This window comes from Helianthus annuus, chromosome 14 (assembly GCF_002127325.2).
Source record: "Helianthus annuus cultivar XRQ/B chromosome 14, HanXRQr2.0-SUNRISE, whole genome shotgun sequence".
In the NCBI taxonomy this organism is placed as follows: domain Eukaryota; kingdom Viridiplantae; phylum Streptophyta; class Magnoliopsida; order Asterales; family Asteraceae; genus Helianthus; species Helianthus annuus.
Window position 1 is genome coordinate 143,538,652 of NC_035446.2, and position 72,089 is coordinate 143,610,740.

The window sequence follows — 72,089 nt, forward strand, 5'->3', positions numbered from 1 at the left end:
GTCCACCCACATATTGAACATCTGGAACCACCGATGGCTGAGAAGTAATCACCGGAGTATCAAAATTCAAAGATCTGGGCACCAGTGGAGAATGATCCTCTGCCGCTTTCTTTTGTTTCTTGAGATCTCCGATTTCTTTGAGAATCCTTTCATTGGTCTTATCCTGTTGCTGTATATGATCCTTCATCTGCAAAATCAAAGTAAACATGTCACTAGTAGTGGGAGTATAAGAAGCAGAAGAAGTTGGAGGTTTGGAGAAAATGGGAGTTGGTTTCTTCTCAGCATTTTTCTGAGATCCAGCAGGTGGTGGAGGCAAAGGTGGAATGCCCTGAGACGAATTGACCGCAGACATTGCAGTTGAGGTATTCTTCAATGATGAAGCCATGTACTTGTATGCAATGAACCGGAATGATCACCAACAGAAAAACTTCTTAGGAATGAAGCACCAATTGCCCCACGGTGGGCGCCAAACTGTTTTGGTCAAAAATCTAATGAGGATAATGCAACCAAACTCTTAGTTATGGGGAATGATGCTTGAAATGAAGAACAATAATGAGGATCACTTCAATGTAAATTGCACAAATAACACAAGGATTTATACGAGGAAAAAGCCCTTGATCAATGAATGATCTCCGGCATAAAAAACCTTGGGTGATGGAAACTACCGATCACCAAGCTCAAATAAATCAATAAATGTTTACAACTTCGGATAGTGACGAGCTAGGTACAAGGATCACTATGGTTAATTTAAAGTGTGTGAAAACTGTTAAGTGTTTGCTGAAAGCTTCAAGAGTGCAGTTGTACGAGAGTGTATATAGCTGAAAATGGCTAAGTGTTCTAAAAATAGCTCGTCACCCCTTTAAAAATGAAAGCTAACTAAGCTAACAAACTATCCGACTTTTGTGCCATGCTCCCACGTTCTCCACAACGTCCATTTTCATTCAAACGTGTGCGAAATACTCGTGGAATATTCCATAGTTACGTTGCCAAGACCAAGTCAAGCCTATTATTCCTGCAAAACAATATAAAACATAACCAAGCAATCGTTAGTATGAGGATCCTTAGGGTGATCCATGATCCTGATCCTGAAGCTCTTCTGAGGATCACCATCTGTCACAGAAGTAAGGATCACTATTAGGATAACAAGTAAGGATCACTAATTGTTAGAAAATCCTCCCCTAACACTTAGCTAACGTGAAAACGTTAGAAACCTTAGGAACAGATGTATGGTACGTCTACCATTATACGTAGGATCCTAGGTATAGCCAGTACAATGGAATTATCAGCCCCTAAAGCGAGTACTGGTCCCACTGCCTTGAACTATACCAGGATCATCAAGCGCTACAGGCGGAACTGGGGTCAAGCCCAAATGACTGGGGTTAAACCCAAGAAACGAATTGCTTCTGTAGATAATCAACACTTTGTTAAGAATACCTGAACTTTCAAAACTCAGAATCATATGACAGAAGGATAAAGGACACATGATCCTTATCCTAATATGAGAAAATAAGGAAATGAAATAGTTCGAGACTAGGACGTTACCAGAGTAAGGATCATTGATGCTTTAAGGATCCTTCAAGGATACCCCTAATGTAAGGATCATCTGTGCCATGAGGATCCTGCTCACATGAAATATTTCTTCAAATGGACAGCATTCCAAGCTCTTGGTAGCAAATCACCTTCCATGGTTAGCAATCTATATGCCCCCTTTCCTGCTTCAGCTTCAATCAAATAAGGGCCTTCCCATTTTGGAGCCAATTTTCCATCAGCAGGATTGGTGGTATTCTGAAATGCTTTCCTTAACACCATATCACCAATTTGGAACTTCCTAATCCTGACATTTTTGTTGTAAGCACCAGCCATTCTTTGTTGATAACTGGCCATCCTTATCCTGACCAGATCCCTGATTTCATCAATAGTATCCAGGTCTTGAGCCAAGTTCTCATCATTTTCCTCAGGATCACGGGTACTTGTTCTAGCAGTTGGAACCACCATTTCTGTTGGATCACTGATTCTGCCCCAAATACCAAAGAGAATGGAGTCTGGCCTGTAGCATTCTTGGGGGTTGTCCTATCAGCCCAAAGCACATAAGGTAGTTCTTCTGCCCATTTCCCTTTCTTGGATCCAAGCTTCTTCTTCAAATTGTTGATGATGATCTTGTTGGATGATTCTGCTTGACCATTAGCTTGTGGGTGGACTGGTGTTGATGTTATCATCTTAATCCCCCAGCTGTCACAAAAGTTAGTAGTTCTGCCCCCAATAAATTGGGAACCATTATCACATATAATTTCAGAAGGAATACCAAATCTAGTTATAATATTTCTTTTAATGAAGGATATCACTTCCTTTTCTCTAACTTGGGCAAAAGCTTCAGCCTCTATCCACTTGGAGAAGTAATCAGTCATAGCTAGCATGAACACTTTTCCACCAGGTGCCTTAGGGAGCTTACCAACTATATCCATGCCCCATCTCATAAATGGCCAAGAGGAGGATATAGGATGTAAAAATTCAGCCGGCCGATGAAGGATATTGCTGTGTCTCTGACAAGGATCACACTTCTTAGCATATTCCACAGCATCTCTTTTCATAGTTGGCCAGTAGTATCCTGTCCTTAGGATCCTTGAGAACAATGCCATGCCCCCAGTGTGGTTTCCACAATCTCCTTCATGGAAGTCTTTTAAAACTTCTTGGACTTCAGGATCCTCAATGCATCTTAAATATGGTCCTGCAAGAGATCGCTTATACAACATATTATTTAAGATTGTGAATTGAGATACTTTAATTTTGAAAGCCCTAGGATTTTCTCCTGTAGGAATCTCTCCATGTTGTAAGTATCTCATGATTGGTGAGATCCATGATCCTGATCCTGAATAAGATTGAGTATCCTCACTAGGGATAATTGCAGAATCCTCCCCTATTTCCATGGCCACATGATCCTCGATGGCAGGAGCCAAGACATGGATAATGGGGATACTTATATCCTCCGGGATCTTCAAGGATGATCCTAAGTTAGCCAATGCATCAGCTTCTGTATTCTCTTCCCTTGGTACCTGTGTTAAACTAAAGGAAACAAAAGAGAGTGCCAATTCTTTGACTATCTCTAAATATTTGGTTAGCTTTTCACCTTTAACAGCATAGGATCCATTAAAGTGATTTGTAATTAACAATGAATCTACATGTACCTCAAGATACCTGATCCCCATATACTTAGCAATTTGCAAACCAACAATTAAGGCTTCATATTCAGCCTCTTTATTAGTGGTTTGGAACTCACAAGCTATAGAGTGGGGTATTATGTCCCCCTGGGGCGATTTTAGTAGTATACCAAGCCCTGTGCCTTTGACGTTTGAGGATCCATCGGTATAGAGTATCCAAGGATCCTTGGTCTCCTCTAGCTGCTGGACTTCTAACTCAACTTCTTTTTGTAAATCACTACTGAAATCAGCCACAAAGTCAGCCAATGCTTGGGATTTGATGGCTGTCCTGGGCTCATATCTTATATCATAGGCACTAAGCTTCACTGCCCACTTAGCCATCCTTCCTGACATCTCTGGTTTCCTGAGGACGTTCTTAATTGGAAAATTAGTTTTAACAACAATAACATGAGTTTCAAAATAATGTCTCAACTTAGTAGATGCCATAATTAATGCAAGAATTAGCTTTTCAAGGTGTGAATACCTGGATTCGGCATCAAGTAAACTCTTACTTACATAATAGACAGGATGTTGTGTACCTTCATGATCCTTATCAAGGACTGCACTTACTGCTTTTGAGGATACTGCAAGATACAAGGATAGCACATCTCCTTTCTCTGGTTTCATCAAGGCCGGGGCTGAGGATAGGTAATCTTTGAGAGCTCGTAAGGCATTTTCATGCTTCTCAGTCCACTCAAATTTCTTGTTCTTCCTTAGGATATCATAGAATTCTTTGCACTTCTCTGAGGATTTGGATATGAATCTGTTCAAAGCTGCTATCCTGCCTGTTAGCCTTTGGACATCCTTAGCATTGGCAGGAGATTTGATATTCACTAAGGCTTTGATTTGTTCCAGGCTAGCTTCAATGCCTCTCTTGGTCACCATGTATCCTAAGAATTTACCTGCTTTAACACCAAAGTGACACTTTGAAGGATTAAGTTTCATGTTATATTTGTCAAGGATATCAAATGCTTCCTCCAAGTCCCTTAGGTGATCCTCAGCTTTTATGGATTTTACTACCATATCATCTATGTAAACCTCCATAGTTTGTCCAATCTGATCCTTGAACATCATATTCAGCAGCCTTTGATATGTTGCACCTGCATTCCTTAATCCAAACGGCATAGCAATATAACAATATATACCGGTTGGAGTCATGAAAGCCGTATCCTCTTGATCAGATGGTTCCATCTGAATTTGTTGAAATCCAGATGAAGCATCCATAAAAGTCAACAGTTCATGACCCGCCGTTGCATCCACCATAGAGTCAATGTGGGGTAATGGGAAAGGATCCTTGGGACATGCCTTATTTAAATCTGTGAAATCGACACATACCCTCCACTTTCCATTTTTCTTTTGAACAACAACCACATTGGCCAACCATCTTGGATACTTGACCTCTCTAATCATACCTGCCTGGAGCAATTTCTCTACCTCTTCCTGGATAATGGCATTTCTTTCCGGTGCAAACTTCCTCCTTTTCTGATGGATTGGTTTGAATGACCTGTCAATGCCAAGTTTATGAGTTATAATATCTTTAGATATACTTGTCATATCATCATGCTTCCATGCAAAGGTAGTTTTCCTCCTTTTGAGGAAAGATACGAGGTCTTCTTTCATTTTGCCAAGGATCCCTGATCCGATATAGATTCTGGATTCAGGATCATCAGGATCCATGAGGATTTCTACCACATCCTGCTCCCTTGCCTCCAAGACATTCCTTGGAGGATACTTTGATTGCTATTGCTCCCTTGACTTCGAGGCTGGTTTCATCGATGAAGTGTAGCAGTTCTTAGCCTCCTGCTGATCACTATCGATCTTGACTATTCCCCAAGGACTAGGGAGCTTCACACATTGATGGTAGGTAGATGGGACTGCCTTCATATCGTGTATCCAGGGCCTGCCAAGGATAACATTACAACAAGATAAACAGTCAATAACACAAAATTTTTGATAAGAATGTAGGCCTTCTATGTATATTGGGAGTTTAATGTCCCCCAGGGTGTTCTTAGTTTCGCCACTAAATCCCACGAGCACGGAGGATCTTGGTATGATATCTGATTCAGGGATACCCATCTACTTTAGAACATCAAGTTGGATAATGTTCACTGAGCTTCCTCCGTCTATAAGGATCCTGCAGATAAAATGGTTAGAAATGAAAAGAGTAATAACTAAACCATCGTGATGAGGATCCTGGATATCAACACGATCATCCTCATCAAAGGTTATGACTTTTCCTTTGGAGACACTTGATGTTCGAACGGGTCTTTCTCCACTATCCATTTTAGTTTCCTTTGCATGCCTTTTAGCTGCTGAGAAGGATGTGCCACAAATATCTGATCCTCTAGAAATAAAGTTTATTACTTGTGCATCTGCTGGAGGGGCCGGAGCTTTCTCAGGGATCCTTTCAGGATCCTGAGTCCTTGACTTTTTTCTACCCAACAATTCTTTTAGATGCCCCTTGCTCAACAAGTATCCAATTTCCTTTCTCAATGCAATGCATTCTTCTGTGAGATGCCCAAAATCTTCATGGTATGCACACCACTTTGATTTATCTTTGGTTGCAGCTGGTCTGTCATTTTTTCTGGGCCATCTGGCTTTATCACCTAGATTCTGCATCGCAAGGATTAGTTCATTGTTATCAATGGAAAAACAATATTCAGAAATTGGAGGATAATCCTCATCATCCTCTTCCTGATCAACAGCATGCATGTTCTGGTTATCAGATCTGTTATAGGATCTGAACTTGTTATTCTTGAACGAGGATCCTTGCTTCTCTTGTTTTGAGGATCCTGCTTATCTCTCCTGGATCCTCTTATCATCCTCTAGCCGGATGAACCTGAGTGCCCGGGTTCTTACCTCATCTAGGTTCCTGCATGGTGTCATAACAAGATCATTATAGAACAATGAATCCCTAAGCAATCCCATTTTGAAGGCCTCAACAGCCGTGGCTATATCCAAGTTGGGAATGTCTAAGGATTCTTTACTAAATTTGGTAATGTAATCCCTTAACGATTCATTATGACCCTGGGTTATCCTATATAGATCACTAGTTAATCGTTCAAATTTTCTACTACAAGAAAACTGATTATTGAATAGGTTAACTAGATTAGCAAATGAGGTAATAGAGTAAGGGGGAAGACTTAGCAACCATTTGAGAGCTGATCCAGTAAGAGTGGATCTGAACCCCTTGCACAGGCATGCTTCCTTTAACCTTTCTGGAATTGGATTGATTTCCATCCTCTCCCTGTATTGTGCTATGTGCTCTTCAGGATCCGTCGAACCATCATACAGCTTCATGGTTGGCACATGGAACCTCTTGGGTATCTCAACATCACAAATTGGTGGTGCAAAACGAGATATTTTATGGCTTCCATCTGCAATCTCCGGGATAGATTTGACCACTCCTGGGACACTTGATATCATATCCTTCAACTTTTGCAACTCTCTGGCCATGGCATGGTTAATACCTGTACCCTGCATGAATCCATGGTTAGTTGTAAGAGAATTATTAAGAGTGTTACCTCCCACCGGGTTCAAATTAGGAACACCGAATGTGAACCCATATTGTTGAGACTCTGGAATGACCGAAGGACCAGAGAAGCAATGGTCTGCATCGGAATAAAATCTCCCTGATGGACATCTGAACTTCCTGTTTGCAAGCTCCTCAAGGATCCTGGCATCTGGAAGGATCCCTGAAACTAGGATGATCCTGGAACAAAGGAGGATCCTTGAACCTGGGATGATCCTAGAACAAAGGAGGATCCTTGAACCTGGAATGATCCTGGAACAAAGGAGGATCCTTGAACCTGGGATGATCCTGGAACAAAGGAGGATCCTTGAACCTGGGATGATCCTGGAACAAAGGAGGATCCTTGAACCTGGGATGATCCTGGAACAAAGGAGGATCCTTGAACCTGGGATGATCCTGGAACAAAGGAGGATCCTTGAACCTGGGATGATCCTAGAATAAAGGAGGATCCTTGAATCTGCTGCGCTCCTGAGTATCCTCCCGAATTTATGAAGGATCCCATATGCCGAGGATAGGATCCTGCTGGCTGGAAATATGAACATGATGCCTGAGTCACTATTGTTGATCCGTAGTGCACTCCTTTTGGTCCACCCACATATTGAACATCTGGAACCACCGATGGCTGAGAAGTAATCACCGGAGTATCAAAATTCAAAGATCTTGGCACCAGTGGGGAATGATCCTCTGTCGCTTTCTTTTGTTTCTTGAGATCTCCGATTTCTTTGAGAATCCTTTCATTGGTCTTATCCTGTTGCTGTATATGATCCTTCATCTGCAAAATCAAAGTAAACATGTCACTAGTAGTGGGAGTGTAAGAAGCAGAAGAAGTTGGAGGTTTGGAGAAAAGGGGAGTTGGTTTCTTCTCAGCATTCTTCTGAGATCCAGCAGGTGGTGGAGGCAAAGGTGGAATGCCCTGAGACGAATTGACCGCAGACATTGCAGTAGAGGTGTTCTTCAATGATGAAGCCATGTACTTGTATGCAATTAACCGGAATGATCACCAACAGAAAAACTTCTTAGGAATGAAGCACCAATTGCCCCACGGTGGGCGCCAAACTGTTTTGGTCAAAAATCTGATGAGGATAATGCAACCAAACTCTTAGTTATAGGGTATGATGCTTAAAATGAGGAACAATGATAAGGATCACTTCAATGTAAATTGCACAAACAACACAAGGATTTATACGAGGAAAAAGCCCTTGATCAATGAATGATCTCCGGCATAAAAAACCTCGGGTGATGGAAACTACCGATCACCAAGCTCAAATAAATCAATAAATGTTTACAACTTCGGATAGTGACGAGCTAGGTACAAGGATCACTATGATTAGATGTGTAAAAGTGTATGAAAACTGTTAAGTGTTTGCCGAATACTTCAAGAGTGCAGTTGTACGAGAGAGTGTGTAGCTGAAAATGGCTAAGTGTTCTAATTACTAGCTCGTCACCCCTTTTAAAAGTAGAAGTAAACTACGCTAACAAACTATCCGACTTTTGTGCCATTCTCCCACGTTCTCCACAACGTCCATTTCCAGTCAAACGTGTGCGAAATACCTGTGGAATATTCCATAGTAACGTTGCCAAGACTAAGTCAAGCTTATTACTCCTGCTAAACAATACGAAACATAAACAAACAATCGTTAGTATGAGGATCCTTAGGGTGATCCATGATCCTGATCCTGAAGCTCTTCTGAGGATCACTATCTGTCACAGAAGTAAGGATCACTATTACGATAACAAGTAAGGATCACTAATTGTTAGAAAATCCTCCCCTAACAATGACCCATTGTATCAGTTCCCGATTTTCGTGGAGACAGACACTGCATCAACACATGAAAGAAGTATCTCCACTGCCCAATAATCAATGCCTTGTAGATCTCCTTCCTAGTAAAAGAACCAACGTAGCCGAAAGATCTAACCCCACGTTCACGGATTTGACGCACATAGCACGTGTTTCCATGATCTAAATCACAAAAACGTAGAGCCGCACGAATAACTGCCTCCGTGATAACAATAGAGCTTTCCAAGACAGAAGTTCTCGTAGGCAGTCATGAAGGACGCCAACAGACTCATATTTTCTTCAATCATCTTCAAACCACTTGCATCTATCTTGGGAATGTTCAAACTTGTTCCTTGAGATTTCTGAGCTCCACTAGAAGAGTACATCCCTTGATTGGAATTGGTTGTTCCACTCGAACTAACACTGTTGCTTATAAAGGCGTGTTCACTTGCAGAACCTTCATTCTCCGAATACAAAGCAACACCGACTCCACCATTACTACCCTTCTCCATTGGTTTCGAAGCCTTATATAACTGAGGATCTTGGAGCTTCTCGAAATCAGATGCTTGATCTTCCATATTCCAGGCATAACCCTTCAGCTTTTGAACAGCTTCCTCCAATGAGAGCTCCTCATAGAGAACACCCTCTCTAATCAATGCGGTGTACATATTCCATTCTCTGGGAAGACAATTCAGAAACTTCTCAACCTTCTCAAATTCAGTGTAGATACCTTCTTGACTTCTATCAAGTTTGCTCAACAGATGATAAAAACGGTTCACTATGTCATCAAATGATTCATTCTTTAACGCTTTAAACACAACGAATTGAGTCTTCAACCGTTCGAGTCGTCGTTTCTTGTAAATTGCATTTCCTTCATATCGCTCGATCATGCTATCCCACAACTCCTTCGAGCTATTTCTCTTACGGAACGTATGAAGTATAGATTGTGACATTTCCATCGTTATCATTGACATAGCTTTCTCTTCACAGTCAAAAAATCTCTTCTGGTCGTCAGTGAGTGCCAAATACGTATTAATCGTCAACGTACGTACTGGAGTAGCTCCACATCCTTTAACAATACACAAACAGATTTTGATGTCTTTTGCTCGTACATATCTTTCAAAACGCTCCTTCCACTCAGGAAAATCGAGCTCGTTTATCAACAAAGGTGATTTGTCGTTACTCCCTACCTCAGCATTGTGCTTAAGGTTTTGCACCATTGCAGTCAGATTGTTGTTTGCCATTTCAGAAAACAACAGTAGGTTTCCAAGCAAGAACTGTGTCACTGAAAAGATTTTCTAAGTACAAACTCGGAGAGAAAAACACGGAGTGAAATGTCTGAGCTTTAATCAGAGTGTGAAATTCGGATCACAAAAACCTGAATTACAACACAAACAGAAAAACTCGGACACTACACTGTTAGGAATTTAAACTCAGACTACCTAAAGGTTAAAATTCGGACACTTTGGACTAAAAAATCGGACTTTCTAATGAAACACAAAGTTTGGACAGGGTTTAGACTTCGGATAAGAATAAGAGTAAAAAGTCGGACACAGAAAAACTCGGACTTTAACTAAAGAGGAAGCAAAAACTCTGACCTAAATGAAAGACAAAGAAACTCGGACTCAAGGACAATAAACTCGGACCCACTAATAAATCAATAAAAGTCGGACTTAAAAAGTCGGAATTTGAAACTCTTAAAAAGTCGGACACTGAAACTCTGACTCTAATAAATCAATAAAAGTCGGACTTAAGTAAACTCTTAAAAATTCGGACACTAAACTCTAAAAAATTCGGACTCTAATAAACAACTTAAAAACTCAGACAGGCACCTAGTTAAAAGTCAGACACTATGATAAGCTAAAGTCGGACTCTATAAAGAAATTCGGACAAAAGCTATTATAAAATGAAACTCAGACTATTAACCTAAGACACAAAATTCGGACAAGGTAAGAATTCGGACAGAGATTTGAAACTCAGAACAGGTCCAAAACTCAGAAGAACCAATCCCCGGACTATCTCCCCAATGTGACTTCACACTGGTTCAACAATAACCCGGAGACACAAACATAGAATTTAAACTACGGACAAATCTTCCAAAGATCAAACTCAGGAATCTTTTGCAACCTTCAAACTCTGTATGAACAAGAACCAAAACCCCTGTAAAACCCAGATGAAGAACAACACTAAAAATCACCAAACTACTCAAAATCCATCATCAAATCACTAGATATGACTGAAGAATCATGAATAAAACACAAAAACTCACTAAACTCTCACTAAACCCTATCAAAGTTTGAACTTTCTCACAAAAACCTTCAAACTAAGAAACACCCACAGTAGTATGAGCACACTGCTCTGATACCACTTGTAAGGCCTCCTAATCCAAGATCTCACTCAGCTAAAGCCACCAACAGGTGTGCGGAATCCACCTGATGATTAACCACTGCAGATGAAACAATAATACGCAAAGATTTATGAGAGAAATCAAGAATACAATGAGTATTCTTGATGATGAAGATGAATGACATCACTCACACAAAGCAGCCGCCAGACAAAAACACACACAATGATTAGGGTTAGGTGCACAGAATCGCCGCCTTGTCTATTCCACATAAAGGTATAAATACAAGGCAAAACCCGGACTTTCAAGACAAACTAGAAAGCCCGGACAAACAAACTACACAAACAAAACTCTGACTTTGTCCTATACAAAACTCAGACAAAAAGACTCTCCTAAAACTTGGACAAAATGTCCAAGGATAAACTTGGGACTATCTTTCAACAAATGTACAAAAAGACCCTACTAAATGGGAGACATGCACTTATCACCTAAAGTGCATTAACAGAGCGTACGAAGTGCAAAGTGCGCCATCAAAGCGCCATATTGCGCCTCAACACGCGCGCGCGAGCGTGTGCGAGTGCGAGTTAGGGTGCTCCGCACTAGTGTGTGCTTCCATGAAACAATAAGGATGGAGAGTTCCACCTTAAATACCCATTTAAGTTCCATCTCTCCTCCGATGTGGGACAAGGTGCTACTTTCCCTTTAGTTTCAGCATTGAATGTTCCAAACACCCAACTTTGAGCATCGATATCTCATTCATCTTAGCTCCGTTTTGGACGTGGTTTAGTTCGTTGCGAAGCTCTTCCAATATAGAACACAAACCCACAAATAAATATATAAAACTCGCTCATTTTATTATATTTATTTCTAGTCCAAAATAGGAAAAAATCATTTTCCTATATTTGTGAAAAATGCTATTTTCACCTATTTTTCCAACACCTTTCAGGCTAGAATAGATGGCTTGACAACTCCAGACTTTTTTTTTTGAATGGCAAGGAATGATATGTCAACCACCGTGACACCGGATGTTGTGGCTAAGGTCGACTACTCGTCCGCCGCCAGCCGCTTGGCTCTCCCAGATGCGCGGAAACCCGACCTCCACCCGCCCGAAGGCACGACAGTGGAATAATCGTTTAAAACCTCACATCCCATCCAAGACGAACCAACGCCACATATATTCGCCCTTCACCTGGATGCTGCAGAAAATAGTGGGAAGAGTGGAAGTCAAATCTGGGTCACAAGGAACACCAAGTCTTTTCCCAACCACTCCACCACTACCTTATTGGCTGGCAACTCCAAACTAAGAGAAATGTCATCGCGATCAAACGAGACCGTCTTGCGCCACCATATAATTATAGGATTAAAAAATGTTGTTTAATTCAGTTTCTTAGGGGAGTAGGGGTGGTCCGTGATGGCCACCCACCATGCGTTGAAAACCAACAGCACACCGCCGCCACCACCCATATCACGAGTTATAGTTTCGACGCGTTGATATTATCACGTGTTGAAATGTTTTGAAAATTGAACGTTGCACATGTTTTTGACCGTTATATTCAACGGTAATATATTAAAAAAAACCTTTAAACCATAAAACTCATCGAAGCAAATGAAGAAATACAGAGACGAACAGGAAGATGATGATGGTAAGAAATAATGAGTTTCTCTCTCTTAAAAGTGTACTATACTTTTGATATTTTATTGTTTTTTACATTTGAAGCACACTTCTCAATACATTACCTGCTTTATTATTATATCCATGGTATTCTTTTTATTTAATGATGTTTTTATTTAATGATGTTAAATTAGTATGTTTTAATTTTAATAAAATTTAAAATTTTAGTGTTTTGTTGTTAATTTCTAATTTACAAAAAATTAAAAAAAATTATGAGTGATGGAATTCTATCACTAGTGATGACTAGCGCCACTAAAAAATGTTTGTGAGTGATAGAATAGTGCCTGATGACATGGCAGTAGTTGATTGGATATTGTGATTCTATCACTAGTGACCATCCCCACTCCCCTTATAGTCCGTTTTTCAATTTACATTTGATTAAAATGAACAATTCATTATTCCATATATAAATAAGCAACTTATATGTGCATCATGACTTGTACCTTATGTTTGGAGAGTGTTTTAAAAAAACTAGGTTTTTCATATTTAACCCAAACATTTCAAATTTTATATTTTAACCCCTTTTCATTTTTTTTACTTTTAACCCAAAGTTTTCCATCTTTTATAATTTAACACAACACCTTATTATTTACAACTTTCGTACCCCATGCTTTTTATCTTTCGCAAGTTTTTCGTTTTACGTTTCGTTCTAAATTTTGCGAGTTAACATATCGTAGCGTGCATGTAAGGTTGAACGTTTTTGCTATATTTTTTCATATTTGACAGACCCGTGGCAACGCGTCCATTTTTTCCCTTTTGAAAAGTTCACCGTAACGAGCGGGTCGTAGATCGACTAAGTTATTATTTTCTACATTTTACGTTTCTGGTTAATTTCTTCGCATTAAGGCACTGTAACGGGTGTGCGTGGTTCAACGATTTTAGTCTGCTTTTCGTTCAGTGTAATTTTTACCATTTTATCTATTTTATTTTTACGATGTTGAGAGTCGATGTGGTTGTGGCATTAGTGCTACTTGGCACGGTTTTACGAACGTTTTTAACCTATTAAATTTTTTACTATTTTTTTTTCAGTTTACTCCTATACTTCCTTTATTAATTAAAACTATTTTTTACGTGCATATTTTATGTACGGGTATGTGTAAATATGATTTCTTCTACATTCCGACGTAAACTTTTTTATAGACGAGTCAGGCCAAATATAATACGTTTTCGTTTAAAGAAACCATTTTTACGTGCATATTTCTATGTACGTTTTCGTATAAATTCAAGTTGTTCTATGTTTTGACGTAAACTTTTTTGGGAAATGATTCAGGTCAAATATAATATGTTTTCGTGTTTATTTTATGTATGTTTCGTAAAGTTTGTTTCGAACCGAGTGGAGTAAAATTATGGTTTCTTTTCTCCCCTTTTTTCGAAAGCTCTAATTAATCCCTTTCGCTTACATGTGCATATTTTCTTTCATACCCGTTACGTTTTCTTTGTATAAGTTGGGTCACATATAATACGTTATGATTGTTCGATATGAATTCAATTTACTTTATGTTTGATCCAATCACAATGCTTATACATGTTGCACTGAGTTCAACTGGATACGTCGAAATGTGTGTTTTCATATGGTTAATGCATCATATATAACGTTTGGACTAATCCATTCAATGTTTACGATGTACCCGCGCCGCAACGCGGACGAATCTTAACCCTAGTTGTTTAATTAATTTACAAGTACAATTATTCGTTCCCAACAACTAAAACCGTTACAATCCTAATCTTTATGGAAGTATCTTCATTTGTCTAAACCTTTGAACCCATTCTGGTATACTCTTGAGTGTATTTGCATACCCATGAAACCCAAATTCTCGACTTTTATTCATGCTACAAACGTGTTGAATCTCAAGTTTTAATACCGTATCTAGTGCACCAAAACAAGTTATCTCCTCCATTTTTGTCTTGTACAAACCATTTTCTTCAACAATTCTATCCCAAACTTCCCCTTTATCCTTCATGAACTCCACAACATCAAATTTTACTTTTTCATCAAACGGCACAAACTCAACACCAAACACATCACAAAGCACCCTCCATATCATTTTCCATGTAAACACATCACCATTCGTGCAATTAAATGCTTCATTCTTAGCTTTGTCGGTCACAGATGCCCATATTTGTTGTTCGGCTAGTACTCTAGCATCGGACACATCCCAAAAGTGTTCCCAACTGTACCTGTTACCAACATACCTATACATAATTGATCAATATGATGTAATAAATATGATATGTAAGACGGTTATTCAACCACATAGTCACCCTTATTTCTCTCTCTCTCTCTATATCTAGCCACCATAACATACAAGTGCTCATATTGTGAATTACAATCTGCTTAAAATTGGTTTTATATTAAAAGTGTCAATTTAGATATATAAATACATAAAAACCGCAATCACACGTATACAAATTCAAACTAGAGATGTAATTTTATTAGGAAAGCTTCATCCAAAAATAACCAAATTTCTCAAGGGTGCCACTAATGTCACTCAAAGTTCTTTTCCTTTTAAAATCACTAGACTTTCATTATTCTTCTGATATCGTGAAATTTTATAGATGTTTACGTTTCTAAAAAAAATAAGTAAACTAAATTGTAGAAAAGTGGAACACCTAACGAAAATTTAGCCCCAAAACACCTAAAAAACCTGATCAATTATTGTGTGAAAATTGACATTTTGGGATAAGTCACCACTACTTAATGATCACAACCAAAATATATCATTCATTGCCCAAAACACGTCAAGACCACTCGGGGCCATTCCAACATTTTTGAAAAACCCATAAGTACACTACGAAGTGAAGGCCCTTTTACAAAATTATCCTAAACTATTTTTGCAAAATTACCCTACACTTATGTCTTTAGTTTAACTCAAAAATGGGTTTTGAATGTGGGCTTTTTTTTCCTACACTATTTTAATCTGGTCTCCTCTAATAAAAGAACTACAAACACAAACAAGTTTGAACCCGAACTCTCACAATTAAGTAAATATTCAAGGACGAGATACAAATATTGTAGCCAAAGACCCAAAGTTCAACACAAAGAAACCAAAGTGTAATTAGCCGACTACGAAAATGAAAGAAATAAAGATTGTTGACCTTTTAAATCCAATCTAAAAATATATCTATAGATATAATTTAGAGTAAAACGTCAAAATGGTTTCTGAGTTAGGCCACTTTTGTCACTTCAGACAAAAAATAAACCTTTTAAATATGTCCATGAGGTTTTACTTTTGTTGTCACTTTCATGTAATTGTATTTAATTAAAATGTATTATGGCATAAAATGACGATTTTCCTGCAAATGAGGAAAACGGCAAAAGGGGGAGATGTTAAGAGAAAATTCTAACCCAGTTTGCCAGTTGAATAAAAATGGCAACAAAAATGAAATCTTAGGGACCCAGATACAAAAAGTTTTATTTTTGAACGGAAGTGGCAAAAGTAACCTAACTCAGCGACTATTTGACATTTGACTCTATATTTTAAGTAATATGGTTCTTTCCATCGAGTTTTCTTAACGCTGTTTCTTTTCTTTTGTACACCTCAATACCCCTTCCCTGGTTTTTTCTCTTTCTTTTTTCTAGTTGAAAGGCAAAATTTTATTAACAAAAATTGTACATCGGATACAGAGAAACCCCCAAGTACCATTAGTTGACCAGCAAAGCAGCCAACGACACAAGGCCCAAAACAAACGATGTCACGATGTGTGTGTGTGAGCCCATGCGAATTGATATCTCTTCTTTCTTTTAATTCTTTTTAATGGGTTGTTGCAACACTTGTTTGTGGGCTCTCAGTAAGCCTTTGGGTTTTATCAGTTGGGCTGAAATGTTAGGTTTAAACCAATAGATTTTACAAAGAGTAAATTATAGTTTGCCTTCATCTAATTTGGGTCACTTTTAACTTACCTCTTTAAATCAAAAACATTTTATACTACGCCATGAAACTTGTATTTTCTTGCAATTTGTCACCCCTTTGGTTTGTTTTCCATCCATTCTGTTGACTTTGACTGTTTCGGAGGATAATGTTGTATGAATGAATTTCTATCAATAAAGGATTGGATTAAAAAGAAAACTCTGATAGTCTCATGAGTAGGAAGTGAAGTGATAATGGTTTAGGTTGGAAAAGATCAGATTGTGTTAAAGAATGACCTATCTCGAAGTCTTGAACACACTGATGCTAACCTTAATCGATGTCCGCTAGTAAACCCTAACCTAAAGAGTCAACAAGAAGTTGAAATCTTGGTGGTGTATTCTCATCTCATGTGACATCATTTTCTTCCGCAAGTGAATCTTCACCATGTTCACTGAGTGTGTCAGATTATGGAGTAACTAGTGATATTACCACACAAATTTCAGATACAACGGGAAACTTTTGGATTGAGCCTTTTTTTTTTACCAGAAGATGACGGTAACATCGTATCATCAAGTGATAACATGTTCTCATCATTTGGCATAACAGATGATCTCATCTCCTTTTTTTATTGTTGTTGTTGCTTGAGCCTTGTTGCTTTGTTCTTTTATTTTTATTTTTACTGTTGCTTTTGTGTGTTAGAAAAGTTGCAATTTGTGCTGACTACTCGTTTTCCCGTTCTATAATACGGGTGTGAACCTGTTATGCTTGCATTTTCAGGATGCTATTACGGTGGTGGAGAGAAGGAAAGAAGAGAATTGGGTAAAATACGAAAGAGTATTATAATGTGACATTTCATGAACAGGATTTTAGACAACTTTTGAAGTGGATTTATGGGTTGGTTAAGTTACACTGAGAAACTTAACTTTCTTTTTGTATATGAAGTTGTTATTTGACCCTAAAACTACTAAGTTAATTTCTCTAGTTTGGTGGTGGGTGGTGGGCTGTGGTGGTGGTGGTGATGGTGGGTGGTGGCTGATTGTAAAAGTGACGAAACCACAAGGGTGCATATTGCAAGAGGAAAAGAGTATAATTGTCATTTCACATTCATCATGGATGGAAAGTTAGCAGAATGGATGGGTGTGACAAATTGCAATAAAATACAAGTTCATGACAAAGTATAAAAAGTTTTTGATTTAAGGAGGGAAAGCAAAAAGTGACTTAAATCATATGGAGACAAATTGTAATTTACTCTTCTACAAAACTGGTGGGCATTTGGTTCACGGATTTTTTTTTTTTTTTTTTTTTTTTTTTTGTAATGGAGTTGGAAATGGAAATGAAATTGGAATTGGAATGAAATACTTTAAAAATTTGTAAGGTGTTTGGTTGGTAAATTTGTTAATGGAATTGGCATGTTATAATAACTAAAAGACAAATTAACCCCCACCCCACTAAGGAAAAATCTTTGACATCTTCATCCTAAATTCATGTACGGGTTCAGCGTAAATCACCACTCCTATTCTCTGCACGATTCATGGTTGGTTGGGAACGAAGCTGCCCATCGTTGTTTTGATTTCGGTCCTAATTTCGTGTTCGTTTGTTTTCTTTGATGAATCTGACACATCCTTGTGTTGAGTTTTCATTTCAATTTTAATATGTGAAACTTATCAAACACTATATTATGTTTTACTAAAGGAAAATCAATCTTTGTTTCATCTTTTATTTGAATTTTATGAACTCGTTAAACATTGACCTGTTTATGATTTCAGTTTTTTTAAAAGTGCTTTTGACTTTCATCAATATAAGGCTGTAGGGTGTGGTATAAAGTCTTTAGGGGCTTTATCACGTCACATCAGCGCCACGTAGACGCCACCTCATATGAGGGGCTTTAAAGCCCCATCCTTTAACATCTTTACAAAGGTTTAAAGCCCCTTTTAAATTGTATAATCACTCAATATTAACTAAATACCCTTCAAATTTGATTACTTTACATCAATAGCGCAGGTAAGCGAGCAACAAGCTGCGCCGCTACCCCTTTTTGAATAGCAAACCCTAGCCTATTAAAGACAAATCCCTGCCCCCCTGTTGATGAGCAACTGTTATGGACAACCTTGTGGACCCTAGTCAACAAACGGATAGCTTCTGGAGCTAGGGAGCCAAAGGTGTCGAAGGCGAAGGGGACAAATACATGTTGGTTATCAGCACATGCTTTAGCGTGTTTATCCACCTTTTTTGATTCTGCTTTCCTTATAGCTTGTCCTGCTACAAACCCGCTTTCCCTTAAACCAGCTAAGGGGGAGACTCCTGTGAGATCCACACAAGCATGTTTCCCTCCTGCCCCGCCAAAGACGAGCAGATCCGCTGGTCTCAGTGTAGATCTCCCTTCCATGGGGTCTGTAAGGAAATTCACAGGGGCCTCCTTCTTCGCAGAAATCCCCGCTCTCCTCAAGATGTCCCCCAAAACATCTCTCACCCAGTCATGCCGATATTTGAAACCAGGGAGCTCCTTACAATGAACAGCATGCTCCCCGTATTTATCCATGCAGGCTTTACGGCAGATTGGGCAGGTTTCAAATAATATAAAAAAAGGAAATCAAAAAAAGAAGGAAATTGATTGGTGGAAAAATGAATGGGTCCCACATGATTGGCGTTAAAATGGTCGTTAACATGCTGGCAGGGCTTGGATACTGTCCCCTGTTTAACAATGGTGGTGTGATCGATGACACCCCGGGGCGCTATAATTGGTGACATGGCAGGGGGCGCGATATACCCTGTGGCCTAAATAATGCAACTTGACAAAAACATTCATTTGATTTGCACTTTCATTCGATTGTGGTAAAAAAAAACATTCGATTGTGATTGATTAGTTTTAATTAAGAAGGAATCTGTTCAACATTCTATTGTAATGTAAACTTTCCTAGTAGGTTGAAGTATTCTTAAATTACTTCAGATAAAGGAATTTAATGGAATTCTTTCCATTCTAATGGTCAACCAAACACAATTTTAGACGGACTTAATTCCAAATCCAATTCAAATTTCATAGAATTTCACGAACCAAACATGCTTTGCTTTCACTTTCCAGCGTTCCGGCAATTGCTACATATTTAATTGAAGGCTTCACTTTTAAATTGCTAATTCCAATTTAGCAGATTATTTTAACTTGTTCAATCATCAACTTCAAACGTGACAAGAACAAATCAGTGTAGTGTTTCTTCAGATAAACCATCATTTTAGTTCGTCATTACTTGACACCTACAAAACATAAATACCATATAAAGTATAAAATATTTTATAAAAATATAACACATTCAATAAATAGTTACCAATAGGGGTGTGCGTTGGTCGGTTTGGGTCGGTTTTTTGCCAAAACCATAACCATTACCGATCGATTATGATGTTTATGGTTAATCGGTTTACAAGGTTATAGTGGGTCGGTTATCGGTGATTAATCACTAATTTAGTCCTAGCTAAATATTGCTCAAATTTTTAAAAAATAAAATAAATTGTTATCACATATTTCTATACATTAGCATATTACATAGTGTAAATATACATAGAATCTATAATATTAATACAGATTATTGCCGAATATTCAAACAAATATATTTCACAAATTCATATAAGCATTTAACCAAAACGATATGAAATAACTAATAACTACCAAAGCATTCAATGAAAACAATATGAAATAACCAAACTACTAAAAGCATTCAACCAAAAACATCAAGTATTTAAAAAAATGTTGAAAAGTCCTAAATCCGACAAAGATTTTACTACATGTCGGTTTGGTTATAGTGGGTATGTAAACATTGATAACCATAACTGACCCGTTACTTTCGGTTTTCAAAAAAACCATTAACCGACCCACCGGTTTTTAATTTGGTTCAGTTTTTTCGATTCGGTTTTGTCGGTTAATTCGATGATGATTCGTTTATTTCAGTTTTTTGCACACCCCTAGTTACCAACTTACCATGCATATAGGAGATTCTCATTAAAACTGAAAATTACCTTTTTAGATGGACCCGAGATTGGTCCAATGGGGTTTGATTGCAATCTTTTGAACAATACCAGCAGATAAAATGTGAAACATCATCACAATTTTGATACACTTTAGTCACACAACAAATAATTAGCAAAAGATTGGTAAAAATGAATATGATAAAGAAAACATTAAATTACTTGATACAGCTATCTATCTTTTATCAAACAAATTGTTTGTTTTGGAAAATGGCATAGTTACTTACCCATGGAAAGAAATAGAGGATTATTTGAGCTTTAAGGGGGTAGGGGGCGTTTCACTAGTGATTGAGTTCCATCACTCACAACATCCAATCAAGTTCCGTCATGTCATCGAGCATTATTTCATCACTAGTGATGGATTTTAGTGGAAATGTCCATCACTCACCACACAAACATCTACCATTGAAAAACAACTGAACATGTGCAACACCAAAAACATCTTCACGCGTGATCACGAGCACACGTTAAGTTTTCCACGCGTGAGGAGCAAGAGTGGCGGTGGTGTATAATGGCATTCCATGTGTGGTCTTTTGGTGAAAACAGGGCGCCCCGGGTGGCCTAAGTAAAAGTAGCCTTGAAAATTGTGTTGTGCTGGCGTTGGAGATTTTTATTCTTGTTACTTTTTATCTTCAAGATCCCGTCTTTAAATTTTTTTTACTTTGTATTTTTAAGTCATTAAGGGTAAAATAAACCTTTTACACACATGTTAAAAAGTTTTAATGGGCACCCACTTCATAAACCAAATGTGTTACCCATAGTATATAAACATACCAAATGAAATATTCCTGTAATTCTTTCGTTTATTTATTTCTCATTTCTTTTCTTGATTACAATGTATTTATTGAAAAGAATTGCAACTTTTATAAAACTCTGAATTTTTATATATATTTTTCATAATTTTATTTATCTATGCATTTTATAAGATCCAAATTGTTATATATAGGATTTGGATTTATTGTTTTATTTAATTCATATACATATGTTTCATATTTTGTTATTTAATTCATATAAACACATTTTTCATATTTTGTTTAATTTATTAAACATCAGTAACTCATAATTCAGTTATTATTCAAATACAATTATTCATACAAACCATTTAAAAGGTAGAATTTATCACACTTCTGATGGATAACACAACCTTCGCACTTGATGTGGATCGCTTGGGTTTGATAGTAACTATGAAAATAGAAGGGATTCCAGAATAGAAAATAGTGAGGAGTTTGGATAATAACTTTCTGCAAGCCTTTTATTAATAACAAAGCCCTCCTTATATAGAAGGAAAATACAAAAGTAAACATTACTTTTATGAAAGATGGGTATTACCCATTCTTCCTTTATTCTAGCAAATGAAAAGCAAAAAGGAACGTTGCATTATTCCAAATACAAATTCAAATAAAAAGTAAACGTTGCAATGTGGCTGCATGCTTTCGATTAGTAAGTGGGCTTCTTGTTCTTGGGCTCTTGCACATTTGACTTGGGTTTATTAAGTGGAGGCCCAGGTACGTAACACAATCCTTATGGAAGTATCTTCATTTGCCTCAACCTATGGGCCCATTCTGTTATACTCTTGGGCGTATTTGCATACTCATGAAACCCAAATTCTCGACTTTTAGTCATGCTAAGAACATGTTGAACCTCAAGTTTTAATATTGTATCTAATGCACCAAAACAAGTCATCTCCTCCATTTTTGTCTTGTACAATCCATTTTCTTCAACAATTTTATCCCAAACTTCTCCTTTATCCTTCATGAACTCCACAATATCAAACTTTTCTTTCTCATCAAATGGCACAAACTCAACATCAAACGTGTCGCAAAGTAACTTCCACATCATTTTCCATGTGAACACATCACCATTTGTGCAATTAAAAGCTTCATTCTTAGCCTTGTCGGTAACCGATGCCCATACATGTTGTTCAGCTATCACTCTAGCATTAGTCATATCCCAGAAGTGCTCCCAACTGAATTTGTTACCAAAATACCTATAGATATACCATGATCAAAATTTATAGGGTTGTTAAGTAGAAAATGAATTTTAAGCTTACGTATTCAAGAAATGTAATAGCATCTTTAAGTATAGCTGTAACGAGTGGGCTATGGGCTAATGGCTATGTCCTCATGTTGCGGAGGTTTGGTTTGGAATTAAATTTATGGCGTAGGTAAAAATAAGCGTGTCGCAGTGGTATAATAAAAATTTTATAAAACATTATATTTAAAAAGAAACAAAACATGTTTCTTCGATCAAAAACCATAAAAACGAATACCGACACCGGTTCTAATAATACGATACTGGTATCAACGTTGTTAGGATGGTATTAGTCCGGTTAGTTTCATTGCCGGTCTTTATTATGGTCTTTATTATGAAACAATAAATACATTATTTTGAACACAAATTAATTGTAACGGTACATGTACTCGTCATAGTTTAGGATACAAAGAAAAAGTTTATTTAAAAGTTGTTTAATGTAGGCCAAAAATAAAGTCGAGTGACCCAAAAAAATAAAGTTGTATATTACATTAAAAACCATAAAAACGAAAACTGGTACTGGTTCTGATAATACCAATATCGGTACTGATGTTGTTCGCTTGATATCAGTTCCATTTGTTATGGTGCCTGTAACTGCACCCGATAAAGCCCACAATACCAAAAATATACTTGATAATTCTGAACACAGCTCCGTTTTCAACAAAATATATACTGCAATCTCAATTAAAAAAAAATGATAAACACAACTTTATGTATTCGGTTTTTTAAAGCAAAAAAACATAGGTGATCAACGAAAGATCGCATCACTTTAAAATTAATTTAGAGACCATAAAAATAGGGTGGTGGTCAATTGACAAACACAAAACTTTTAAACAACTGAATTTGGGAAGGGGGGGGGGGTTTGGGTTTAAGTTCCATAGACGACAAGAATTAAAAGAAATTTGTCATTCAAAAAAAAAATTATAGACCTTGGTTTTAGAAATATGATAATTTCGATTGCTTAAACTCATAATCATACTCTAATTTCCCTACAAGGTAAATCACTTATTGTGTTAAGTTTTCTTTCATATATCAAATTGTTGAACAAATCAAAATACACAAAAAATACGTAGATAGATTTGGATCTAACCAAACTGTCAAAAGACATTTCCTTATTATCCGCACACACAGGTGGAAAAGTAAGATGAAGATGAAACATTAGATCTCTCATTCTTTGCTTTAGGCCTAGTAACCTATTAAAGACTTAAAAAACATTTATTCTAATCGCATGCCATATCTAGAAAAAAAAATAGGGATAGAATGATAGATAAATGCATGCACCTAAAGTGGTAGTTTTTTTTCCTAATATAGTAGTTGCCTATCATTGGAAAGGGACAGGTAAATGCATGCACCTAAAGTGGTAGCTTTTTTTCTAATATAGTAGTTGACTATTATCTCATCCGTAGTAGTCGTAAAGCTCTTTATGAGTCGTTATGCGACATGTGTCATGTCATGTCTTATGGGGGTTTTACGGGGCTTTATATCACTAGACCCGTAGTTATAAATCTCTACCCATTATTAACTAATTATTAATTTTCAATTTTATTAATTAATTATAAAAAACCTTGCCTTTTGTGATTGGTCAAAATTTTGAAAAGAACCTCCATAACGCCGCGAAATGCATGGCGCCTCCCCACTTTTTTGCCCCATAACGCCGCCCGTCGCGGTGTGCGGGGCGTTATGGGACATTATGGCCTAAAAAACCCACTCTTCGTGCCCCACTACAGGTAAACTTATTGGAAATAAGGTCTTCTTGAATATAATCAACAATAAATTTAACAAGAAAAAAACTCATTAATTAAAATTGAAGGTATAAGAACCCAAAACATATAACCCTTGTTTATACTAAACAATCCCTTTGGAGAACAACAAGTAACCTACTCTTATAAATAAACTGCCTAAAATGAACTAAACCATTTAGCATCCTTTAACTTTTAAATTACAACAAGATTAGTCCCAAACACCCATAACTGGTTTAACTGTGATACCCAATGTGATCATGTCAGTGTATAACCATCTCTTTTTCTCACTCAAGGTATCATACCAGCACAATATGGAAATGGTTATACAGTTCTTGCAATTTTTTGATAAAGAAACACGTCCACACATGTATAAGTAACTCCTAAGTTTGTTCAAATTGTACTGGTTAGTTATTTCAGTTGTCCCCAAGGAATATGTTGTGGTGCCATGGTAGTAAGGTTTCACTCATCTATCAAAAAGATGGAGGGTTCAGATCCGGCAAGGTGTAGTTATAGAGATAAAGGGTGATAAAAATATTTTTTAATCATCCTTTTATCTTAATCACCCTCTATCTATATCGATAAGAGTATTTAGTACTAGGTTAGTTTGCTGTTAAAATAGGTTATATAATCACACATGAACAAGCACAAACGCCCCATCGATCAAAGGAATTGCATGATCTAGACAAAAGTATAGATTGAAATACATACCTAAAGGGATAGTTTTGGTGTTTGCAAACTAACGCATAGACGGCGAGTGTGAGTGGTATATTAAAGTAACTTCTTGTTGATACACCAAGGAATATAGAAGGACGATGTATGGAATAAGTGAAAGATTTTGAGTAGGAAGCTAAAATGTCTTCCACATTATAGTAGAAATTTGGTAAAGGTAGTCTAGGATAATCCTCTATGAAGGGTGAGTCATGAGGGCTAAGTTGAGTTGAAAGAATTGGATCAAAAAGAGGACCTACGTAGTGTTTTGAGCCTGTTTGCAACGTTACATGACTGAGTTTTGAGTTAGGAGAAGAAGTTAATGCATTAAGGACATTAGAAAGCATAGTGGTGTTAAGGGAAATGCAGACTTGTTCAGTTTCTTGGAATTGTATGGCTAGCCAAAAGACATGGGTGATTTGGGATGAAAGTGGAGCCAGGATTTCATGTTATGTGTTGGTTTAGGGTGTCTAACATGATGTGCTTGTCGAGGAGGGAGGATGGGAACCAGGTGGGTAATGATCGTCGTGATACACCGTAGACAGTCCACGGACCGCCTAATGCTGTTGGCTGCTTTAAGGCCTTGACGATGGCATCACCCATCATGGCGGTGACACCCACTATAAGAGCCACTGCTTGTCTGGGCTTTGCTTGCTCCATTGTGTGACAGTGTTGGTGGTGGTGACTGAAAGAGATGAGAAATATGATATGGGACTATGAACTTTATATAGTTGAGGAGATGAATTTACTATAGATTTTGCTTGATGTGACCTTGGATTTAAACTTTCACCTATAAAAGTAAATTTGGAATACTGATGAACCACTGGAGTATAATCGTGTCATCAACGAAATCACCCGATCATATCCAACTCCACTATACACCAAACTTTAATTTCACCTATTTACAAAATATAAATTTGCAACATTTTCTTGCTTTACATTCCTGTAACTTATGGATTAACTTATGGATTGGGTGTTTTTCAAAAAAGTTTTTGTATTTTCCATTTAACCTCTTTAACTTTTTTACTTTTAACCCATAGCTTTTCATCTTTTATAATTTAACCTCTACACTTTTTATTTTAACTTTCGCCCCCATACTTTTCATGTTTTGCAAGTTTTTTCGTTTTACGTCTAATTCTAAATTTTGCGAGTCAACTCGCCGCAACATGCGTGTGAGGTTCAACCGTTTTTCGTCTGTTTTTTCCTATTTGACAGACCAGTCACAATGCATCTATTTTTCTTCGTTTAACAAATTCGTCGTAACGCGCAGGTCCTAAATCGACTTAGTTATTATTTTCAACGTTTAACGTTTATGGCTAATTTCTTCGCATTAACACGTCACAACGGACAGGCGTGGTTGAACGATTTCACGTCTGTTTTTCGTTCGGTGTTATTTTTTTACGTTTTTTATTTTATTTTCACGAGCACTTCTAATGTTGATGGTCGTTGTCAGTGGTGTGACATTAGTGCTACTTGTCACGATTTTAAGAACGTATTTAACCTATTAAGTTATTACTAATAATTTGTTTCGAGTTTACCACCGTACCCCCTTTACTTAAGAAAAAACTATTTTTTTACGTGCATATTTTTGTGTACGTGTCAGTATAAATTCGATTTTCTCTACATTTTGACGTAAACTTTTCTTGGAAATGATTCAGGTTTAATATAATAGGTGTTCATTTGAAAAAAGGGGTATTGGATTTTAATAATCCCAAGTTTCACTAATTGGCCGGTAATAATCCCAACTTCAAAAATTGCCTACAGCAGTCCCAACTTGTAAGATTTTGGCCACCAATGATCCTTGTCTAACTGGGTTATAACCCAATTAGTTTTTTGAAGTTTTGAGCGGCGGAGAAGGTCACTAGAGGTTGGAGATGACAAGTGGTGGTCTCCTTTGGTGGTTTCAGGGGTAAAGAAGGTCGTCGGAATAAGGTGGTCTCCATCTATCAACCCTTCCCTTATATTTAAAATTAAAAAAAAAAAAAACTACTAAAAATTCACTACATCCCATCAACTATTTCTCTACCTTACCCCTTAAGTTTTAAAAAATTGTTACACTAACTTTTCATATATAAAAAACTAATATTCAGCATCCATAAATGGTAAAATTCCTTTAAAAGGGTAATCTCTACCCCGACCTTGTATTTTGAAAAACTGTTATACTAACTTTTCATATATAAAAAAAACTAATATTCAGCATCCATAAATGGTAAAATTCCTTTAAAAGGGTATTCTCTACCCCGCCCTTGTATTTTGAAAAACTGTTACACTAACTTTTCATATATAAAAAAACTAATATTCACCCTCCATAAATGCTAAAATTCCTTTACAAGGGTAAGAAATCATGTGGTTATGCTCTATGGTATGAGGTTATTTTACACACACTTAACTACTGAAAAATCTAATATGAGTTAGTGATAAGGACCACGTGAGTGCAAAAATTACAACAATCGGTACCAACTCTGTAATTATTAAACCATTAGGAGCACATATATAACATTTGCAAACCACAGAAACCAACCAAGCATTTAACTCTTTTTATGTTAAACGATACATGTGTTATATCTTCACCCCACTAAATTCCTCATCCTTTTCAATAAATGAATAACATCCACACCTCTATTTCCTCTTCCCCACCCAGCACCAATCTTTGTACTTTGTTCATCGATGTGTATTAATCTAATGAAGAGATTCTTTTCATAAAAATAAACCACCATGTTCATTGATTTATTAATTATTTAAATCAGTTGAAGGACCCCAAAAAGTATATATAATTTAAGAGTAGGAGTTGTGTGGAAAGTCTATTTTTCCTAGAAAGTCTAAGAAGCAATAGTAATTAGACATGTGTCATGGATGTATTTTAACTAGAAGGGCAAACATGTAATTTCATATATTAATTTTATTTTTGGTAATTATCTCAAATAACTATTTTTTGCATGATCATATGTGTAACCGATTACATGCATGATTTTCGGGATTATAGTTTTTTTTTAATCCAAATATCACGAACACACGAAACAAATATCTATATATTGTAATTTCGATCATTCTATTCTTCACCAGCATCGTTCATATTCAATATTATTTCAGTGTAAAAAATCATGGCTTCGAACACTCTTGTTGATGGTGGAGATGGTAATTACAGTTACTTTTGTAGTTTTTTGTGTTGTTTATTCTATTTTTTCTGCAAAATCGTCAGTTTGTTCTTGATGCTGTGTTTTAACAGCCAGAGAGGTTGAGGTTTTAGTGTATAGTGAATCTATAAAGTGACTGATGTTTTGTAATCTGAAGATTTTTTTTTCTTAAGATATTTCATGGTGTGTTTTAAAATCCATATGTGTAATTTATGTGGCAAACCATCATCTTTGTTATTGGTGTTGTGTTTTAACAGTAATGTGTTTTACCAGTTATGTGTTTTAACAGATCTTGAGGTTGTAGTCAACGTTTTGTATGTTTTAACAGTTATTCAGGTTGAAGTGAATGTTTTTTATAGTTCCATCTTGTATGTTGTGTTTTAACAGTAATGTGTTTTACCAGTTATGTGTTTTTAACAGATATTGAGGTTGTAGTCAACGTTTTTTATAGTTTCTTCTTGAATGATGTGTTTTATCAGTAATGTGTTTTACCAGTTATGTGTTTTAACAGATTTTGAGGTTGTAGTCCAAGGTTTTTATTTTTTCATTGAATGGTGTGTTTTAACTTGCATTATTTTGTTCTTTCCCATGGTTATTACTTTCTTTGCATTCAAGTCAGATTTTGTTGTTTTGGTGTGTTATATAAGTTCACTAGGTGGTAGCATGGTCAGTATGTTTTTTTACTTTGGCCTGATTTTTTTTTCATCTCATTGTGTTTTACAGATGTGTTATATGCTCATTTTTTGTCATGTGTTGTAGATGCACCCAATTACCAATTACGTGGTGTTGAACAAGTCTCTCCAAACTCTGGAACAAATAGATATATTCCAGATTCACCCTCTTCGTTGACGCCAACAGAGGGCATGTTATTTGACACAGTTGATGATGCGTATAACTTTTACAAAACTTACGCAGGAGCTGGAGGTTGGACTGTTAGGAAGGGCACACAGCACGAGAACCGTGGTATTGTTATAAACAAGTATTTTTTTGTTTAAAGGAGGGTCAAAAAGAGTTTCAACCGGTCGATACTTTAGTCGAACAACCGTCTGATAGGTGGGTACGTAGGGTACCATCCAAAAGGACCGGATGCCAAGCTGCGATCAGAATAAAGCTTACCGATGCCAAGAAGTATCTGCTGTATCATTTTACAAAGGCGCACAACCATGATTTTGTGCACGAAGAAGACTTACATCTTCTCAAGGAAAACAGAGGTATTAATCGTGCACACGAAGAGATGATAAACAAGATGTCACATCTCAACATTGGTCCTGTTCGTGCATTTAACATTATGAAGGAAGTGTATGGTGGGTTCGACAAAGTCGGTGCGACCAAAGTCGATTTTAAAAATTTCAAGAAAGAATTAAATCTTTTTATCGGAGAGTTTGATGCTGAAATGTTTGTCAAGCGACTGATGAGGAAAAAAAGAGTTTTTACCGAACCTCTCGTGTGAATATGAAACAACAGACGAAGGTGTGTTGAAGTGCATTTTTTGGGCCGACGAGGATATGAAAAGGAATTATTATATGTTTGGAGATGTTATATCATTTGATGCTACCTACAAGCGTAACAAGTAACGACGAGATTCATTTTTTATCTATTCATTGTTTTTTAAAACCTACTGTGTTATAAATACATTATGATATATTGTAACCGCTGATTGTTTGTTTTGCAGGTATAACATGATGTTTGTCCCTTTCATTGGGATTGATAATCACAATAGGAATGTCACACTTGGTGCTGCAATTCTCGGTTCTGAAATGGCAGAGACGTATAGCTGGTTACTTAAGGCGATCAAGAACGCATATTGGTACGCACCTCCCATAATCGTTACTGACCAAGACCCTGCAATGAAAAAGGCTATAGCGGATGTTTGGCCTGAGTCTAGGCATCGCTTATGTATGTGGCACATCATGGATAAACTCACTACAAAGGTCTGTTTTTTATATGACAGGTTTTTCTTTTTTTACATGTGTATTTTTTACTGTGTTTTAAGTTTGGTTTTTTAACATACATGCATATAATGTTCCTTTAGGTCGGGGCTGCCCTGTGTTCAAATACAGATTTTAGGAAAAGATTTGTCTGCAGTTGTTTGGACTAATTCTCTATTGCCCGAAGCGTTTGAGTCTGAATGGGCAGCTATTTTAAATGATTTCGGTTTAACCGACCATGAATGGCTGACGTATATATACGGGCTACGTGAATCATGGATTCCAGCTTACTATCGCGAAGAAGAAATGTATGGTCTTATGCGGACATCATCTAGGTCCGAAAGCGAGAATCACTTTTTTGGCAAGATTAGTAATCTAAAGTGCACGTTGGTTGAATTTCTTAGCCACTTCGACACAACTATTGAAGCGCAAAGACACGAGCATCGAAAAAACGATCATGACACTCGATACACCAACCCTGGAGAGTGGAGTGATTTTGTTCTCGAGAAGCAAGCTGCTCAGATATATACCAGAACTATATTTTTTGATGTTCAACTCGAGATTCAACATGCTATTCATCGTTGTACTAGTGTCAGATTAGATCACGTCGGTGATTTCATTAAGTTTTTTATAAAGGATCTCGATCAGCCATGTTCTTCGTTCTTCGAGGTGATATTTTGTTTTACTTTATGTATACATTATTTTTATTTTTTTTAATTATCCATCTTTTATATGAACTGTGTTTTATGGATACTAAATGTTATAGGTTATGATACGCGAGGAGGATATTACTGTTAAGTGTAACTGCAACAGGTTTGAGCAGTTTGGATTGTTGTGCAGTCACATTTTTTGTGTGTTACGGATTCTTGATGTAAGGGAGTCTCCGAAACAATATATATTGAGGCGTTGGACGCGTGAAGCTGTTCCAAATAGTTCCCCTGGGTCCATTCTTACGGATGGTGGAGATCCAGATCGTAGCGAGGAGGTTAACCGTTGTGTTCGTGAGATTAGTCACGCAGCTGAGTATGTTGTGAACAAGTTGATTTCAAAATTTGATCAGTTGTCTGATTTTCGTGATCATATCAAGCAGTTTATGTCAGTCGCTGATGAAGCTCAAATAAATGCACTTCCCAAGACACGATGTAATCGATTTGCTGAACTGCTGGGAGTTGCTCCAGAGAGCACGACCACTATCCGTGTTCCAGTTGGTACCAGGTTCAAGGGTTGTGGTTCTCATAAACGCCTTATATCTCAAAAGGAGCGAGCCATAAGTCAGTCTAGAAGTAAACGTCGTCAATGTTCATTATGTAAAAAAATATGGTCATAACAGAGTAACGTGTTGGAAATACACCGTGGCTGTGCCTGAGGCAGGTGGTTCGCGGAATGTTGAAGGTAATGTAGATACAATTGTTGAAGGAGACGCTGCTACAGTTGTTGAAGGTGATGGTCCTGGATCAAACGATGCTGATGATGTGTTGTACACATCTGGAAACGATGCAGATATGGATGATGAAGACAAGGCAGAGTAGGATCTTTTTTATTAAAATTTTAAGTCTGTTGCTGAACTATTCAATTTTCTGTTTTATTTTTCTCGTGTGTTTGTTTTGGATTTGTTTTTGTTGATTTTAAGACTTGTTGGATTCGACATTTTATGTTATTGTTGCTTTGTGTTTTAGTGTTAACCTTGTTTTTTAAATAGCCTCCTGTGTTTTATATGATGCTTGATTTGTTCGTGGTTTTGGTATATAGTTTAAGTTGTACCAAAAGTGTTTTAACTTTGTTTAAACTATAGAGAGTTGATGAAATTGATAGGCTGGTTTCTAGATCACAGTATTTCAACTTTGTTTAAAGTATTACAATGTGTTTTAACTTCTTGAGAAAACATCAGCATGTTTTATGTAATGTGTTTTATCAGTTATTGAGGTTGAAGTCGGATTTTTTATAGTTTACTTTTACTGATGTGTTTTAACAGTAAATTAATTGTTGTTTTCTCCCATGGTTATTACTTTCTTAGCATGCAGTTTTTCCCATAGTATAGGCTGGTTTCCAGATCACAGTATTTTCATAATGTATATAGGCTGTATTTTTAGAGGTAATACATTAATACAAACTGTATGTCTTATGTAGATCAAAACAAAGTAACATTATCGTCATAAATTCTCATTGTTAAAGAGGTTCAAACTGTTATACTTGACATTTTTATAGACAGCAAACACACAAAAAAAAAGATAACTGAACACACTAAACAAATTCTAATTTATAAATTCCAAAAGATAACTGAACACACTGAACAAAATGTTAAAACTGTTTTTGTAGAACATCCAACATTACTTCAATAAACCACCGGCAACAAAAGTGTTTTACGAAAACATCCCATTTTAAGTTACTTATCCAATCTTTCATTGATTGCGTCAAAGGCTTTTGCTTCTAGCCTCTTTTTTTCATCGGCCGACAACTTGTTATATTTAGCAACCTCAGCTTTAACAAAACCTTTGTACTCGTTTGCTTCACTTAGGAGCATCTTCGTAATGTACTTATGCCTGAGATCATCAACTTCTTGGCGCTGCTTGTATGAAATCTCACCCGCATCAGTGCACTCGTTTGAGAATCCGCATTCCCAACCTTTTCCAGCTACGCCCTTGTATGTTTCCATATGGCGCATCAGGAAAACGCGACAATCGATTACATTATTTTTTGTACGCCATGGCATCTCCAATCATACCGGTTCAACTTTACCGATCACCCTGCCCGCTGGATGCCCACTTTTTCCAAGTACACCGATAAAGCATCACGCTGCATGATAAACAATTTAATCAGATTTTGTTTTAAACTAAATTCATGTAAATGCACCACCGTTATTAACAAAGGGAAACAATTTAAAATTCTGATGCAGTGTGTTTTAAGTTCATAATACCGTTATTACACTGTGTTTAAAAGTACTAATAGTGCTTATAACATATCATTCAGTATCAATTCTATGTTAACATCAAACTTTGAAATTCCGATGAAGTGTGTTTTAAGTTAATATTATTTGTTACTATGTATTTGCCACATTACACTGTGTTTTAAAGTATTAATAGTGCTGGTAACGTATCATTCAGTATCAATTGTGTTTTAACATCAAACTTTAAAATTCTGAAAAAGTGTTTTTTAAGTTAACATCATTCAGTATCAATTGTGTTTTATCATCAAACTTTATAGAACTTTATGAACTATTTTAAATTTTTTGTTTTTTGTGTTATAACAAAGTTTTAATCAAATGGCATGCATTTCTATAACAAAGGACGTTTGTAGTTTATATATAGAGGGGCGTACCAATTTTTCCAGCCGTTTTTTATATTTGGCTTGCATTGAGATATCCTTAGCGCTGTTGTCAAAACCTCTACCTTCATGTCCCTTAAATTAAAACATACGCAATAGAAATGAGCGTCGTGTAAGACTGGTACAAAGATGAGCGACTTGTCAGGTATCTTTTTCACATCAGCATAAATTAAAACCGGTTCCATGTTTTCTGCGAATATTTTTGCCCTGGTTTTTGCAATTTTTATGTAGTCGTCTTCCTTCTGCATTTCAAAGTCATTGCGTTAAACAATATTAAAAAAGTTGTAAACTTATATTACAAGTTCATTATGATCAGCCTTACCAACATATTTACTGAACAGAACAAGCGTGCAATGCTCCCCTTTTGCTTGAATTTTTCTTCATAATTCAACAAATCCGCCCATCCGCTTATTACCAATATGTGCACTTCGATTCCCGGCATTAATGATTCGAGCGGAGATCTCATAACCGGCACTCCTTTCTTAGTTCTAAACACAACATCCCTAATGTATACAAATGTGTTTTAATCAATGTGTTATCATATTATGTGAAAATATTTTGTAGAAACATTCGTATTATAAATGGCATTTTTTGTAACATACCACATTGAACCCCAGGCTGAAAACATATATGAGCTGACTGAGACCTCAGTGTTTTCAAGCTTTGCCCTAATCTCTACTGCCCGCTTCACGTATGGAGATCTTAGAGCATCGGTCAACTCTGGTTGTCTTTGCGGTTTTAATTTCCACTTTCCAAGGTCCAACTCGTGTATAAGCTGCCTACGTCTAATCGAATATTCATACTCCTCCTCTGTTTTTTGGGAGATCGGTATGACGACGAGTGCGGGCTGCTCCACTATTGTAAGCTGAGTCGTCGGTGTGGTTGTCTTGTCAACCATCTTACATATCTCTTCTACCAATGAAGGTGTCCACTGCGACAACTGTGACATATCCAGATTCTCCTTATTTACCTCTTTTTCTAGTGTTTTATTCGTAGGAGTTTGTGGTTGTGCAGTTGGCGTACATGTCGATCCAAACTTTTTCAGCTTCTCAGTCCACAATGTGTGTATCTCTTTTATTTTCTCACTTTCGGGGTACAATTGGAAGCCTTCTGTAAAAGTGTCGTTTATCCTTTCAACACAGTCGTCGAATTGATTCAAGAACACTTCCAACATTCCCGCATGTACCTGATTTACATCATCCACACATTATCATTGTCTTATTTCCCAATATGCAATGTGTTTTTACCAGTTTGAAAATGTGTTTTACCAATCATTATTGTTTTTCCTTTTTTTTCAATGCTTATTGTGTTTTACCAATCAACATTGTGTTTTAGCTATCAGAATGTGTATCAAATGTTCAGAGTGCTATTTCCCAATCTTCAATTTGTTTTACCATTCTGAAAGTGTTTTACCAGTTTGAAAATGAGTCTTACCAATCATTATTGGTTTTTTTTTTGCTAATCACAAGTGTGTTTTACCAATCAGAAGTGTGTTTTTACCAATCAGAATGTGTATTAAAGGTTCAGTGTGCTGTTTTCCCAATCCTCAGTTTGTTTTACCATTATGAAAATGTGTGTTTTTCCATTTCTGAATGTGTTATAAGGTGTTGCATGTGCCACATCTCAAAAAAAAAATTGTTTCAAGTAATTTCTTATTTGAATGTAAATGTTTTCACTTATGTTTGAGTTTAGTAGAATAAATTGGAAAATTATAAGATTACCTCGTCGCTTTGGGTCGCTTGTGGTGTCGATCCATATTGAGATACCAGAGGTGAGGTAATCCCTGGCTGACTTTGTTGTGTTTGCCCCCACTCGCCTGTTTCTCTGTAGTATTTCTCTATATCGGATGTATCCACAACAGGCACTGTTTCCGGGCCAACATCTACATTCATGCATTCTTCAAACTCTGCATGGAAACCTACATTAACCGGAATTTCTTCGACAACAGGCGCAGTTTCCGGGCCACCTTCAACATCAGTTTTCTTCTTCCCAACCTCACTGGTTTTTGCCCGTTCCTTTTCAATTTGTTTTTTTTTTCAGTACCTCTGAGACGGTAGGTTTACCATGCTTTTTACCGGCCGGCTTCACAACAGACTTTTCTCTTTTTTCTGGATCACATTTGCTAATGTGTTTTACAGTCTTGGTTACATCTTTCTTATTTGATTTCACTTCTTTTGCTTCAACTTCTTCATCAGAATTTTTTGCAAACGGATAGCTTTGTTCCGGTTGCAACTCATATGCATCCACTAACATTTGATTAAATCTGACCGAGTCCAACTTTATGTTGACTGCCTCGATATCGTCACCAGTGATATCTTTGATGAGATGTGTTGCTCTTGGCTCGCCTTCTTTGTATTTCTTTTGGTCACGTATCAACGCTGCCTGTAAAAAAGGAAGAACAAACTGATGTCAGATGTGTTTTAAGGTTTTTATATACATCAGATTGTGTTTTTATCACTTCTAATGTTGTTTAAGAACACGTCAATTGTGTGTTGATGGTTTTTCCTATGCCACATTACATCACATTGTGGTTTTTGATGATCATATTTCATCATAATGGTTTTCACAATATGTTGTGATTATATTTGGAGCATTAATATATTGAAACAATATTAATGTGTTTTACCAGCAAATTGATGTGTTTTAAAGCACAATCATAGTGGGTGATTTAGAAAATTATATATGCATTTAGAACATACCACTAGCACAGGCATTGGTCCAAGAAAGGGTTCTTTTGGTGTCCATGTTTCCACTATTCGATCTAGACACCTGATCATGTACTCACACCAGTTAAAACTTCTGATATCCTTCCCTCGATGCAAGGCTGGTAAAAACTTCATATTAATTGATGAATTCGTAGTTGTCTCTCCGAGCAGTGTGTTGTAGAACAACAAAAAGTTTAACACAAAGATTCTCCCGCTCGCTTTTTGGCCCTGCATGTATGTTTTGAATTGAACAGGCGTCAAACGTGCAGGAGCGTTTTCGAATTGTCCTTTCCATTCCGCCACAACCTCGTGGAAATCGGCCCTTGCTCTCTCTACTTCCTTTATTTCTTCATTCCCTCTTGGTACCCTGAACACATCGTGCACCAATTCCTCCGTTATTTGAATGTGGTGGCTACCGCAATTCAAGACCCGTGTTTTAGTGTCGTAGTTATTTACCAACCACCAACCCAGAGTTGAGGGAATCGGACCCATTCTAAAGCTAAGTGTTGACCCGAAACCTATGTTTCTGACAGCCCCCCGTTGATTTTCGTTCAAAGATACCATCAACTCCCCCATGTGCTTAAGAGCCAATCGCAAAGTTAGTTTCCCATCTGAAAGTGGTATGTAATTCTTGACCGTTGTTGGCCTCTTGCGTGTTTTTGAGTATTTGCTTGAACTAGCATCTGGGGGTCGTTGTGTTTTTTCAACAACTTGTGGGCTAGCACCCAACCTCATTTTTTTCCAAGGTGGGTTGTCAAAATCATCATCAGAATTTTCTATTGTGGAACCTGACAAAACACCAACACACGAAGCAGATCAGCAAGTCAGTCTTTTTAGTAACTGAAATTTAGTTCATAATTTTCAATTTACCGTGTGCTATTTCTTTAGGCTTATTGACTGTTGGTATAACCGCAGCCTTCTTTTGTTTCAGTTCGATTCCAGCCTTTTTGTCCTTCCTTTTCTTACCGGTATCGATACCCTTGTTGCTTGCCTCGGCTGACATAAAGCCCATAAAAGTTGTTAGTATTATGCACTGTGTTTTACATCATCAAACATATGGTTTCACGTTTGTTCATCTAACTTACATATGGGCATTTCATGGTTTTCGTTGGGTTCCGACTATAAATCGTCATTTTTATCCATTACGTTCGGAAACAGATTTGCTATGTCAGACAGAAGGGTGCTAGCAGGCGGTTGTTGTGCGCAGTCTACTTTGTTGTCTACCGTTTTTGTAGTTTTGTTAACATGTTCAACTGTTAGTAATAAAAAAACACAACTGATCAGACAGATAGCCATATAAGTTACCCCCCACCCTTCACTGCCACAACTAACCGCACCTAGTAAAGGTGATGCTTCTTCTGTGTCTGATTCATCCAGCATAATTGGTTTGTCAGGTTTGTTTCCGGGTACTTTTGAAAGCCATTTTCCTTTTATTCTCTCACTCTTTCTCCGTTTGACTGGAAAACACTTGTTTAGGAATTATAAAACACAATTCCCAATCCCACATTCCCCTTACAAATCACAGTTCAGTAGGCTTTCAAAACTTCATGTGCCATTTAATGGTAAAACACATTTATGAGATAAAACACAGCAAGAAATTTATGTTTTTAAAACACAATCCACAAACCCAACTTACTCATCTTTAAAACCTAGACAAACTGACCTTAAAACACATCAATGTTAAAAAAACACATTTTAGGGAAAAACCCATTAACAAACAGAGTTTAGAAACTGCCCATAAAAGACATTTGTTTAGGGAAATCCCACTAACAAACTGAGCTTAAAACACATCTTTTTAAAAACTGCCCATAAAACACATTTGGTGGCAAAGCGATTAAATTTTTTTTTAAAAGACAACCCACACACCCAAATTACTACTCTATAAAACCTACATAACCTGACCATAAAACACATTACCAAACACAACCAATGAAAACACAGTCATCCCCAACAAATGGAATTCATACACACATTTGTTATTTAAAACACATACCTACGGTTCTGGTGAATTCAACTTTGTTTCCGGCTGGCGACTTCAAGTCTGCTCCCATCCATCTTGTTCAAATCCCCTTTTTTTGAATCTCTTCCCTGTAAACATAAAACACTTCAATGTAGAACACAATTGAACCCTAATCGCCTACTAAAACACAGAACACAATCTCCGTTTGATCTTACGTATATAGAAGTTGGAAAATCTCTTATCTTCATCCATGATTTTAGGTATTTTTGGTATGATTTTTGAGTGATTTCGTTGTGGGTTTAGAGAGAGAAAGTGAGAGAGAGGGAAATTCACGTGTAATAAGGAGATGTGACATGTTGACTGTTATTTTTGATTGATTTAAAACACTGTTATGACGAAATTGCCCTTACTCATTTAAAACAATCTATTCAATATAGTTAAATATTACAAGATTGCCATTGGTTTAATCTCAACCCTTAAACACACCAATCTGATGGACCAGATCGCTTCCTAGACTTTCTAGGAAAACACACTTTTCGTAGGAACCCTACTCTGTAATTTAAATCAATTTTATATATTATCAACCACCACGTTCATTGATTTATCAATTATTTAAATCACTTGAAGGGACCCCAAAAAAGTATCTAAATTGATTTTCCTAAATCGACTTAGTTATTATTTTCAGCGTTTAACGTTTATGGCTAATTTCTTCGCATTAACACGTCGCAACGAACGTGCGTGGTTGAACGATTTTACGTCTGTTTTTCGTTTGGTGTTATTTTTTTTACTATTTTTATTTTATTTTTACGAGCACTTCTAATGTTTGATGGTCGTTGTCAGTGGTGTGTCACATTAGTGCTACTTGTCACGATTTTAAGAACGTATTTAACCTATTAAGTTATTACTAATAATTTGTTTCGAGTTTACCACTGTACCCCCTTTACTTAAGAAAAAACTAATTTTTTTACGTGCATATTTTTGTGTACGTGTCAGTATAAATTCGATTTGCTCTACATTTTGACGTAAACTTTTCCTGGAAATGATTCATGTTTAATATAATACGTGTTCATTTGAAAAAAAAAAACATTTTTTTCTCGTGCACATTTTTTATGTACGTTTCGGTATAAATATAATATGTTTTCGTGATTATTTTATGAATGTTTTGTAAATTTTGTTTCGATCGGAGTGGACTCAAATTGTGGTTTCTTTTTTTCCCTCTTTTTAAACATTCTAATTAATCTCTTTTGATTATACGTGTCAACTTTTCCATTATACCCATTATATTTTCTATATATGACTAGGGTCACATGTAACATGTTATGATTGTATGGTATAAATTTGATTTACTTTATATTTTGATCCAATCATATTGTTTATATGTAACGCCCACTTTTTCACATTCGAAATAATAAAAATGACATACTAATTTTAACAAAAATTTTGACATGACCCATTCGAAAATTGAACCTTTCCCCTGCTTTTAACAACATCATTTTAATTAAGTTCTACGACACTTTTCAAAACCACAAAGTTATGACCATAAGGTTCACCATGAACAATTTTGTACAAACTATACCAAAAGATTTAGAAATCCTAACTACTTACTAACATACTAGACACAATTTAACATCATATGACAAAACGAAATCTTTGACCCATTCATAATCAACAACATGAACCGGAAGCGTGCAAAAGGTCGACATTGTGTGTTCGGTCCGAGTGCGCCGCAATCAAGCATGAGATTTACCTAACATTCATAACAACAAACACTTGTTAGTTCGTAACACATAACAATTAAAATCCTTTAATTCCATATTCTTTTTCAACCCGTTAACATAACATATTACCTTACTAACATCATTACTTTCATTCGGAAACATTCATCATTCCACTTTCCGATTCATTTGTGATGAATCGCCACATATCATATTCTTCAATATACTTACCCCATTTGACCCGTATGACAAGTCAAATTCCTAAACATTCCAACTATCATTCTACTTAACATTCCAACCCATTAGACGGATCTTTTCAACTTTTCCACAACATGATCTTTCGGACATTTCTCCATACAAACTCTTTGCATTTAATCAATCATGATTCATAAAGGGAAATTATACTAAAATCATAGTACTAAATAGTATCATTCATAAATCTACAAATAGAGTACATAAAGTTCAAATGAACTTACCGAGGTCTTGCATTTCTTGTGCCTTGGATAGACTTGTTCCTTCTTCTTTATTTGCCCCTATACATCATAATTTCATATGCTTAGCTTTTATTGCTTTCATATTCTTTACCGCACATTATGATGTCTACTAGTCACATACGTCTTTACCATAAACGTGTTACATCAACTTATCAAGTATTCATATAAAACCATAACTAAACCCACTTAGGCATTTCATCGAACATGTTGTGTGCGTATCGTTCATTTAGCATAATGTACAAGCATCTTAAGCACAACTTCCATAATTCATTCATTGATTAACATAAACATCCCAAATTCCACAATTTACCATCCTAACTATGAACATATAGTTCTAAATCCATTACTCATAAAAATTTCATCCACATATTACTTCAATCATCAACATCATACTAATTAGCCTAAAGGGTTTCACAAATCTTTGATCATTTTATGACATTCAAGTGGGTTTTTACCCCAAGTTCATCAACATAACATATTCAAGCATAATTTACACTCCTAGTTGTTCATATCATCTAGCAAAGATGTTTAATTTCATACATAACCACAACTTCCATAACCCACTTTATCAAACTTTACCAAAAACATAAAATTAAACTTACTTGATATCAAATTCACTTAGATAATCAAAGTTCCTGGCTCATGCATTCGATAAATCTTTGATTCCCCTTTCAATTTGAATGATTTTAAGATGTTAGGGTTTTTCCCCCTTGCTCCCCTTTCTTGATCGATCGTACATAGCCAGGAGAAATCACTGGCACTTTTTTTTTAATCAAGTTTCACTTCAATTTACACATTTAGCCCCTTGTCTTTTAAGGTGTATCCAAATTGTTGTTTCCCATACTAACTTGGTTACTTTTCTTTGGTTAGCTTCATTCACATAAAAGGGTTTTAAGCTTACTATTATTTATAAAACTTTCGAAATGGTAAAAATCTATTTTTACCATTCCTTATTATTAAATCATCACTATTAAATTATTATAATACGACATACGAAATTTGGGGTGTTACATTATATAAGTTACATTGAGTTCAATCGATTACGTCGAAACATGTGTTTTCATATGGTTAACATATCACATAATGTTTGAACTAATTTATTTGATGTTTGTGATGTAACCACGCAGCAACGTGCACGAGTGTTAATGCTAGTTATGTAATCAATTATATGAACTTGCCGGTGATAATATTTAGGGAAATACAGGGTAAAATCTAAATCATTGGTTTTGATTATTTTAGTCTTTTAAGAGCATTCCCATGCCATCTATCAACCCTTCCCTTATACATAAAACTAAAAAAAAACAACTAAAAATTCACTACATCCCATCAACTATTTCTCTACCCTACCCCTTATGTTTTAAAAAATTGTTACACTAACTTTTCATATATAAAAAAACTAATATTCAGCATCCATAAATGGTAAACTTCCTTTAAAAGGGTAATCTCTACCCCGGCCTTGTATTTTGAAAAACTGTTACACGAACTTTTCATATATAAAAAAACGAGTAAATTGCCAAAATCGTACCTGAGGTTTGGGCATATTTGCCATTTTCATCCAAAATAATACTTTTGTACCATTTTGACCCCCACGTTTGGTATTTTTTGCTATTTTCATCCAAGTGACTAACTTGGTTAAAAAGTTCTGTTAAATGAGGATTTTTTTTTAATTTATAATGTTTTTAATTTATAATGTACAATGTATTTGAAAATGACCATTTTAATCAGACAACTCTCTCTCTCTTCTTCGTCTCTCGTCTTTCTCTCTCTCTCTCTCTCTCTCCTCTCTCATCCACCATCACTGACACCACCATTCCCCACCACCTCCGCCACAATCCCCACCACAACACCACCTCCACCTCCACAACCGGCTTCATATCTCTCTCTCTCCCTCCAACAACCACAACCCCCAACTTCAACTTCACCACTATGATTACCTATGTTTCTCCTTTTACCCAATTAGGTTTTGTGTTAATCATCTCATGTTGGGATCTAGAGTGAGAGAGATGGGTCGGATTTGCAATGGTGCCGTAGCATACAGATCGAAAAGTAGGAGGGAGATGGCTAGGAGTTATGATGGTGCTGGAGTTGCAGGTTGTGCCGCCGCTGTTCAGATCTAGAGTGAGAGATGGGGCCACCGCATACAGATCTGAAGCCAGAGTTGCATGTTGTAGCATTTCAAATGATTGAAAAGCAAGAGTTGCGTTGGTGCCGGAGTTGCAGGTTATGTTTCCCATTTATGTTGGCTCCTTTCCCTTACATGTTCATCTCGTTTTTCTGGGTATGCAATTGTGGTGGTGGTGATTTATTGTTTTGGTGGTGGTGCTTTAACAGGAAGTGAGATGGTATATATTTTGGTTTGGTGGTGGTGACCGGAGATGATGGTGGTCAACGGTTGTTGGAGGTGGAGGTAGGGAGAGAGGGAAGAGGTTTGGAGAGAGAGATAGAGTGGGGAACAGTGGTGGCGGTTATGGGAGATTCGAGAGAAGACAGAAAAAGATGAGAGAGAGAAAAAAAGAGAGATGGCATTATAAATTAAATTAAAAACATGGATGAAACCTAAAAATCCTCACTTAATAGAACTTTTTAACCAAGTTAGTTATTTGGATGAAAATGACAAAAAATGTCAAACGCGGGGGTCAAAATGGTACAAAAGTGTCATTTTGGACGAAAATGGCAAATGTGCCCAAACCTCAGGGGCGATTTTGGCAATTAACTCTAAAAAAACTAATATTCAGCATCCATAAATGGTAAAATTCCTTTAAAAGGGTACTCTCTACCCCACCCTTGTATTTTGAAAAACTGATACACTAACTTTTCATATATAAAAAAACTAATATTCAGCCTTCATAAATGCTAAGATTCCTTTAAAAGGGTAAGAAATCATGTGGTTATGCCCTATGGCATGAGGTTATTTTACACACACTTAACTTAAAAATCTAACATGAGTTAGTGATAAAGACCACCCAAGTGCAAAAATTACAACAATCGGTACCAACTCTGTAATTATTAAACCACTAGGAGCAAGTCTAAAATATTTGCAAAAGACAGAAACCAACCAAACATTTAACTCTTATTTTATGTTAAATGATACATGTGTTATATATTCACCCCACTCAATTCCTCTTCCTTTTCAATAAATAAATAACTTCCACATCTCCGTTACCTCTTCCCCACCCATCACCAATCTTTATACTTTGTTCATCGATGTATATTAATATAATGAAGAGAAAACATTTTCTTCATAAAAATAAACCACCATGTTCATTGATTTATTAATTATTTAAATCAATTGAAAGGACCCCAAAAAGTATCTATAATTTAAATCAATTTTATATATTATCAGCCACCATGTTCATTGATTTATTAATTATTTAAATCACTTGAAAGGACCCCAAAAAGTATCTAATTTAAATCAATTTTATATATTATCAACTAGTATAAAATGCTACGCTGTGAATTAAACTAGAATGCAACTATTACCTATCTAAAATTGTTATAATGGATATATAACTTTTATAAACGAACCAGAAAAAAATTATAATTATTCTATTACTTCAAAAGTATAATAAATATAATACACAAATTGTTTAAGATATATAATCAAAACATAGCAAAATAATTGCAACATAAAATGTGTTATGAAATATATTGTTCAAAGAATGGTACAATAATATAACATTGTAAAAGTAATATGAGTAAAACAGGTGAAAGTTTTTTTATTAGTTATTTATTTCTTATATATTATGGTTTGTTTAGTTAACTTTTAAATATCAACATTATTGTTTTTATTAATTTCGTATATAATGTGTTAAATTTGAGATAATAAACCAAATTTGAATATTAATATTTGGAAAGCTTTAAATGGTTTTCCTTTAAAGAAAAGTGAATAATTATTATGGGGAAAGTGAATATGGGGCTATTATACATCTAACTTACATGTGAAACCCATCAAAACTACGTCGTTTTGATTAAAATATATTAAATCATTTATTTTCCATCATTATCTCCTTATCAATCTCCATTTTTTTTAACAATATCGATACCTGCTCCTTCACAAAATTAAGCGCAGCAACAATCCCACCAAAATACATGTTAATCTTTGTTCTCAAAAGTTGATCGCTGGTGACTATTGACTATTATCGCAACAACCAATCACATCTTCATATTGACTATTGGACACTCCATATTGATTGCTGGTGACTATCTTTGCTTTTTTGTTTCTTTTTTTTTTCTTTTGCAATCATTCTATCATGAACTTGTGAGATATGTTGATCAAGTAAAATTGGATATACACGATTATCAAGCAGACAATATGAATAAAGTGATATCTACATCCATCATCAATTTAAAAAAACATATATGTTGCTCCATGTAAAAAAAATAATGTACCTTGTTCTTAGTTGTTCTTATTCTATTCGCATTAGTGATTCGCTATAGTGAACTGAATAAATCTTTTGATTAATACATTACCAATAAAACATAATGGATTTAGAAGGTAAGTTAAAGAAGGAATAAAAGGAAGCTTCTGAAACAAATTTAATTGATGATATTGATGCAAAAGGATATTTGGTAGTCGATAGCGATTCAGATTTTGAAATAGAGAAACCAAACGATGCAGACATGGATCTTGGGTCTGATGAAAAAGATGTTAATGATAACGATGTAATTGGAAAGATTTTTGATAGTCCTAATTATGCATATGATTTCTACAATCGCTATGCGTTTTTACATGGATTTGGAATACGTATTCATACGGCTTTTAAAAATAAGACAACAAATGAGCCTTATCGGAGAAAATATGTATGCAACAAACAGGGATTTAAAGACTTGAAGTGTAATAGTTCTACAGGAGATGTTAAAAAACGTCGTAGAGACTTAAGAACAGGCTGCGAAGCGTTTCTTTAGATTTCAAAAAGTAAAGACGGGAAATGGTTTGTGGATCAGTTTATCGATTCACATAATTATGCGCTAACTATTACTCCGATCAAAGTAATGAAACATCGGTCTCATGGGAAGTTTCACCGTTCAGTGACTTGCAAAGCTATATTGTCGGAGCTTGGTCAATCTGGGTTAAAACCAAGTCAAATAAAAAAGGTTGTAAATACCATGAAAGGTCCATATGAAAATGATGTTACATCAAAACAATGTTCAGATATCTTAGCCGATCAGCGAAAGGAATACAAAGGTAAGGAGTTTTATGGGCTTATTAAATATTTCCAAGATAAATTACTAGAAGACCGTAACCTATATTTTGTTGTGGACTTATTTGAAGATGGGTCTCCAAGAAATATTTTTTGGGCTGACAGGAGATCTAGAGACTCATATATAAAGTTTGGGGACGTTGTTTTGTTTGATGTCACATACATGACAAACAAATTTAAGATGTCATTTGCTCCTTTTGTCGGTGTGAATCATCATGGCCAGTCAATACTTTTTGGTGGTGCACTATTGGAGAATGAGAAGCAAGATACTTTTGAATTGTTATTTAAAAATTTCTTGAAGTGCAACTAGAATCAAATCTTCCCTGGAAGTACCAAAAAAGAGAAGTTGCTCATACTGCAACAAAGTAGGTCATTACATCAGTAGTTGTGCGAAAAAGAAGGTATGATCTTTATTTATTAATAATTAACGACAAATTCTTTTTGTTAATATAATTCTAATATGTACTCTTTTTTTTTCTTAAGGCGGACGAGTCTAGACTAGAGAGAGAATGATGATTTGTGAATTAGCTTGAAGATCACACGTGACGTTTGTGGTTGTTTGGTTTGCTTTAAAGTTAATAGATACTAAGATTTTGGATTTCTTCTATCATGTGTTCAAATAGTGTATCTATTTTTATTTGGATTTTTTTTAAGTAGAAATGTTATAAATTTCATGTTTCCATTAAAAATTCAACATTTAATATCTGACGAAAAAACCCAAATTTGGATATCCACTGTCATGCATATGTAAAAATTTTGTTACTTGGTGTCACGAAGTTCTTTCATTAACTTCAAAGTTTCCCCCAAAGTCAAATTACATAAATATTTCTCAATCAAATTACATGATCGAATACAAAGGTCCATGACAAGTTTTTAATAAAAACAAATTTGCTAAAAAATGATGATATTATCCTATAAGTAGCACAAATTACAAGATCTGATGTTGGTTTCAACAATTAACTACAAGGGTTTGACTAATAGATCAAGAAGGACGTGGGAGAGATGGGGGAGGGTTTTGATAATGATGGAAAATAAATGATTTAATATATTTTAATCAAAACGATGTAGTTTTGATGGGTTTCACATGTAAGTTAGATGTATAACAGCCCCATATTCACTTTCCCCAATTATTATTTACAAGTTCCAGCTTTAAATGGTTTTCCTTTAAAGAAATGTGAATAATTATTATTTAGCAAGTCCTTTTATATTGCTTTTTCTCGATCAAATTCAAATCTATGGGCATAATTTGAATAAAAGCACCCTTATATGTTAAAAAAGTAATTTAAATGGTCATAAGTATTAATTAATAATTAATAATTACCACATCCCGTTAATTATCATCACCACCGTCTAGCCTCCACCCGACCAAAACACTATACCTCTAAATCCCTGTTTTTATTCTTATCTACTCGGAGGTTTATAACCAACCACACCCACTCAAAACATCATTGTCGGAGTATCAATGCGTGCCCGAACGCTACTTGCCGGAAAGCTCCCGGTGGGTTGTTGCCGCCGTCTACAACCACCTCCCTGTTTCTGTTTCGTCGGTGTGGATCTAATAGTCGTAACGAAGAACACCACTACCGCAGCCCTAACACCGCCGCAAGAAGAATATCGTTGACATCTGAGTGGCTACAAACATTCTCTAGCCGACCACAGATGGTTCCGATGTGTAACAGCAATAGTTAAATCAAGACGCTCTCAACGGACGGTGGTAGTATTGCCGGTCTTGTAGACGGCGGTGGTTGGTAAAAGAATAACAAAAAAGAGTTTAAAAAGCAATAATAATAATGCTATAAAATAAGGAATGGTAGTCTTGTAATTAAGTTGAAAGATGAGGCTAGTATACACACATATACACAAAAGGAGTTGAGAGAATAGTGTCAGGCAGCTTGCCTGGCACTTCCTTATTGGACAAGCCAAGTTATTATTTTATATTCACTTTAAAATTACTGTTTCACCCTTAGTTTAACGTTTTTGCCCCAAATTTAAAATAAAATTACGATTTGCCTTCAGCTAAAAAATACGCTTTTGCCCTCGGTTCCAAATTACGCTTTTATCCCTAGTTTAAATTTACAATTTTTCCCGTTGCTCGAAATTACGTTTTTGCCCAAAATTCAAAATAAAATTACGATTTTGCCTTCAGCTAAAAAAATACGATTTTTCCCTCGGTTCCAAATTACGATTTTATCCCCAGTTTAAATTTACATTTTTTCCCAAAGCTCGAAATAAGTTTTGGCCCCAAATTCAAAATAAATTATACTTTTGCCCTCAGCAAAAAACAAAGATTTTGCCTTCAGTTTATAATTATGATCTTGGCCCCAGGTCAATATAAACTTATGGTTTTGCCCCAACTTCACAATACATTTACCCTTTTGTGTCACACCCCGATTTCCACGTGTCTCACCGGTGGGCCCGGTGGGGGATTATCGTGACGTAGTTGGCAACAATATAGTCAAACCACACAATATATGAATGCACAAGCATAAAGATAAAATATATTTCAACATTGAATGTAATATCAAGTATCACCATTGTTGAAATAAAATCCACAGGGGATCAATAATAAGATAAAAATAATTGTTCAACAGACGTAGGCATCTTAAGCTTGCGAGACTCTTTATTGATGCTAAGGAGAATATCCAGCCAATTACGCTTAGTACCTGCATTTAGTCTTTTTGGGAAAATACGTCAGTTTACACTGGTAAATACATTCAACCGACACTTTTGTAAAATGTTTAATAAAATTGATTTGAATGCACAAGGCACAAACTCTTTTATAACTTGGGAGAATTATTTAAATTTATAATCTTGTGAACGTATTACATGTTCCTTATGCGTTCAGTAGCCCGGATCTTGTCCGGGTTAAAGATTAATAGACACACCACATCAACTATTTATGCACTGACGAGTGTACGCCTACACTCCGCGCTTAGGTCGTGGCCATTTCGTAAAATGCTGCCAGGGATAACCGGGACATGGTCATTAACCCCCTAAAGGCTTTAAGTAACAAGACTGTTTAGACGAGCCGATCAAATTTATTCAATTACCCACTCAACGGTAGAGAATTTGATGCCCGATCAAGCGGTATGCTATATACCGTAACCCAAGCCCGTATAACGGAAAATAAGTTAAAAGTATTTACCTTTGCAAGTAGAGTAAATTGCCATTATAGTCCCTGAGTTTTGTCCAAATTTGCCATTTTAGTCCAAATAGTTTTTTTATTGCCACTAGGTCCCTGACTTTTACATTTTGTTGCCATTTTGATCATTTTGTCTAACTCCATCCAAAAACCCAGTTTGTAACAGGGGTATTTTGGGGATTTCCTTAAAAAATGTTTTCAGTTGCCATTTTGATCCAATTCCAAAAAATTAAAAAAATTCCAAAAAATTCAAAAAAATCTAAAAATAAAAAAATTCTAAAAATCTAAAAAATTCAAAAAAATCTAAAAATAAAAAAATCTAAAAAAATCAAAAAAATTCTAAAAAATCCAAAAATCATTAAATGTTTCGGCACGAACCGTTTCGACCCGTACCGTTTCGAACCCGAACCGTTTCGAGCCAAACCGTTTCGACGCGGACCGTTTCGACGCGAAGCGTTTCGACCCGTACCGTTTCGAGCCGTACCGTTTCGACACGAACCGTTTCGAACCGAACCGTTTCGACCCGTACCGTATCGAACCGAACCGTTTCGACGCGAACCGTTTCGAGCCCGTACCGTATCGAAACGGTTCGCGTCGAAACGGAGCCCGTACCGTATCGAAACGGTTCGCGTCGAAACGGTTCGGTTCGATACGGTACGGGTCGAAACGGTTCGCGTCGAAATGCTTCGCGTCGAAACGGTTCGGCTCGAAACGGTTCGGGTTCGAAACGGTACGGATCGAAACGGTTCGTGTCGAAACAGCTCGGCTCGAAACGGTTCGCGTCGAAACGGTTCGGTTCGAAACGGTTCGTGTCGAAACAGTACGGGTCGAAACGGTTCGCGTCGAAACGGTTTGGCTCGAAACGGTTCGGGTTCGAAACGGTACGGGTCGAAACGGTTCGTGCCGAAACATTTAATGATTTTTAGATTTTTTAGAATTTTTTTGATTTTCTAGAATTTTTTAGATTTTTTTATTTTTAGATTTTTTTTTAATTCTTTAGAATTTTTATGATTTTTTAGAATTTTTTTATTTTTAGATTTTTTTGGAATTTTTTTGATTTTTTGGATTTTTTTTGATTTTTTGGAATTGGATCAAAATGGCAACTGAAAACATTTTTTAAGGAAATCCCCAAAATACCCCTGTTACAAACTGGGTTTTTGGATGGAGTTAGGCAAAATGATCAAAATGGCAACAAAATGTAAAAGTCAGGGACCCAGTGGCAATAAAAAAACTATTTGGACTAAAATGGCAAATTTGGACAAAACGCAGGGACTAAAATGGCAATTTACTCTTGCAAGTATAAATCCTTAATCGAATAAATTGCAAATAGCTTTTACTGGTCTCCTATTCTGGAACGAAGGTTTAAAATAACCTATTAGAATCCTAACGGGTCTTTAATTTAGCCGTAGCTTAGACCGGTCAGTTTCAAAGGATAATTACGGTTTAATCGCGTGAAAGGCGAAAACCGGGAATGGAATGTGATTTGAACCCAACAAGTTTGAAGACTTGTTTTATATGGGTATAATAACCACACTCTGAATTTTGGGGTCAAAACAATATGGTTTGACCCGTTTCGGCTAGTTTATGTAAACTAGTTACATAAGCCGAACCGTGCGCGCAAAAGGCGCAACGGGTAACCGTAAGAGTCCTACATAGGTTTCCTAAGTCAATATGCTTTAAAGAGGTTGTGGTATCAGTAGGATACCTTCCATAATGCCCGTAACGAGTTTAAGTTCATATTATGCCCCGTAGGGGTATTTCGGTCTTTTTAAAGATTTTAAAAGAGGTTTCTGAGTTCTATAGGAAATCTGAGTTTCCCAAACAGTTTATAAAGACCAAAATACTTTATTTATTATTTAAAATCGGTAGCAACTGGAATCGGGTCAAAAGACCTTGTAGAACTCAAGTTATGGCCGAAAAGGGTATATTCGGTATTTACCGAACCGATGCCATAACCGCAGGTTATGAGCAGGTTAAAAATAATTAAAAATCTTTAAAAATCCCAAAATATTATTTTACATCAATGTGTAAAAGGTTTGGTGTCGAAATCTGGGTTTAGATAGGCGTTATGCTAATTGCGCTATTTAATTACTAAAGTTTCCGTAATTTGCGCTATTTAGCATAACACCTATTCTGGACCTCGGATTGACGTGAAATTTTAGGGACACGCTTAGAAATCAGTAACCACGGTTATGGTCCTTTTACATGTCCGAAATTCTCGTTTTAAATTAAAAAGGGCGTTACGGTCAACTTTTAAGTATTTAACGGAAAGGTGTAAAAGACTCGGACAAACAACGAACCGGTCACAGAGGGTTATACCATCATGTAACCTGGTCCTAAGAGAGTCCTAAGGCATATCTAAATCATACTTTAACGGGTCAGAGCTGAAGTCAAAGCAAAAGTCAAAGTTTTGCGACTTTCGGCTCCGAACCGGGTCAAAACAGTAAATGGTCGGATCAAACAAGCTTAGACTAGTTAATATACTTATTATCATGTTTTATGAGTGTCAAAACAGGTTACATGCCATCTACATTATTGATTATGCATTAAATCGCAAAATAGCATTTCTGTTGACTTTTTCTAAGCGCGTTTGACTCGACATTCGGACTAGTTAGAGTGGGAATCAGAGGGTGCCCTTTTAGGGGTTTAGAGCCTACATGATTACCAACATATAACTACCTTTGATTCGACAAACCACTGGACCATTTGTGATTTATCGTAAAGTCAATCGTTAATTACGATGGATTGACTTTTAAGCTAAAACTATGGAAAAACGAAACCACAAAGGGTTAGGCAATTTACAGAAGCTTGGTGCACGACTAGGGATGTTAGAAGAATGCTTGAGAGCTCCAGATATGAACTAGAAGGCAGGTTTGAGGTGTGTTTCACATTGGTGCAATGCCTTGCCTTTTATAGTGAATTATGGTGCACAAGATCATTACAACTCACTCTAGGATTGCTCATGGATGATTAGCAGGTGTCTCTGGGTGCTAGGGGACATGTAGAGGGCGCCCATGCTTCAATTAATGCATCAATGATCGTTTACAAGCTCAAACATTGAATCTGTCCAAACTTTCTGCATCTGGCACTCTCACGCGGCCCGCATCAGGATTCAGGCTTGGCTCACGCGGGCCGCCTGAATCTTAATGTCAGCAAACGGATCTGCAGGTGGCTCGCGGCCCGCATTAGCTTTCTTGTTTCACTAACGCGGCCCGCCTGAGGCCTGTAAACCAAGATTTTCAAATCTTTTATCATCATTAACCTGACCTTTCGGTTTCGAAGGGGTAACTTTGCGATTTGGCCCTAGATTAATTACGAATAAGGGCCTCGTGACTTTTACCCGTGCCGTTAAGTCCTCGGTTAGTTTAATTACTATTCGAAAAGCCTTAACTTTTATTGTTGACGCTTTTAACCCCTCGCATACGAATTTGATCATAACTTTCTCGTTTTAAAACGGAACTTCGCGAAATTTATATCGTATATTCTAGTGAGCGTATTTTACTGTTACAAAGTCTCGGGTTCGTCAAATGGTCACTCAGAGGTATAAATTAAACATGTTGACACATTTAACCCTTGTAGTTTGTAATCTCTCACTTTCTTCCGCGTTTCGCTCCGTACGATCCATGATTTATTCGTTTGAAGGTACGAGCATCACTTAGGGTTACTATATAGTATATTTACCCCTCGTTGACATTTTAACCCTCGAATTTACATACTTTCAAGGTTTGTCAACTTTAGTCCTTTATTTAATGTTTAATACCACGTGTAAACTCATGTCACGTGTCAATACATTATTGGACACAAAATTTCGAGGTGTTACATTTTGCACCGAGGTAAAAAATACGATTTCGCCCTTGGTAAAAAAATTACGCTTTTACCCTCAGCTAAAGTTACGTTTTCCCCCTGTTCAAAATAAAATTTTGTTTTTCCTCCGTCTCAAAATTACGATTTTACACCAGTTTATTATTTTATACCCACTTTAAAATTACGGTTTTTTCCCTAGTTTAAAATTATGTCTTTGCCCCCAGTTCAAAATTACGATTCCCCCACCCCCCCGGTTCAAAATTACGATATCACCCTCAGTTCAAAATTAAGTTTTTGCCCCCAGTGCAAAATAAAAATATGGTTTTCCCTAGCTAAAAATTAGGATTTTACCCTCGGGAAAAAAATTTTATTTTTCCCACAAGTAAAAATAAAAATATGACTTGCTAAAAATCGTGTCAATGAGCTACCTAAAACTCTTTTTACTTTTTCTTTTAAGCAAAACTATAGTACTGTTTTTTAATTAGTTGAAAATTATTCGGCCATCGCCCTGCAACGCGAGCGGGACATCACCTAGTTGTATATATAATATAATTTGTAGGGTAAATTTCACTTTTCGTCCTTTATGTTTATACCGGATTGCAACGGATAGCTTTTAACTTCAATAATTACAGTCATAATCCTTTATTTGCAAAACTCACTACACATTTTGTCCTTTAACACTAACCAACTTAAAATTTTAAGTGAAGTCTGGTCATGTGACTTGCACATGAGGATAGATCAGTAATTTACTCGTTTATTTAAAAAAGTAAATAAAAAAATTATATATGATTCACATAAATCCACTGGTCAAACTGTCCCCCCACTCTCTTCAATCAACCTCCACCACCCACCTCCTTATCCCAGATTAAAAAAAACGGGAAAATCTCGAAACTAGCCGTTGACCAGTCTTTTTTTTTCAAAAATAGCCATGTGAACCGTCGTTACGAGTCGTTTCATGGCTGTGAAACGGCTTAGGCTTCCCCCAATCTCTGCTTTCAACGTGTCCGACAAAGTCATGAAACGGCTCACATCCATTTCAAACGCCGTCATTTGCTTGAAAGATCTCGGCCGAGCCGTTTCAATATGCTTGTGGGTTGAGTCGGTTCAATGGTGGTGAGCTGGTTGAAAGTTCTCAGCTAAGATCTTTCCACATGGCTTAAGCCCTTTTAGCATCTCAAGTCGGATGAAAGTTCTTAGCCGAGATCTTTCCACACGGCTGAAGCCGTTTCCGTACACTACCATTTTAAGCCGTTTCCGTACATTTTTAAGCCGAATCCGTACAATTCCGAGTTTTTTTCCAAGTGGGTCATGCTTTTGATATTTATTTCTAGTGCACATGTTATAAAGTCTAAGTTTAAAAGTTTTTTTTTTGTCACAATCAGTAAAATCACGTTTTTTGGTAGTTAATTTACAAACATGAAGGTTAATTTTGTTGTATATATGGGTGGAAAGTGGCAGGTTGTTAATGGGAATATCGAGTATGTTACTAATGTCGGTGCTAGTAGACGTGGTTTAGAGATTGAGACCAATCATTCATACATCAGTTTTTAAGTTGTGTTTCTAAAATGTGTGATATTCCAAACATTACTGATACGTGGTCAAATAACGGTGCTTGTGTATGTTTAAGTTTGGATTTTTACTTGACTTTTAATCTTGAAAAGCCTACTTTTGATTAGATTTATATTTTGCAGGTCTAGAGAAGTTTAAGGTGCTTTTTGGGAGCTTTACGGGCCACCGGGATGAAAAACGGACAACCGGGACGTGTTAGGGCTTATTAGCCTAACCGTGAGAAATTAGTAATGTGCACAATACCCCACTAGCCAGTGATTCAAGATAACCACGACTTAATCCCTGTAATTATAACTTTTGAAAATAATTTGGAATATTGTAAAACAATTGATAAAAAGAGAATGACTCACAGTATAAGTATGCAGTATTGATTTAACAAGCTTCTTGGTTCTACTCCTTCTGATAATTAAGCATATACTTTATTATTTTGGATCTTCTGATGATTAAGCATCCATTTTGATTGTAAGCGTATAGTTGGGAGTATTCGGATGGTTAAACATATAGTTTAACAGAATGGAATACGTATTTGTGTAAAACCATATCAAACCTAACGATGATCACGAGATTCGAACCTTAACGAATTTCACAAAGTATAGTCTTATTCAGACAGTACTTTGGTATCCATTTAATGAACTCACAAAGTATAGTACTTTGGATTCCGTTTAACGAAATTCACAAAGTACAACACTTTGGTATTCGTTAGATGGTTCCTGAATTGATCGGACAGAACATCGCTTTGGTGATTACTGGTTAGAACACCAATGTATAGAGAGAAGAATAGAAGAAATGAACAAAGGAAAATGAATCCTAAGCTTCCTATTTATAGGTAAGGTAGATTCATTCCTTAGCTAGGAAGTTTCCTTAACCATTAAGTTTCCTTAACCATTAAGTTTCCTTAACCATTAAGTTTCCTTAACCATTTAAGTTTCCTTAACCATTAAGTTTCGTTAACTATTAAGTTTACTTATCCATTTAACTAAATAACTTACTTAGCTGTTTCATTAATCTTATTTAGCTTAATTAATCTTGCTTAGCTTAATTAATCTCGCTTAGCTTAATTAATCTGAATTAACCTTTCTTAACTTAATTAATTAATTAACTAATTAATTTATCTTAACTCTTATAATTTGCTTAGTTGATTACTTAACTTATTTAGCAGATTAATTAATCTACTCAACTAGCTTAACTGCTAAGTTTCCTTAACAACTAAGTTTACATAGCTATTAAGTATTCTACCAATTCTCTGCTTACGAGTTCTAATTTCTAGATACGAGGGAACTCGTATTAGTGTATTAACTCAATTCAACTTTAACGATAATCACGAGATAAAAACCCTCACAACGAATGACAAAGTGCGATACTTAAACATTCATCGAATTCACAACGAATGACAAAGTATAACCCGAGTTTGAGCAGCACTTAAACATCCATCGGATAGTTTCAATCGATCAGATAAAGTATCGTACCAGTGATTAGAGTTATTACCCTAATAACGGGCAGAGTTTCGGGATTTAGAAAGTATAATCCCGAGCTACTATTTGCAATAATAAAAGCTGAAAGAAAGAAAAGAATTGAATAGTTTGAAACGTAGCAATGATCGAGTTAATACCCTGGATTCGTAGCAGCGTTTCCCTACTTGGAAATTCGAATTTGAGCAGTACACTTCGTTTTGGAATGAGATTTTCGTGCACAGGTGAAAGTCCCATGCCCCGGCTACTTATAGCTGATTTTTGAGTTTTACGCGGCCCGCGTAAAACTTAAGAAGAGTTTACACGGCCCGCGAGGGTTAGAAAAGGTGGCTGAGTCATCGACACGTGGCGGCACCAGGTTTTCGCTCATCGTTGAGCTGTCGCGGCCCGCGTGAACTTGGAGAAACACCTATGCGGCCCGTGTGAAGCCTCCCTGCTTATCCGGAATAATTTTTAAGTTGACGCGGCCCGCGTAAACTCTTCTTATGGTTTACGCGGCCCGCCTGAAACCCAAATTTCTTGTTTTCTTGGTTTTTCATGTACATTAGGGTTTCAGGGGTTTGGGTTTCCACTTACGGAGCGTTCTAGGATATTTTTGGGCGAGTCGTTACATCCTCCCCACCTTGGTTTAAATCTCGTCCTCGAGATTTGGGCTATGATATCTTCTTGGGTTTACGTTACTCCTTTTAATTATTGTAAAAACAATATATCATGGGAAGAAATCAAAAGATATTTGATAGACATGAATTTTGAAAGAAAATGACTTGTAGAAATAATAGGATTCAATGTCAGGAAAGAACTTACTTTGATCAATTGAGGGAGATTCTGAATTGATAAATCTCTATTTGTTTGTGAATGGAAGTATGAAAAAATGATTTGTCATTGATCAACCCGAAAATCAATATCGTTTACTGAATGGTAAAGATACACTGGACAATACAATAGAATTTAGTGTATCATGGTCTGAATACATAACTGTATCAAGACTATTAAAATGACGAATCAAACGAATGACGTATGAATAGGGTTTATTATTAGAACAGGCTACAAATTTTTACGGATACTGCAAGGTGTTGTAATGATTGAAAGAATTCAATAATTATTGTGACCGAATAAATCTTCGAAATTAACTGAGAGTTTCAAGGAAGCGAATCTGGATATTTCAAAAGATGAGATGTTCAAATGAATGAGGTGAAAAGATATAGTTTCCAAGGTGATTAGGTTCAAGCCAAAAAATATATGATCAATGATGTGAATGTTTACAATTTGTAAATGATTTTTAGAAACAATAGAATTTACCGTCAATAGAAAACTTACCCTGATTGTCAACTGAGGAAGACTCAGAATCAACAAGCTTGAATGAAATAGAAGTACGAAAATGATTTGTCAACTGTTGAATTATGACATGAGAAAAATCAATGGGTTGACATTTATTGGTTGCAAGGATACACCGAAATACAATAGAGTTTAGTGTATTATGACTACTTTTGAATGATGAATCAAAGGAAAGACATACGTGGTTTTGAAGGATTCGTATGATTGTGATTAGCCCAAGCTACAAGTTTATACCGACGTCACAAGGTGTCGTAGTGATCGAAATAATAATAGCGGAGATTGAATGAGTTCACCATGCTTGAAACCAAATGAAAGTTCAACGAAATAAATCCGAATGTTTGTTTCAAACAATTCTAGTAGGATTTCCGATTGAATAATGTTTTTTGATCGAAAATGATAAAACAATAATTATCATGAAGTGCTCAATTGATGTTGTAAGAACCATTAAGAGATACACTGAGATATGACATGAATTTGTGTATCATTATCTTAGCACACGATTGTGTTAAGATTGCTTTTATAGGATAAACCAACAAAGCAGATTCAGTACAAATAAATAATTAAATCCGTATATAACGTGTGCAAATGAAAAGCATAAATAGTTCCGCATAAAACGACTAATAGTAATTTAGCACAAGTTGCAAGTTCACACCAACACCACAAGGTGTCGTAGTGATTGAAACAAGGCAATAATAGAAGTGATCAAACAAGTATCACCGTGTTTTGAAATTAAGCGAAGGGTTCACAAAGTTGTCACAACCCCCGATCCCTAGTTCCCGGGAACGGGCGGCCGTGAGCCAGTTTCGGTGGTATCACGTTTATTTATCCAATTTGGCAGCGGAAATTTTCATCAGGACCGTAGTTAGGAAATATTTAATCAGAGTAAACCACCATGTTTTATAACATTAAACATATGGGTGAAACCCAAGTTTTAAGTACACACATTTTATAGGAATAAATCCTATTTATTTAATAAAAACATCCATTTTATTCTTAGGTAACTTTATTGCCACTTTTCCAAGCCTTTAGTGCTGTCCAGCTGGCTTCTATTTGGCTTTCACATTTTGTTACTTGAAACGCGTTTTAAAAACATTTTTTCAGTGGGAAATACTGGTGAGTGAATCCCATTTTAATCAATTTAAAGAAAATAATTTCACAGTGAACAGTATTGAGGGCGATCCCGCAATTACATTTGTTTCCAAGTTATATCAATTATCACCCGTTGGTACTGTCAGTCCTGACTTGTGGAAATGTTATTCCTTAACCAGGAGATAACAAATCTTGTATACAAAACCCCAACGTACCCACGATAATTGTATTCTTACAAATACTCAATAACTGTTATTCGCATGGAAAAGTATGTAAGGTTTTGTAAAAACATTTAACAAAAAGTGAATCAACTCACTAAAATGAGTTCATAAAAAGAAGGATCACTCACATTGCTGTCTTAGGTTATTCTTTAGGGTTTCCTGGTGAATATCTATAATTTACACAAATGCATGTGTGTTAGTATGATAGCCCATTTTAACATTAGTAATACCCTCCCCGAGACGGTATTCCAACGACTACGTCGGGCAGAACCACGACAGCCGTTACGGAACCCTAGATCAATCGGGCAGCGTATCTAATACGTCTCCAGGGGTTATAATACTTACATCGTAGCAGAACCTCGCTAATTAGGGGGTATAATGCCTGGGTATAATAACGCCACTACAGAAATTTAGAAAGAAAGAAAGGAAATGAGCGAGCAGACTGAAGGCCTGTTGCCTTCTATTTATAGGGCTGCTATCGGACTTTCTCGCGGCCCGCGTGGGATATGGGCCAAGGCTTACGCGGCCCACATGGCCTAGGGGTCTAGGCGTAGCTGATCCGGGTCACCACCTAGGTTCAACACGCGTTATGACACGTGTCCTCACCGGGCTGTGCCACAACTTGGGTCACTCGCGGCCCGCATGAACTTAGACGAACTCATATGCGGCCCGCATGAACTAAGGATTTCAGCAGAGTCCGGTTACACACTCACACGGCCCGCGTAGGTGATTGGGGTGGGTCTATGCGGCCCGCCTCAACTTAATATTTATGATTTTTAATTTATTTTATATATTATAATCTAATTTGGGCTCGGTTTTCATATACGGGGTGCATATATTGATACATTTCAAGATATATTAGGGTATCAAAATTATTATAAGGGTGTCGGTTTTACCGAGGGTTGTTATATTCTCCCCACCTTGTTTTAGAGCTCGTCCTCGAGATCTACTGGAACAAGTGTGGATATTTCCTTTGCATTTCTGATTCAAGCTCCCATGTGTATTCAGGTCCTCTTTTGGAGTCCCACTTCACTTTGACCAGAACTAATCTCTTATGCTTGAGATTCTTAATTTTTCTATCTTTAATTTGTAGAGGTCTCTCTACAAATTTGAGTTGTTCATTTACCTCTATATCCTTGAGAAGTACAACGAGTGATTCATCGGCTAGGCACTTTTTGAGATTAGATACATGAAATACATCATGTATTCCTGCCATTTCCTCTGGCAGTTGTAGCTGATAGGCTACAGGTCCTACTCTTTTAAGAATCTTGAAAGGTCCAATATACCTGGGACTTAGCTTTCCTCTTTTGATGAATCTTACCACTCCTTTCCAAGGAGAGACTTTTAATAGTACTTTATCTCCTACTTGAAATTCTAATGGTTTGCGTCTGTTATCAGCGTAGCTCTTTTGTCGATCACGCGCTGCTTTCAGTCGTTCCTTGACTTGAATGATTTTGTCAGTTGTTTCTTGTACTATCTCGGGTCCAGATAGTTGTTTTTCCCCAATTTCTGCCCAACAGACTGGGGTTCTGCACTTTCGTCCATAAAGTACTTCGAATGGTGCAGCATTGATACTTGTGTGATAACTGTTATTATAAGAAAATTCTATTAAAGGTAAGTGTTTGTCCCAATTACCTCCGAAATCAATTACACAAGCTCTAAGCATGTCTTCCATCGTCTGGATTGTCCTTTCACTTTGCCCGTCTGTTTGAGGATGATAAGTTGTGCTTAAGTTCAACTTAGTTCCCATTGCTTTTTGGAAACTTGACCAAAAATGAGAAGTAAAACGGCTATCTCTATCAGAAACAATTGATAAAGGAATGCCATGTAAAGAAACGATTTCATTTACATACAATTTGGCTAATTGTTCCATACTAAAGGTTTCTTTCATTGGTAAGAAATGAGCTGACTTGGTTAGCCTATCTACAATCACCTAGATTGTATCATTACCTTTTCTTGTTTTGGGTAATTTGGTAACAAAATCCATTGTTATCAATTCCCATTTCCAAACTGGCATTTCTAATTGTTGCAACAGTCCTGAGGGTTTCTGATGTTCAGCTTTAACTTGCGAGCAAGTTAGACATTTAGAAACATAAGCTGCTATATCCTTTTTCATTCCTATCCACCAGAAATTTTTCCTTAAATCCTGGTACATTTTATCACTTCCTGGATGCATTGTATATTTAGACTTATGAGCTTCTTCTAATATACGGTGACGTAAATTTCCTAATTTAGGTATCCACATTCTCTTTTTATGGAACCTCCAAATTCCATCTATTCCTTGTTCTAACTCCTTAGTCATTCCTTTTAATTTTTCAGTATCCTTCTTGATTACTGATTCTTGTGCTTTTCTAATCTGATCGTTTAAATCTACTTGTAGATTTAATTTAAGAGAACGTACCCTTTTTGGCTTTTCGTGATACTTTCGACTTAAAGCATCAGCCACCACATTGGCTTTTCCTGCATGATACTGGATATCATAATCATAATCACTAAGTAACTCCATCCAGCGTCTTTGTCTCATATTCAACTCTTTTTGCCCAAAAACATACCTTAAGCTCTTATGATCTGTGAATATGGTAAACTTACTACCATAAAGATAATGTCTCCAAATCTTAAGAGCAAAAATTATAGCTCCTAATTCCAAATCATCGGTTGAATAATTTTCTTCATGACTCTTAAGTTGTCTAGAGGCATAAGCTATAACCTTTTGACGTTGCATTAATACACATCCATAACCTAACTTTGAAGCGTCACAAAAGACTACAAAGTCTTCAGTTCCTTCCGGTAACGCTAGTATGGGTGTATGGGTTAATCTTTGCTTAAGGATTTTAAAAGCTTCTTCTTGTTTTGGTCCCCATTCAAACTTAACAGATTTACAGGTTAACTTAGTTAAAGGAATGGCTATTCTAGAAAAATCTCGAATAAATCTTCTATAATAACCGGCCAATCGTAAGAAACTTCTAACCTCGGTTGGTGATTCAGGGGTTTTCCATTTGGTAATTGCCTCAATCTTTGTTGGATCTACATGAATTCCTTCATGGTTAACTAAATGTCCGAGAAATTGTACCTGTTCTAACCAAAACTCACATTTTGAAAACTTAGCATAAAGCTTCTCCTTTCTCCATAAACTTAAAAGCAATTGCAAGTGATTTGCATGCTCTTCTTTACTTTTAGAGTAAATGAGAATATCATCTATGAAGACAATTATGAATTTATCCAAATATGGTTTACATATTCGGTTCATCATGTCCATAAATGCGGCTGGGGCATTGGTTAAACCAAATGGCATGACAGTAAATTCATAATGACCATACCTCGTTCTGAATGCGGTTTTAGGAATATCCTCTTCCTGTACCTTTAATTGATGATATCCTGATCTTAAATCAATTTTAGAGAAAAATCGAGCTCCTTGAAGTTGATCAAACAAATCATCGATCCTCGGTAATGGATACCGATTCTTAATCGTGACTTTGTTCAATTCACGGTAGTCAATGCACATACGCATTGATCCGTCCTTCTTTTTGACGAACAATATCGGTGCTCCCCATGGCGATGAACTTGGCTGTATGAATCCCTTCTTCAACAATTCGTCTAGTTGTTTCTTCAGTTCTTGCATTTCCGCGGGTGCCAAACGGTAAGGTGCTTTGGCAATTGGTGCTGTTCCTGGTAACAGGTGAATTCTAAATTCAGCTTCTCTGTCTGGCGGTAGTCCTGGCAATTCTTCTGGAAAGACATCTAAAAATTGGGACACTACTGGAATGTCTTTTAACTCTTTTCCTTTAGTGTTAGTGATTATAAAAATCAAATACACTATAGATCCTTTCCTTATATAACTTGCAGTTTTCATCACAGAGATGAATTTAGTGGATCTAGATGGTTTATCTCCTTTAATTGTGATCTTTTCACCTCTTGGTGATTTTACTTGAATTGACTTTTGATCACATAAGATATTGGCTTTATTGGATATTAACCAATCCATTCCTAGCACGACATCAAATCCTACTAGATTCATTGGGTAAAGGTTTGCAATAAATTTTTGATTAAAAATTTCTATTCTTGCTCCTTGCAAGACTTCAGAAATCTTAACGGTTTCTCCATTTGCTGTCTCTACTAGACATTCTTGTGGTAGTTTAGTTAATGATTGATTTAGGAGTTTGCAAAATGAAGTATTAATAAAACTTTGGTTTGCACCAGAGTCAAATAATACTTTAGCAAAAATATCATTAACTAAAAACGTACCAGCAATAACGTCCGGAATCATCCTAGCTTCGTCTGCAGTTAGAACGAATGCTCTAGCATTTTTAGGATTCTTGTTGTTTGCAGCTGGAGCCAATTTTGGACAGTTTGTCTTAATATGACCTTTTTCTCCACAGTTGTAACACATTCCATTACTGGTTTTTCTCCTGCAATTTTCTTCCTTGTGTCCTGGCGCCTTACAGTAATTGTAGTAAGTAGAGCATCTTCCCGAATGCTTTTTCTTGCAGTTTCTGCAATATGGTGCTGAGGTAGAACCTACATTCCTACGGTTGGAATTCCCAGAACGGAATTCTTGAGTAAGCCTTTGGGTTAGGTTTCTCCTCTGGTCTTCTTCTCTAGTTCGCACTAGTTCATCAGTCAAGGTATTGGCTAGTTCTACAGCTTCCTCTATGGTTTGGGGTCTAGCTGCCTTGACTACATGTCTAATTTCTCCAATTAATCCCCAGATGTAACGGGAGATTAATACCGGTTCAGGTGATGCAAGGGTTGGTACTATCCTAGCATATTCAAAGAATGTGGTAGTGTAACCCTTACTGTCTACCCCGGTCATTCTAAGATTCAGAAACTTATTTGCTATCTGTTCTTTTTCATTGGGAGGGTAGAATTTCCTTTCTACCATGTTCTTAAATTCCTCCCATTCCATGTTATAAATCCTATCACTTCCTCTTGACTGGAGGATAGTGTTCCACCATTCTAGGGCTGCATTTTTAAACAGATTTGAAGCAAACATTATCTTATCTTCTTCAGCACATTTGCTTATTTTTAGAACAGCCTCAGTTTTCTCTATCCAGCGTAGGGCTGTAATGGGTCCTTCATTGCCCGAGAATTCTATTGGTTTACAGGACCAGAATTCCTTGTAAGAACAACCATATGGCATGGTTCTTCTTCTTTTGGGAATGGGCGCTTGAAGTATGGGTCCATTGTTCACGCTGTGTTCCGGTTCACTTGGACGCTTACTGCTATGCTTACTTTTATTATTCGCTTCTTGAACCGTTTGAATAATAAATGGCATTGCATCTATAATTCCTTGTGCCACTATGTGTTGAACGGCACTATTATCCATTTGGTTCCCATTGTTACTGTTGTCCGGATTCTCATTAATCACGTTAATGTTACTCTGGTTATCGTTATTCAGATTATCTAGATTTCCCTCGTCGGCCATCTGAATTTTAAGCAATTACCAAATATTAATATCACAAATAATATTTGAATATAGCCAATCACATGACACGCACTTTTAGCCAAAAGCGTCGAGCATTGCGACTTTTACTCTATTTATATAGTATGCATCATTACACACTAGTACTGGAATTTAAATTACAATACCGACTGAAATGTAAAGCTACAACACTAGTAGTAGGCGTTCGTAGTGTTTTTTTTTAACACATACACACATATATTATTATATTATATTATATTATATTATATTATATTATATTATATTATATTATATTATATTATATTATATTATATTATATTATATTATATTATATTATATTATATTATATTATATTATATTATATTATATTATATTATATTATATTATATTATATTATATTATATTATATTATATTATATTATATTATATTATATTATATTATATTATATTATATTATATTATATTATATTATATTATATTATATTATATTATATTATTATTACTACTACCGTTCCTGCCATCACATTCACTGATATGGATTCATCCAAAAATCCATATTACGCTCGTCGTATTTCCATACGAGGCGTTCTCCCACCTGTCGCATTCTCTCACTGCTTTCTAAAATTTCCTCACCGAAGGTCCTAAGTTCTTGGACATTTTCTGCACTCATTGGGGGTGTAGGTTCTACGACTGGGTTTGGAATTTGTGGTACGGGTTCCTGATATGGAGGCATAGGGGCCTGGTACGGGTATGGATTCTCTAAAATTTCCCTAACATATGCATCACTAATGTTGTAGGGATCTTGAGGATCTAACCCTGGATAAGCTCCTAAGTTGGGCATTGGCACATTTTCCTGTATTGGGTTTTGTTGCACGTAGTCCCTAACATCGTCCCACCAGGGGTCGTAGTTGTTTGGGTCTAGAGGATTTGGTGCAGGTATTCTAGGTATCTCCTCCGGGTTGTAATCAGGCATTTCTATTTGATTTTCTATTTCCATGGGTTGGTCAGGATTTTGTGGTTGTGGTTGAGGTGCTAGCATTTGTTCCAGGTTTAGGTCAGCAGCAGTGGTTGCTAAAATATGGATATTAGCGATACCCCTATTGAGCATATCCTGATTATAGGCATCAGTCTCTCTTTTTGCTGCGGCTAACACTCGCTGTTCCTGCAACTTTTTCATTCGTTTCCTACGCTCGTGTGCTCCCCTACTGAACCATCCCCTCTTTTTCTGAGGAAATGGCTCTTCAGATTGAGCCTTAAACACAAATGTCACAGCCCCCGATCCCTATCTCCCGGGAACGGGCGGTCGTGAACCAGTTTCGGTGGTATCACATTTATTTATTCAATTTGGCAGCGGAAATTTTCATCAGGATCGTAGTTAGGAAATATTTTAATCAGAGTAAACCACCATGTTTATAACATTAAACATATGGGTAAAAACCCAAGTTTTCAATACACACGTTTCATAGGAATACATCCTATTTATTTGAATAAAAACATCCATTTTATTCTTAGGTAACTTTATTGCCACTTTTCCAAGCCTTCAGTGCTGTCCAGCTGGCTTCTATTTGGCTTTCACATTTTGTTACCTGAAACGCGTTTTAAAAACATTTTGTCAGTGGGAAATTCTGGTGAGTGAATTCCAGTTTAATCAAGTTTGAGTAAAAACCAATTTGCAGTATTGAGGGCACATCCGCAATTACATTTGTATCCAAGACATCACAATTAACATCAGTGGTACGGTCATACTCAACTTATGGGATGTTACCACGCCAGTAACCAATTTTGTATACAAAACCCCAACATACCCACTATAATTGTATTCTTTACAAATACTCAAAAACTGCTTTGTATATATTTAATTAAGTGAGGTTTTGTAAAAACATTCAACAAAAGGTTTACTCACAAAAATGAGCATATAAAAAGAAGGATCACTCACATTGCTGTTTTAGGTTTTTCGTAAGGGTTTCCTGGAGATAATCTATAAATTACACAAATGCACGTGTGTTAGTATAATAACCCATTTTAACATTAGTAATACCCTCCCCGAGACGGCATTCCAACGACTACGTCGGGCAGAACCACGACAGCCGTTACGGAACCCTAGATCAATCGGGCAGCGTATCTAATACGTCTCCAGGGGTTATAATACTTACATCGTAGCAGAACCTCGCTATTTTAGGGGGTATTGGACTCGGGTATAATGCCCGCTATTTAAAAGCTAGAGAGAAAGAAAAGAAATTGAGCGAAACTGACTGAAGGCCGTTGCCCTCTATTTATAGTTGTGAAATCGCGTCCCCACGCGGCCCGCGTGAAGATTGGGCCTGGTTCTACGCGGCCCGCATGGCCTAAGGCCTAGGCTTAGCTGATCCGGGTCATCTTATAGGTTCGACACGACTTGGACACGTGGCCGCTCCGGGTCACGCCACAATTCCGGACACTCGCGGCCCGCATGGACTTAATCCACCATGTACGCGGCCCGCTTGGGCTTAGGGTTTTGGCAAATCCTGGTTACTACTCGCGCGGCCCGCATGGACTTGAGGTGAGGCCCTACGCGGCCCGCCTCGACTTAACGTTTATTGTTTTTATTTGTTTTATATAATATAATCTAGTTCAAGGGCGCGGTTTTCACATACGGGGTGCATATAAAGACAAGTTGATATATTTACAATATATATTAGGGTATCAGAATTATTATGAGGATGTCGGTTTTACCGAGGGTTGTTATATCCTCCCCACCTTGTTTTAGAGCTCGTCCTCGAGATCTACTGGAACAAGTGTGGATATTTCTTTTGCATTTCTGATTCTAGTTCCCATGTGTACTCGGGTCCTCTTTTGGAGTCCCATTTCACTTTGACCAACACTAGTCTTTTATGCTTGAGATTCTTAACTTTCCTATCTTCAATTTGCAGTGGTTTTTCTACAAACTTGAGTTGCTCATTAACCTCTATATCCTTAAGAGGTACTACGAGTGATTCATCAGCTAGACACTTTTTAAGATTGGATACATGAAACACATCATGTATTCCTGCCATTTCCTCTGGCAGTCGTAGCTGATAAGCTACAGGTCCGATTCTTCTAATAATTTCAAAAGGTCCAATATACCTGGGGCTTAGCTTTCCTCTTTTGATGAATCTTACCACTCCTTTCCAGGGAGAGACTTTCAATAATACTTTATCTCCCACTTGAAATTCTAAGGGTTTGCGTCTGTTATCAGCATAACTCTTTTGGCGATCACGTGCTGTTTTCAGTCGTTCCTTGACTTGAATGATTTTATCAGTTGTTTCTTGTACTATCTCAGGTCCAGATAATTGTTTTTCCCCAATTTCTGCCCAACAGACTGGGGTTCTGCACTTTCGTCCATAAAGTGCTTCGAATGGTGCAGCATTGATACTTGTGTGATAACTGTTATTATAAGAAAATTCTATTAAAGGTAAGTGTTCGTCCCAATTACCTCCAAAATCAATTACACAAGCTCTAAGCATGTCCTCCATTGTCTGAATTGTCCTTTCACTTTGTCCGTCTGTTTGAGGATGATAAGCTGTGCTTAGATTTAACCTGGTTCCCATTGCTTTTTGGAAACTTGACCAAAAATGAGAAGTAAAACGGCTATCTCTATCAGAAACAATTGATAAAGGAATGCCATGTAATGAAACGATTTTATTTACATATAATTTGGCTAATTGTTCCATACTAAAGGTTTCCTTCATTGGTAAGAAATGAGCTGTCTTGGTTAATCTATCTACAATCACCCAGATTGTATCATTACTTTTCCTTGTTTTAGGCAATTTGGTAACAAAATCCATTGTTATCCATTCCCATTTCCAAACTGGTATTTCTAATTGTTGTAACAATCCTGAGGGTTTCTGATGTTCAGCTTTAACTTGTGAGCAAGTTAAACATTTAGAAACATAAGCTGCTACGTCCTTTTTCATTCCTATCCACCAGAAATTTTTCCTTAAATCCTGGTACATTTTATCACTTCCTGGATGCATCGTATATTTAGACTTATGGGCTTCTTCTAATATACGGTGACGTAAATTTCCTAATTTAGGTATCCACATTCTCTTTTTATGGAACCTCCAAATTCCATCCGTTCCTTGTTCTAATTCCTTAATCATTCCCTTTAACTTTTCAGTATCTTCCTTGATTACTGATTCTTGTACTTTTCTAATTTGATTGTTTAAATCTACTTGTAGATTTAATTTAAGAGAACGTACCCTTTTTGGTTTTTCGTGATATTTTCGACTTAAAGCATCAGCCACCACATTTGCTTTTCCTGCATGATACTGGATATCACAATCATAATCACTAAGCAATTCCATCCAGCGTCTCTGTCTCATATTCAACTCTTTTTGCCCGAAAACATATCTTAAACTCTTATGATCTGTGAATATGGTAAACTTACTACCATAAAGATAATGTCTCCAAATCTTAAGGGCAAAAATTATAGCTCCTAATTCCAAATCATGGGTTGAATAATTTCCTTCATGACTCTTAAGCTGTCTGGATGCATAAGCTATAACCTTTTGACGTTGCATCAATACGCATCCATAACCTAATTTAGAAGCGTCACAAAAGACTACAAAGTCTTCAGTTCCTTCTGGCAACGCTAGTATGGGTGCATGGGTTAATCTTTGCTTAAGGATTCTAAAGGCTTCTTCTTGTTTTGGTCCCCATTCAAATTTAACAGATTTACAGGTTAGTTTAGTTAAAGGAATGGCTATTCTAGAAAAATCTCGAATAAATCTTCTATAATAACCGGCCAATCCTAAGAAACTTCTAACTTCAGTTGGTGACTCTGGGGTTTTCCATTTGATAATTGCCTCGATTTTCGTTGGATCTACATGAATTCCTTCATGATTCACCAAATGTCCGAGAAATTGCACTTGTTCTAACCAAAATTCACACTTTGAAAACTTAGCATAAAGCTTCTCTTTTCTCAATAATCTTAAAAGTAAGTGCAAGTGCTTTGCATGCTCATCTTTACTTTTAGAGTAAATTAGAATATCATCTATGAAGACAATTATGAATTTATCCAAATATGGCTTACATATTCGGTTCATCATGTCCATAAATGCGGCTGGGGCATTGGTTAAACCAAATGGCATGACAGTAAATTCATAATGACCATACCTTGTTCTGAATGCGGTTTTAGGAATATCCTCTTCCTGTACCTTTAATTGATGATATCCTGATCTTAAATCGATTTTAGAGAAAAATCGAGCTCCTTGAAGTTGATCAAACAAATCATCGATCCTCGGTAATGGGTACCGATTCTTAATCGTGACTTTGTTCAATTCACGGTAGTCAATGCACATACGCATTGATCCGTCCTTCTTTTTAACAAATAAAATCGGCGCTCCCCATGGCGATGAGCTTGGCTGTATGAATCCCTTTTCCAACAACTCGTCTAGTTGTTTCTTCAGTTCTTGCATTTCAGCGGGTGCTAAACGGTAAGGTGCTTTGGCAATTGGTGCTGTTCCGGGTAACAGATGAATTCTGAATTCAACTTCCCTGTCTGGCGGTAGTCCTGGCAATTCTTCTGGAAAGACATCTGAAAATTGGGATACCACTGGGATATCTTTTACTTCTTTTCCTTTAGTGTTAGTGATTATAGAAATCAAATACACTATAGATCCTTTTCTTATACAACTTGCAGTTTTCATCACAGAGATGAATTTAGTGGATCTAAAAGGTTTATCTCCTTTAATTGAGATCTTTTCACCTCTTGGTGATTTTAATTGAATTGTCTTTTGATCACATAAAATACTGGCTTTATTGGCTATTAACCAATCCATTCCTAATACTACATCAAATCCAACCAGATTCATTGGGTAAAGGTTTGCCATAAATTTTTGATTAAAAATTTCTATTCTTGCTTCCTGCAAGATTTCAGAAATCTTAACAGTTTCTCCATTTGCGGTTTCCACTAGACATTCTTGTGGTAGTTTAGTTAATGATTGATTTAGGAGTTTGCAAAACGAAGTATTAATAAAACTTTGGTTTGCACCAGAGTCAAATAATACTTTAGCAAAAATATCATTAACTAAAAACGTACCAGCAATGACGTCTGGAATCATCCTGGCTTCCTCTGTAGTTAGTACGAATGCTCTGGCATTTTTAGGATTTTTGTTGGTTGCAGCTGGAGCCAATTTCGGACAGTTTGTCCTAATGTGACCTTTTTCCCCACAATTGAAACACATTCCATTACTGGATTTCTTCTTGCAATTCTCTTCCTTGTGTCCTGGGGCCTTGCAAAAATTACAGTAAGTAGAGCATCTTCCAGAATGCTTCTTTCTGCAGGTTTTGCAGTAGGGTGCAGAGGTAGAACCTACATTCCTACGATTGGAATTCCCAGAACGGAATTCTTGAGTAAGCCTTTGGGTCAGGTTTCTCCTCTGATCTTCTTCTCTAGTACGGATTAACTCATCTGTCAAGGTATTAGCTAGTTCTACAGCTTCCTCTATGGTTTGGGTCTAGCTGCCTTTACTACATGTCTAATTTCTCCAATTAATCCCCAAATGTAACGGGAGATTAACACTGGTTCAGGTGATGCAAGGGTAGGTACTATCCTAGCATATTCAAAGAATGTGGTAGTGTAACCCTTACTGTCTACCCCGGTCATTCTTAGATTCAGAAACTTATTTGCTATCTGTTCTTTTTCATTGGGAGGGCAGAATTTCCTTTCTACCATGTTCTTGAATTCTCCCCATTCCATATTATAAATCCTATCACTTCCTCTGGATTGGAGGATAGTGTTCCACCATTCTAAGGCTGCATTTTTAAACAGATTTGAAGCAAACATTATTTTATCTTCTTCAGCACACTTGCTTATTTTCAGAACTGCCTCAGTTTTCTCTATCCAGCGTAAAGCTGCAATGGGTCCTTCATTGCCCGAGAATTCTGTTGGTTTGCAGGACCAGAATTCCTTGTAAGAACAACCATGTGGCATGGTTCTTCTTCTTTTGGGAACGGGCGCTTGAAGTATGGGTCCATTGTTCACGCTGTTTTCTGGTTCAGTTGGTCGCTTACTGCTATGCTTACTTTTATTATTCGCTTCCTGAACTGTTTGAATAATAAATGGCATCGCATCTATAATTCCCTGTGCCACAATATGCTGAACGGCACTATTATCCATTTGGTTTCCGTTGTTATTATTGTCCGAATTCTCATTAACCACGTTAATGTTACTCTGGTTATCGTTATTCAGATTTTCTTGATTTCCCGCGTCGGCCATCTGAATTTTAGACATTTACCAAATATTAATATCACAATTAATATTTGAATATATCCAATCACATAACACGCACGTTTATCCAAAAACGTCGAGCATTGCGACTTTTACTCTATTTATATAGTATGCATCAATACACACCAGTACAGAAATAAAAATTACAGTACCGACTGAAATGTAAAGCTACAATACTAATAGTATGCATCCGTAGTTTTTTTTTTTTTTTTTTTTTTTTTTTTTACACATACACACATATATTATTTTATTATTATTATTATTACTGTTTCTACCATCACCTTTACTGATATGGATTCATCCAAAAATCCATATTACGCTCATCGTATTTCCATACGAGGCGTTCTCCCACCTGTCGCATACGCTCACTGCTTTCTAAAATCTCTTCCCCAAAAGTCCTAAGTTCCTGGACATTTTCTGCACTCATTGGGGGTGCAGGTTCTAGGACTGGGTTTGGAAACTGAGGTACGGGTTCCTGATACGGAGGCATAGGGGCTTGGTACGGGTATGGATTTTCTAAAATTTCCCTAACATATGCATCACTAATGTTGTAGGGATCTTGAGGATCTAACCCTGGGTAAGCTCCTAAGTTGGGTATTGGCACATTTTCCTGAATTGGGTTTTGTTGCACGTAGTCCCTAACATTGTCCCACCAGGGGTCGTAATTGTTTGGGTCTAAAGGATCAGGTGCAGGTACCCTAGGTATCTCCTCTGGGTTGAAATCAGGCATTTCTATCTGGTTTTCTATTTCCATGGGTTGATCAGGATTTTGTGGTTGTGGTGCTAGCATTTGTTCCAGGTTTGGGTCAGCAGCAGTGGTTGCTAAAATATGGATATTAGCGATACCCCTATTGAGCATATCCTGATTATAAGCATCAGTTTCTCTTTTTGCTGCGGCTAACACTCGCTGTTCCTGCAACTTTTTCATTCTTTTCCTACGCTCGTGCGCTCCCCTACTGAACCATCCCCTCTTTTTCTGAGGAAATGGCTCTTCAGACTGAGCCTTAAACACAAAGATCCCTTCTTCTGTGTCAGCAGAATACCCTGAGAGGGCAGGCTGAGAAGAGGAGGTGCCTTCGCTCCTAGGCGAACCAGACAGTTGACGATAGGCGTCAGAAGGTCCTTGGTCACTCATACTGTAAACTAACAAATAGTTAGATATAGCAAGAAATACAATTATACACGTATTTCCATAATTTATTTCCTAACACTTTGAATTTTGATGTCAGCAGAACACTTCTGTGGCTGAATCAGTGGCATAGCTCTGATACCACCTTCTGTCACAGCCCCCGATCCCTATCTCCCGGGAACGGGCGGTCGTGAACCAGTTTCGGTGGTATCACATTTATTTATTCAATTTGGCAGCGGAAATTTTCATCAGGATCGTAGTTAGGAAATATTTTAATCAGAGTAAACCACCATGTTTATAACATTAAACATATGGGTAAAAACCCAAGTTTTCAATACACACG

The 72,089-nt window shown here is 36.6% G+C and overlaps 2 protein-coding genes and 1 long non-coding RNA gene across 3 annotated transcripts; 1 reads left to right on the forward strand and 2 right to left on the reverse strand.

The window, feature by feature from the left end:
• Nucleotides 1–14,246: 14,246 nt before the first annotated feature.
• On the reverse strand, nucleotides 14,247–25,542 carry LOC110904101 ((S)-8-oxocitronellyl enol synthase CYC2). Its single transcript, XM_035983113.1, is given in 3 exon segments — nucleotides 14,247–14,712; nucleotides 24,863–25,312; nucleotides 25,314–25,542. Coding segments are annotated over 3 exon segments (1,125 nt in total). The 5' UTR covers nucleotides 25,523–25,542.
• Nucleotides 25,543–27,963: 2,421 nt separating this feature from the next.
• Nucleotides 27,964–31,453, forward strand: LOC110907512 (protein FAR1-RELATED SEQUENCE 7-like). Its single transcript, XM_022152484.1, has 7 exons — nucleotides 27,964–27,997; nucleotides 28,756–28,928; nucleotides 28,994–29,391; nucleotides 29,669–29,947; nucleotides 30,029–30,593; nucleotides 30,691–31,139; nucleotides 31,255–31,453. Exons 1-7 carry the CDS (start codon nucleotides 27,964–27,966, stop codon nucleotides 31,451–31,453), a joined length of 2,097 nt encoding a protein of 698 aa, XP_022008176.1.
• Nucleotides 31,454–39,402: 7,949 nt separating this feature from the next.
• On the reverse strand, nucleotides 39,403–40,837 carry LOC110906015. Its single transcript, XR_002573592.2, has 3 exons — nucleotides 40,722–40,837; nucleotides 40,102–40,158; nucleotides 39,403–39,657 (listed from the first exon to the last, which is right to left on the reverse strand). It is a non-coding gene; the product is annotated as an uncharacterized LOC110906015 (long non-coding RNA).
• Between the last annotated feature and the right edge of the window lie 31,252 nt (nucleotides 40,838–72,089).

Coding starts and splice junctions, on each gene's coding strand:
- LOC110907512 (XM_022152484.1), top strand. CDS start 27,964: ATGGCTTCGAACACTCTTGTTGATGGTGGAGATG. Junction 29,392..29,668: donor GGAGAGTTTGATGCTGAAAT/GTTTGTCAAGCG, acceptor TTTGTTTTGCAG/GTATAACATGATGTTTGTCC. Junction 31,140..31,254: donor CGTGTTCCAGTTGGTACCAG/GTTCAAGGGTTG, acceptor TGGTCATAACAG/AGTAACGTGTTGGAAATACA.